The sequence below is a fragment of the Chenopodium quinoa genome, unplaced genomic scaffold (assembly GCF_001683475.1).
Source record: "Chenopodium quinoa cultivar QQ74 unplaced genomic scaffold, ASM168347v1, whole genome shotgun sequence".
Taxonomy (NCBI): Eukaryota; Viridiplantae; Streptophyta; class Magnoliopsida; order Caryophyllales; family Amaranthaceae; genus Chenopodium; species Chenopodium quinoa.
Window position 1 is genome coordinate 92,371 of NW_018742564.1, and position 67,819 is coordinate 160,189.

The 67,819-nt window shown below is 37.4% G+C and overlaps 6 protein-coding genes and 1 pseudogene across 6 annotated transcripts; 2 read left to right on the plus strand and 5 right to left on the minus strand.

The window, feature by feature from the left end:
• Positions 1–5,534: 5,534 nt before the first annotated feature.
• LOC110720611 (RING-H2 finger protein ATL13-like) lies at positions 5,535–7,418 on the plus strand. The gene has a single exon (XM_021899652.1). It carries the CDS (start codon positions 5,642–5,644, stop codon positions 7,136–7,138), a length of 1,497 nt encoding a protein of 498 aa, XP_021755344.1. The 5' UTR covers positions 5,535–5,641; the 3' UTR covers positions 7,139–7,418.
• Positions 7,419–11,363: 3,945 nt separating this feature from the next.
• LOC110720612 (EG45-like domain containing protein) lies at positions 11,364–12,441 on the minus strand. Its single transcript, XM_021899653.1, has 3 exons — positions 12,255–12,441; positions 11,676–11,952; positions 11,364–11,576 (listed from the first exon to the last, which is right to left on the minus strand). The coding sequence occupies exons 1-3, from the start codon at positions 12,358–12,360 to the stop codon at positions 11,570–11,572; spliced, it is 390 nt and encodes a 129-aa protein (XP_021755345.1). The 5' UTR covers positions 12,361–12,441; the 3' UTR covers positions 11,364–11,569.
• Positions 12,442–22,817: 10,376 nt separating this feature from the next.
• LOC110720613 (EG45-like domain containing protein) lies at positions 22,818–38,230 on the minus strand. Its single transcript, XM_021899654.1, has 3 exons — positions 38,036–38,230; positions 35,907–36,162; positions 22,818–23,014 (listed from the first exon to the last, which is right to left on the minus strand). The coding sequence occupies exons 1-3, from the start codon at positions 38,139–38,141 to the stop codon at positions 23,008–23,010; spliced, it is 369 nt and encodes a 122-aa protein (XP_021755346.1). The 5' UTR covers positions 38,142–38,230; the 3' UTR covers positions 22,818–23,007.
• Positions 38,231–43,945: 5,715 nt separating this feature from the next.
• On the minus strand, positions 43,946–44,498 carry LOC110720586 (annotated as a pseudogene).
• Positions 44,499–46,470: 1,972 nt separating this feature from the next.
• Positions 46,471–47,384, minus strand: LOC110720587 (putative EG45-like domain containing protein 1). The gene is made up of 2 exons (XM_021899628.1): positions 47,318–47,384; positions 46,471–46,748 (listed from the first exon to the last, which is right to left on the minus strand). Exons 1-2 carry the CDS (start codon positions 47,382–47,384, stop codon positions 46,471–46,473), a joined length of 345 nt encoding a protein of 114 aa, XP_021755320.1.
• Positions 47,385–48,899: 1,515 nt separating this feature from the next.
• Positions 48,900–50,259, minus strand: LOC110720589 (putative EG45-like domain containing protein 1). Its single transcript, XM_021899629.1, has 3 exons — positions 50,145–50,259; positions 49,026–49,302; positions 48,900–48,906 (listed from the first exon to the last, which is right to left on the minus strand). The coding sequence occupies exons 1-3, from the start codon at positions 50,257–50,259 to the stop codon at positions 48,900–48,902; spliced, it is 399 nt and encodes a 132-aa protein (XP_021755321.1).
• A 2,633-nt stretch (positions 50,260–52,892) lies between these two features.
• LOC110720590 (RING-H2 finger protein ATL56-like) lies at positions 52,893–54,313 on the plus strand. Its single transcript, XM_021899630.1, has 2 exons — positions 52,893–53,219; positions 54,176–54,313. Exons 1-2 carry the CDS (start codon positions 52,893–52,895, stop codon positions 54,311–54,313), a joined length of 465 nt encoding a protein of 154 aa, XP_021755322.1.
• Positions 54,314–67,819: the final 13,506 nt, after the last annotated feature.

A 67,819-nucleotide genomic window follows, 5' to 3' on the forward strand; every position in this document is an offset into this window, starting at 1 on the left:
CTCCAATCGTTCATATGCACTATTAGAACAGCTAAAATACTAAATTTCTTGGGTCAAACTCTTCCTTCATTCATATTAGGAAAAATAAATAAAATAAATAAATAAATAAATAAAGATATGAAAAGTTGAAAACGATAATATGACCCAAAAAACTAAGGGTTTGTTTGGTATTGCTGTGGTTTTCAGTTTTTTAGTTTTTTGTTTTTCATAATCATATGATATATCATATAATGAATCAAAAATTAGTCAAACTTATTAAAATCATGATATTTTTGAAAACTGACAACAAAATAGTGGAAACACCTTTTTCTTGTTTTCTGTTTTTGGTTATTTGTTTTATAAAAAAACAGAAAATAAAAAACTGAAAACAAAAAATGATGTCAAACAAGCCCTAAGCTAATTAAATTAAACTGAATGATAAAATTATGCGTATATTGGTAGGTCAAAGATTTCAATTGTCATGGTGTTTCTCCAAATGTATCTATCTAAAGTAAATTAGCTATCGTCTGGATCTTTTCAATAATATTTAGGCTTTTAGCTAGCTACCTTTAATTTTCGTATAAATTTCAGCTCTTTTTTTTTTCGAATTTCAATTAGTAATAAGTTTTGTAAAGCCCTTCAACATCTACAAAAAAAAATGTATTATGAGCTAATGGAGCTAATAACTAGGAAATATTAAGCATAAATCAAACATTTAAACATTGATAACATGCATTGTTCTGTCTTGCATGCATTTATTAACGATTAAAATTACAAAGTACATGATACACCCTCCGTTTCTTTAGTAATTCTTGTTTTAGCTTTGTGCGGTTTTCAAAATTTACCTTTAATTATTATTATCTTTAGTTATAATGTATATATTAACAAAATTTATACAAAATTAATATTACAACATATGCACTGAGATGAATTTAACAATATCTCACATGACTACTTATATATACTAATGAAGATTAGTTTAATCATGAAGTGTCAAATTAATTAGGAAAAACAAAAAGAGTGGAAGAGATTACATTTATATTAAAGTGTATACTACGTATGTATATTAAGTTAAATTAAATATATTGTTTACAACTATGTTGTGTAATTTTGTTACGTTAGGCATTCATAACTTGATATTGTATCAACTTCTGTAGTAGAGAAATGTATAAAATTTGGTACATACGAAGTATGTAACATAGTTGGATGATAAAAAAAAAGGGGTAGATCGAGGGTGAGGGCTCTTAGTAGTCTTTTTCCCATGCTATTTTTAAGGTTGGCGAAATTGATGGCATGCATTGATACCAAAACATGCGTCTAAATACTAGGGAGTTGGGATCTGCTAGTCCTTCGAATTGATCGGCAGAAAGTGAGGCAGAAGAAAGTCAAGTATTCAGTAAAATTAAATTACAAACTACTAGGATTAATATATTACACCACACGTACTGCAATATGCTCGTCCAAAAAATAGAAAAAATAGTACATAATTGCATAAATGCATAATGCTCATGCATTCTTAAAGTGCATTAGTGCCATTGACCCATTGTGCCAATACTCTAATAACAGTGGTACTCCGTAGTCCGTACTTGGTATATGACTAAGATTACTTACTACAAAGACACCCAAAAATTTAAAATAGGAAAATTAATACTACTTCCGTTTTTTTTTTTTTTTGACACGTTTTGACTTTAGCACTATTCACTCACTCCCCTTTGACCGTGTTTTGTGTTTTATACGTAATGAAAAATATAGCCATGCGGGATCTTGTTAGATTCGTCACGATATATATTTCCAAAATATCAACTTTTAATAATTTTTGTTTATCGATAATTAAAGATATTAATGGTTGAAGTTGTGCATTGACAAACGTGACTAAAGAAATATGTCAACTACAAAAGAAGCGGAGAAAGTATTGTTTTGTACATAATTACTAGTAAATACGTAATCCACGTTACATACATTTTTTTTAAACGGTATAATTGCTTCCTATATACTTACATTAGATATATCCTCCATATCATGAAATCAAAACTTTTCTATTACCTTTATCGATCCGCTTAGAAATAGTCACATTTACTAGATAGCTTCTATAATTAATAAGGTAACTAGCTAATTTAATTAAACTACTAAACTTCATAAGGCTTATGAATTATCGAGTACAACTTAAATCTTTGGCCCATTTGACTTGTAACATAATAATACCCTACTCTTTACATATTTACATGAAATTATGAGCAAGTAATGTTTTTTGTTTTTCTACCCAATCAAACAACCATAAAGATTGGTCTCGGCATAATAATTCATTAATCACGAGAGAAGTGAGTATTTGTTGTGGCATATTACGCGTCAAGTTATTGATGTGAGGAAGGAGGTGAAAATGGTTAAAGTTACTACAACAAGCTTTGAATTACAACTAGCATGGAGACTAGGCTACTCGAAGATTGTACTTGAATACGTCGTAGGTGTTCGATGTCTTAACTACCTTCAACCTACAAGTAGAATAGCAATAGCAATAGGCCAATAGCTCTTGTCTTTGATCTTTGAGAATTAACTACTCGTTAATTAAGGATTTGGTTTTATTTTCTATTGTTCATTTGCTTAATATAATCTAATGTCATAAAGAACCTACGACGGTATGGTAATCGTCTATGACTAGTGGATCCAAATACTCCCTTGACTTTCTAAACGCTTACCTCCGGTCTCAAGTATAAAACTTATTACAAGTCTTTTATATGTTTACATTATTATGAAACTACTATGTCGAGATTGGGTCAAAGAGGGCTTTTCGGACCGACAGACTCAGTTTTTGAACTGAAAATACATTTTTAATTAGAATTGCCCAATCCTTCACTTTTTTTTTGATTGACTATTAACATAGATAATATTGCTCCGAAGTGGTAACAAATTCTCATATATTGTAACAAGCTCTCAAGAAAAAAAAAATAAAAATAATAGTAGGTTATAAAGGGAGTGTTGTTTCATTATTTGACTTAAATCAAATCTAAACTACTAATTTGACGCATTAAGACAAAATTTAACAAAATCACATCTTGAGCTGGTGAAACTTGTGAAAACCTGCCTTAAAAGTTGTTAGTTAGGTTCAACATTAGGCAAATCGTTGACAAATTAGAAGACTTAATCAAAAACTTCATTATTCTCGAACCTTGAATCTATTTGGACGCAAATCATGAGATCATTGGAAAGGTATATAATAATGAATCCTCACTTTTCCAAAGGCTACAAAAGCCAATGTCCAAATGTGCCACTAAGGAGACATCAACAAGCACAGAACCTTCTTTTATGTAGGCCTTTCCCTTGGCTTACTACACTCATATCTAAGTCCACTACCATTTTTATGTGGTTTATGTGGAATTTGACCCCCATTTTGCTACTTGTACTTTGCCTAAAGTTAAAAGCTTTTTTCCTTTTCAATTTGGATAATGTTTACACATCTTTACTTGTCAAAAAATAGCTTAAGATATTAATTAAATTTGATACAAAGATTTGCGTTTGCTATTAGCCAAACATGGGAGATTTGCGATTATTACAAATAATCTTATTATTTGTACTTATTTTATGTACGGACTATAATGGTTTTATATTGATACTAATTTGCTTGATTTGATGGTGTTTTATTTATCCTTATGATTATTGAGAAAAAAAAAAAAAAAAAAAAAAAACATGCGAATTACTTATAACGTCTGTTTGGATGAAATGCTTTGTAAAAGACACTTTAGGTTAACGAATAATAAGACAAAAGAGCACAATGACCCCTGAACTCTTGCATTTATTAAGGCCCCAAGGTATGCTTCATGAATAGATTACAAATTTACAATAAATAAAAAAAAAACCTTATTAATTTATAATTAATCAACGGGTAATGCTATATATATAAGCATTTAATATATAATTTTTTTAGTATTAAGTTGAAAATTTATTGACAATTCACTAGAAAATCAGTGTAATAAATGTTTATTTATTGTCAATTCTTTTCACTTTTAGATTCTTATATAACCTTAAGGGTTGCATATATCTTTTTCCTTAATGAACACAATTTTCTTTATTTGGAAGGGTGAAGAGTAATTAATGTATTAGACGTTATACAAAGTACTCCGTATTTATTTTGTTTTTCTTTTATTTGATACTGATATTACAAGTTTACAATCCCATACTTTTTTGACACACAAAGATGAAAAGCGTTGACTTTCCATACATTCAATTGTCACCGTGCAAATGAAAAATCCATTTCCATCGGATTTGATACGAAATGCTAATAATACGAAAAGAGTGCGACAAATTAAAGTACACTAAAATATAAGCTGCCATAATTTAAAAAGTCGTCAAACACATCTCACCATTTCCGTAACGTTCATATCACCCTCACTTAAATCACTTCTTTTTGTCAAACTCTTTTAAAACTTAAAACTATTTTTTTTTTCCCGTAAATCTGATTTCAAAATAAATAATAAGGTTATGAAATTGGGTAAACTAAGCATATTCAGATTCTCAAAATATTTAGTTTGTTACTCATAACTCAGATTGAGTTTCATATAGCGTAATACTCTATATGTTTTTATTTTCTTTAATACTCGTAATTGCATCACTTTAATTTTTGCATTGTTCATACACCATTTTGACTATGTATTTCTTACATATAAATGTTATTTGATTAGGTCAACCACGATAAATATTTTATTATTATTTTTTTTATTATTTTACTAATGAATAAACTCCGTATATTGATGGTCAAAGCTGTGCTTTGCCATTATAATATGGATTTTGCTAAAAAGCACCCTAGGCGTTAGATAACTATATAATATACTCCGTAGTACTTAATTAAAATAGTATTAAGTTCGGAATGCATGACAAAATCACGCGTCAATTGATGTAATTAAAGTTAATTTTACTTTAATATTTCTACGTTTAATTCTCTAATCTAACGCCTTGAGGACGCTCATTAGATTTGCCTTATAATATATGTACTGATCAAAGTAATACACTTATTTAGACGAACCATAATATGTCATTTTATGGTAAAAAATAAAATGGAGTAAAAGTAAAAAGAAGAGTAAAATACAATATGAGTAATTATTTTATCTATTTTGTAAGTAATGATTTAATGAAGCATCGGATATGATGCCCAAATGTTGGCCACTCTTCAAGTCAACCTATCTCTCACATTTGGTGAAAAAAATACAAAAAAGTCATAATCTTTCCATTCTCTTCCCCCCAAAATACAATTTAAATGAATTAAATAAAAATTATAAACCTACCTTCCTTCCTCATTTAATTTCTCCCCTGTCTTTTCTTCTCATATTCAATTATTTATTACTCTCCATTTTTTTTTTCAAAATTAATCAGATCTTTTATTACGTAATTAATTACCCTTCTCTCTCTCCTCTCTTTTGGTAGATTCAATTTATTCCATTGCTTTCAATTTCAAATACTTACCCCTCTCTGTTTCTCATTTATTGCTTCATACCCACTTACATCACCATCTCTCTCCCCCCTTTGACTTGCAGATCCTTCATTTTCTCTCTCCTCCACAAAAAAAAAAAAATCCCCACATTTTCTTCATATTAATACTAGAGTTCTAAAAAAAATTCTGGGTCATTGTTAAATTTTTTATTTAATCCAAATTACTTAAAACTAACTAAAAGCGATGGAAAATCCTCCATTGCAACAGCCATTAAAGATGCTAGCTCCGCCACTGCCGCCCCCGCCACTACCACCCCACCAAAACATCCAACCACCAAACTTAAACTTGGACAGCAAAATCAGTCCAAGTATAATCCTAATCATAATAATCCTAGCAATAATATTTTTTGTATCTGGGTTATTACACCTTGTTGTTAGATTTCTATTAAGGCCAAATCAAAGAGACCCAGATGAATTTGCAGAAAGTGTGACAGCACTTCAAGGCCAATTACAACAACTATTCCATTTACATGATGCTGGGGTTGACCAATCTTACATTGATACACTCCCTGTTTTTCAGTACAAAGCAATTATCGGTTTAAAAGACCCTTTTGATTGTGCTGTTTGTTTGTGTGAGTTTGAGCCTGATGATAAGCTTCGTCTTTTGCCCAAATGTAGCCACGCTTTTCATGTCGATTGCATTGATACATGGCTTCTTTCTCACTCGACCTGCCCGCTCTGTCGGGCGAGCTTGTTGCAGGATTTCGGGGCGCCAACGACGAATTCCGCCCACGGGTTTTCGCTCTCGCCTGTCGTTTGTGTGCTTGAATCGGGGAGTAACACGGTGGAGAGCTCCAGGGAGCTGGAGAGGGAGGTTGTCGGGTCGGGGTTAAATCGGGATGAGTTCGGGTCGAGTCGGAGTGATTTAGTAAAATCGAATGAGAATGCAGATGATATTGCTGTGAAAAAAGATGATAAGATTGTTACGGTTAAGTTGGGGAAGTTTAGGAATGTGGAAGGAGGTGAAGGAAGTAGTGACAGTATTGTTACTAATAATAGTAATAATGATCAAAACTACAATAACAATAATAGTAGTGGGAGTAATAATTTGGGATCAAGGAGGTGTTATTCAATGGGATCATTTGCTTATGTTATGGATGAAACGACGTCGTTACAAGTACCAATACGAACACCGGCGAAGAAGGCAAGTAATAGTCGGAATAAGAGTAAGGGTGGTGGTGCTAAGGTTGCGTATAGAGGCGCAATGTCGGAGTATGGGTGCGATTCTAGGAGAGAGTTCAATGGGATTGAGGCATTCCGAACACTTGAGATTCATGGGAATAATAGTAACAATAATGTTGGGAGTAGTAGTAGTAGTAGTAGTATTAAGAAGGAAAGTTTTTCGTTTTCGAAGATTTGGTTAAGAGGTGGTGGAGAAAAGAATAAGAAATTAGGTAACATGAACGGGAATCATGGGAATCCGCGAAGTGGTAATTTGAACGTGAATGGGAATGGGAATGGGAATGAGATCGATCGATCCTCAAGGAGGACTACTTCGGAGTTTGAGATTGATGTGAGTGAATTAGGGATTGATGAAGAAACTCAAAGTTGTTATAGTGTTGATTCATTAGCAAATCCAAATACTACATCTTCATCTACAAGAAGAACATTGATGTGGCTTATGGGAAGACAAAACAAGATTGTTCATAATCATTCTTCCTCTTTCTCATCCAATATTTAGTGTAATCTGATTTTCACTTCTTGTTTTTCAAAGGTAAATTTCTATATGCTACATTTCTACTAGTGTTTTTTTTTTTTTTTTTTTTCAGATTTTGGACATGAAAAATAGGATGGTGATTTTCTTTTTTTAAAGAAAAAAAAAAAGAATTGGAATTGGCGTGATATACAAATTTTTGTGCATGTGATTGATAAACTAAACACCTTTTTTTTTTAGTGAGAAGGAATAGATTGGAATGTTCATTTTGCAGTATATATAAAGTTGATTATTTTTTTGGCTTCGAGATTCCTTTGCTTTCTCTATGCATATTTTCTTTGCCTTATTAATTAGTTGCACGCATTTGCATAATGTACAATTTTTTTTTGTATTGACAGTTTTAACCAAGCTTGTTTCTGATGATAAATACAGTACTTTAAGTATTGCCAAATGTCTAATCTTTAAAAATAATACTAGATTACTAGTAGAACTCTTGTAGCATTAGTTTGGCGCATCCAGGGTGGGGGTGGTACATGGAGGGTGTGGCCGTACCCTCAATTTTGGCCCTGTTCACTTCACCTTATTTTTGCTGAATTGAAATTATTTTTACTGATTCTCTATTATATTTCTTCTTTAAGGTTACTGATTTTTACTGAACTGAACTAATTTTTGCTGAACTGAAATTATTTTTTATTGAACTGAAATTATTTTTACTGAATATTATTTTTTTAAGGTGAAATAAATAGGGTCTTACTAAAAATAAGTTTTATACTCCGTATCTTGTTAAAAAATTCAAAATAATATATAAATAGTATATTTGTTGATTTATTTAAAATAGCCGTATGTTTTTATTACATCCTCATTTAAAAATCCATAATCTTCCATCGATCTGATGAAAGTACAAGTAGTAGATTAAGCAAAGACATCAACTATGTTAGTATAGTATCGTAGTAGTAATACCAACTACTATGTGATTTACCAACTATATTTGGCAATTACTACTACTCCACCCGAAGAAAATCCGTGTTATAGGACTTCTCCAATCAATATTCTAATCGTCCGCCTTAATCAAGAATTTGTGCATTTACAATGGTCAAATTGATTCAACAACGGGATTTTTCCATTAAAACAAGTGTTATTTATAGATGGCCTATCTCTGTTATTATTGATTCATTACTTCATCATCAAATAAATACACGAAGTGTTTCAAAATACATAAGAAAAATAATTGTAGTAGGAAATATTAAAAAACAAGTACATTGAATGATGAAAGGGAAATTTCTGCAATAAGTGTATGATTAAGTCAGTTTTGGAATTTATGTACTTTGGGCCAGTGGGCCCCATATTGCGTTGCCTATTTATAATTTTCAAACAAAAAAGAGATTAATGGATTTTGTAGTTTGTAACGGAAGCCCAACAGATAAGAGTTTGAGGTTCAAGTACTCTGTGTTGCCCAAAATGAAAAAGGGAAACAAATTAGAGATTTACCCTTTGAATGAAAAATTGAAAAGTGGGTGTAACATTTCACTTCCTTCCCTAAAGTGATCATTTATAACTTTCTACAATTTAAATCTTGAAAGATTATAATCATGCTCCAAGAGAGGTTGCCCCGTATGGCTGTATGTACTTATGAATAATGGTTTATCGATCATTTGAATAATTTGAACTAACTACATTTCTTTTTTTAAAAAAAAACCTTTAAATGATCGATAAACAATTAAACACCAAAAAAAAAAATCATATTTATTATTATAGCTTTATACTTGTCAAATGAGTTGATCTGATATGATCTAAGAAAATATTATATTTGGATAAGAATAATTTAGTTGAATATTAGTTACAAGTCCTAAATAATTAACAGGTTAAAATAAGACCTTGTCCAAATTTTAATTAATGGGTGCATTCAATTCAACCATACAATTGAATCAACTTTTAGACACGTGCACGTACAATAATCTGAACTCACTATTCAAACTCAATTCAAAGGTATTTGAAAAATATTTTGTGCTACTTATGAAGCTCACAATACATACATCCAACGACAACGTTGATTGGTATTGAAGGTAAGTTGATAAAAGATGTACTAGTAAGTTTGGTATTAGTCAAGATCAAAGATGAATAAATGAATGATTTAGCAAAGCTTAGAAGGCACAATCCATGGATCCAAAAGATAATTGACTATACGTTATAAATTAATGCGACATTAAATTATAATACTTGTATATCACTACTGTCCGTCTTACAGGCTGTTAAGAGCATTCAATATGCCCAACCAAATCCTTTCTTACTCCTTTCGTCCCCCGTCCCCTTCGTAATATTAATGGTATGATATTTATGTGTCACGTAACATCTGATATAAACTTTGTTTTATGAACTCTATTCTTCCATAACTATCGCCATAATTTTATGGAATTATGAACGGAAAATTAGCTATGTTGGTGACCAAGTGCTTTCTAGAGTATTATGGTTTTAAACTTTAAGTATCACGAGATAGTGTGGTGGATTGGTGGGTCATGGGTCGTGCATGAATATCATTTTCAAAATTTGATATGATTACAGTGTGTCGGTCTACATACTTGCTACGTGGTCTGGAATATGGGGCGGGCCAGGTAAGGGTTTCGTTTATTGAAGATTGGTACAAGCGAGGCACGATATACATTTTCCTTAATCTATTCTAGGCACAACCGGAGAAGTCTTAGTACATACTGTTACTAGGTATTTTGTGTACCATTAGAACCACACATAGTATGTACCATTGAATTTTCATTAATCTAGTAGTACAAAACTACAAATAGAGTTTTTTGAACATGGTAAACTTCAATGATACTAATATGGTATCCGATAGTGCCATTAAGCCTTCAATATTACTATATATGTTTTTAATGTTACACAAAATATACCGTTAAAATTTAAATTTCCTAGAAATGACCAAAATACCCCCATGTTGTATGATGCTCACACAACATGGGTATGTACCTAGAATCCCCTGGCACAACCAGCTAGAGCATAAGACCTGCTGGCCTTCCACGTGGGCTTGCTTGACTCATGCTCAAAGAAAGCAGTGGAATGGGCTGGTCCATACAGAACAACTGAATAGCCCAACATTAAAAAAAAAATAAAAAAATAAAAAAAAAGCAGGACTCCGTTATCTATTATTCTGGACCAGTTTGAGGGCCAATGATTTTAATTATGGGTACCAATTTTGTTTTTCTGAAAGATTATTGCTTTAGGATATCATAATTTGTTCCATTATTATCTTTAATGACCGAGGAAAATGAACCTAATAAGCTCACTCCAATCTTGTAAATCATTTATGATTAGAGTGGAAAATTTTTCATCTATCTATTTGACTATGTGACGAAACATATTCTTGTTGTTGATAGATACAGTGTTTTATGAATGTAGTTTAACCAAATTATAGGAAATGTTATATTATATAAACTCATATAGATATATAGGTTTTTTCCCGGATGATACGAAGTACTTCATAACAATTATCTTCGTTGATTAAAAGGTTGGCCTTGAAGGTGATACGAGATTAAATATGTCTGCATTATTATTTATTAGTCATTTTTTATCATTGCACACATCTTTTACAATGAGGTAACTTGGTAACAATTGTGCTTTTGCTTGGCCAAGACGCAGAGGAATGTTTGCAATGATTTCAGGCCCAATTCTATATTCATCATCTAGTCATTGTATGAGACTAATGTGTATATGGACCCAAAAGTCCAAAACTAGTTTTACGATATCGAATTAAAATTATCAACAACAAGAGGAATTTGACTAATTAGTAATTATTCTAAGGTTTGCACCCCAAAAAAAAAAAAAAAAAAAAAAAAAAAGTAATTATTCTAAGTTATAGCAAGTCAGTATCATCACGTAAATTTGCCGTAAAATGCTAGAAGTATTCTCTAATATTAGAACAAAAATCATTCTACGGAGTAATATATTAAAGGTGACATTGATTTCACGTTAAGTATTTCTCACATTATTTTTAAAATTAATACGGAGTAGTACTCTTTTCTTTCTGGATTAGTCACCTTACTTTTCTAATAATACAACCATTCAAATTTAATAGCTTAGTAACGAACATTTGTCTCACTTTGAAACCACTTTATTCAATGCTTTTATAAATTAAAATGTTAAAAACATAACATAATGGTTCATCTATAATCTTGATTGCAACATATATAATACTAGTTTTGCTCAATTGCTCCTGTCAAGTAAAATTTGTAGGGTTCGATGAAGATAATATATCAATCCAAAGTTTAAGCTTTTATTCATCGTAGTTGTAATAACAAATAGTACAAACAAACCAAGGATTTGGCATAGGAAGTATCTACATACTTCCAAGTATATAGTATTTTATTTGCTTAACACTTGTAATAGTACGAAGTATAACATAATTTGCCATCCTTCTTATTGGTAGTTCTTCGAGAATCAATTCCTTATAGTTTAGACCCTATAATCACAAGAAAATGGTTATTGATGAGTTTATATGAATTTCAATGATACAATAGTATTATTAGTACGTACACTACTAAAGTGGTTATTGACTTACGGGGTGTAGTCGATGTTAATTCTACCGGCATTAGGGTCAGCAATCACGGAAAAAGCTTCCATGGAGAGATCAAGGCCGTTTGCTGAGCAACCGGGGCAAAGGTCTACAACTTTGACGGTTACACTACCACCTCGGCAAGGTTGAGGTACGCCTTGGTTGGTTCCACTAGTACAAGTGACACGGTACATCCTACCACAAGCTGCCCTATTTTGGAAGATGTCCGCACTTGCAGCTGCTATCATCGTTCCTTGGTCTTCAAATCCATAACATGATGAAGCTACAAAACAAATTCATACATAAGAAGGAATTTTAATATATAAATATATACTAAAATAGTAATACTACCTCAATATTTCCCCCTAGAAAATTGTCTCAATAATACACAAGTAATGCTATGACAGGGTTTTACGTACACAATGTAGCAACTTCATAATTCTTACTATAACTCTACATAACACGTCTATTTATATATTTATATATTGGAATTAGTATGAGATCGAAAGAGGAAGTATATGATAGGATGTACGTGTACCGATTCATGTAATGAAACATGATGAATATGTATGTTAAGATACTTACGAACATATGTAGTGTAATATGTGGCAGTTCCGGGAATGGCAATTGCCACTGATGCAAAAGATGCAAAAATGGCTATGACGATCATGGAATGTACAAGAGAAGCCATCTTCAATCGAATGAAAATTACTTATCAACAATAAATTTTATAAGATGTATAATATGAAGCGTTCGTTGCATGAAAAATAGCAGCGACATACCATCTACTTATAGAGGTCTAGTAAAGACTAAAGAGATAACCGGTCTATGTACGCATCTTGATTTTTCATATTTGACTTGCTGTATAATTATGACTTAAGAACTTGGAAATAACTTCTTAAGATTTACACGCAATAATAGAAATTTCTATAATTTCAACCTAAAGAGTCACTATATATAACAACATATGGATCGGATTTGGTTTTCTTTAGATTATATTATATGGTTCAACACGATTATGACAATCAAATAATTAAGAATTAAAATCACGAGGGATTTTAAGTTGCTAAGTTTCGTTCATTGACCCAATGTGTCATTTTTCAAAAAATAACACCACAATATGATGATGTGTCATGTTATGATTGGTCATTTTTTGATTTATTTTTAAAATTCTAAATGTATTATACATGTATGTATAATTGTAAATACATGTATTATTTTAGAGGATACGTAATTATAGTTTTTTAAAATTTATTTTTATCTTTTTTAAATCATTTTCGAAAATTAAAATATAATTAAAATTTAGAAAATAAAAAATTCATCATTGTTCTTCATTCATGATCTTAATTAACCACCCTAAAAATCTTGTATAATCTATTCGGAATTCCGTCCATAGATCAGATTGATTGCATGGGTTTTCGAATCTGCTTCCATGATTCGTATACAAATTTCGTTTAGGGTTCGATTTGATAATATTGATTTATATAAAAATCAAGTTGTTTGATGGTATTAAGGATGAAAATAGCCTTAGGAGCATGTATTATACTATTATGATGATCTAAAACACAGATCTTTCAATTTTTTAACGGCTCAGTGGATAACGAGGGTGTGCTATGCGATTTAGAGTTCGAAATATTTTTTTTTCGCAAACTTGTTTGATCCATAATCGAGGTCCGCGATTATTGTAATATGTTTGTGGTTAAGTAATTACCTGTATTTAGTTAGGTCATTACCTAAAATTTTAGTTTTAATTTGTACACATTTTTTTTTATCAAAAAAATAAAAAAAATAAAAAAAATCAAATTTAAGCATAAGTTTAGGAACCATCTTTTTATATATATATTTGATAATGATAACTTTCTTAAATTACATGCCGTATACATCTATATCCATAATTTTAGGACCCATTTTTTTATTATCATTAAGGAACACGTTCTTTGCCATTTTTATATATATCATATATTTATATTTTTGTTTACATAATTATGCCTACACATATATATATGTACTAGGTATTTTTTGTACCATATATATACATATATAACAAAGTTATTTTTGTATACAAATCAAATAAACAGTTACAAATTCAATGAGGGCTTCAATTCAAAAAAAAAAAATCAAAAACTGCTTAAAAAATTTCAATTAAAATACCGTTTTAAATTTCAAATTTATAAAAGGGATTTCTTAGAAACAAAACGAAAATGAAAGGATTTGTTTTTAGAACAAATTTTAATGAGGGGGTTATTAAAAAAAAAAATCGAAAGCTGCATTAAAGTTTTCAATATAATTTCATGTAATACTATATACTTATGGTAAAGGTTATTACCTTGATATGTAAAACTAAATTATGATTTGTTGAATTCAAAATAATATTTTATTGTCTTTATAGCTAGTGAATTGAAGTTAATTTTACTTAAAAAAAATTTAGGTAATGGTACAAAATGATGAATTAACAATTAGTTGCAATTGGTGTGGCTCTACGGTTGTTTAACCGTAGGTTTTTACCATTAATGTTAAAGGTTAATACTTTGAAATATCAAAATACCTTATTTGTTAAAATATGTATCTATGAAACTAATTTCAATCATCATCAAATATGTATCTATGAAACTAATTTCAATCATCAAATATGTATCTATGAAACTTATTTCAATCATCATCATTAAAACTAATTTCAATCATCATCAAATATGTATCTATGAAACTTATTTCAATCATCATCATTAAAAAAAAAATGTCAAAAAAATATCAAACTAGTATGTAACTAAAAAAAAGTATGTTACATACAAATCTAATTCAAAACTTAGTTTGCCATTGGAGTTGGATTGGAGTAGGGCTAATGTTGATTAATATATGTGACCTATAATATTATTTATTGAACAAGTACGGGTGTCAGTGAACAGAGCCGATTATTTATTCAAGCTCGGTTGAAGCTTTGTTCATGTTCTCATATGAAATCTCGGATCGTGTATGGACTCGCCTAAGTTAAATGAACATGAACATAATACTCGGCTTAGTTCATATACACCTCTATGAATAGTACAAGCATTAAAGTTTAGTCATTACTCCCATCGTTTCATAACACTTGCAAAACTTTCCGTTTTTATCCGTTTAATAATATTTGCAATATTTCCTTATTTTGTAATGACCTACAATTACCTTCTATTTCTATTAACACCACTTACACTACTTTTTATTACTACATTCCTTTCACCTATTAACAATTAAATATATCTCTAGTAACCATACTTTATATCAAACAATCCTCCTTCTGGTCACAACCCTATAATTTTCCAAAAACTTTTAGCCAACCCCACTATTGCGATTAATATAAAACATATGGAGTATTTATTTTCTAACAATATATAAGTATATTATAGTAGAGTGTGAGAAAGTATATCATAATTTAATATTTTGTCACGTCCATAATATAATAAGGTTAATACCAGAGTATAAAAAACACTTATTTTCTATGTAATGACCAAACATAGTTTACGTTATCACCTAACCCACAAACAAGTTTGAGAAAACTTAATTACATTTATCAGAAACTGCAAAAAACACAATTTGTTTACGAATTTTTATCCCAATTTTAGTCCGGATTTGCGAATTCATCAACAACTAACATTGATTTTGGGAATAGGGGGCTAATCTATGACATGATTGATGAACATTGATGAAAAATATGAACAATGATGAACGATTGTTGAACAACCTTGAACGATTTTAATTTTGTGAATTTTAATTATAATTATAAATTCGAAAATTAATTAATATTACAAAAAATAGATTTTCATAATTTATATTATGTATTTCTAAAAAAATGTATGTATTAAAAAGAATACCAAATAAAATACAATTTTAATACATTATGGATATTAAAAGTAATTTAAAATAAAAATAAAAATAATAAATATAGGCTAATCAGATTTTACCACATCAACAAATTGTGGTGTCATTTTTAATGAATGACATTGTAGAATTTTCACAATTAAGAGCCATTAGTCCGATCCTTATTATTTTTTTTTTAGAGTAAATTAGGGATTTTACGCATGCAATTTCATAAAGGATTTTCTTCCATGGTGCTCCTAGAGGAACACAGTACAATACAGTTTACAAAACAATCTAATGAGCTACCTCATCTCTTCTTTTATTTTCTATTTGATCAATTGATTGCTTAATTAGTTCAATGAAATAATAGTTACATCAGATTATTATTCAGATTTAACAATTCTTAAGTCTTATTTATAAGGTTATGCATGATGATTACTCCCTTCGATCCATTCCCTAATATTTTCATTCTTTCTGAGGTTATGCATAAGCTTTTAATATTGTTACAGTGTTTATCAATACTAAACTAGCAAGCAATAATATTGAATGATGAAAAATTGATAATGATAGAGTATATAAATCGATCCTGGATTTCAATCATTAGTTTAAATTTTTTGGTTGAGATGGTCCTTTTAAGTGGAATATTAAACACAAGGTATGGGGAGGGATCATGCTGCATCCACACTTCAAGCCCAACAAGCTCTTATGTGAGGGGGCGTGATGGAGTATAGAAACATATTCTACGCCTCAACGAGCCAGTGTGACACAAAGGTCATGGGTTTGAATCTCATCCATCCCTCCTTTCAAAGTAGAATATTAAATGCTTGGTATGTTGGAGCCCATGATACATCCACACTTTAAGCTTAATGGGCTCTCATATGAGGGGGCGTGATAGAGTATATAAACTGATCTTGAATTTCAACCATTAAGTTAAACTTTTGGTTGAGATGATACTTTAATAGATAAAATAAATGACAAATATTAATACAAAATCTTTGTTAGGTACGAAATTGAGTTGAGATTCTACCTGGATATAGAGGTTTATTTACATTTGTACAATTGAGTTTGAGTCCTATGTAAATTTAGAGAGTTAAAGTATTATAATATGATTAGTTGAGTACTATTGTAATAAAATATTCTTTTTATTTGTTTCAAAAAAAAAAATTATCCTTTTTATATTTGTAAGTTGTTCTTGTTTAAATTATTAAATTTTATTTCTTAAAAAAAAAAAAAATATTTACTGCAAAATGAAATTTATTATTTTTGTGTAATTATGTCTTAATCACAGATTCTTATATGTGGTCCTTTGCCTAATAAATGATTAGTATTAATCTCTTTGCCTAATAAATGATTAGTATTAAAGTACAACAAAATTTCTTTGCCTAATAAATGATTAGTATTAATCTCTTTGGCTTGTATTATACGTACTAGTCATTTCATTGCGTCATCTATTGTCATTTATGTTATAACTACTTTTATGATAAATGACATCAGCGAGCAACGATGCGTGCAATAATTTTAAAACTTCACTATCAATTTGATTGACGATACAATAATATTTGACTAATTAACCTTATGAAAGTTGCAACAATAAATTTACCAAAAAAAGTATATGTTAAAATTTGAAATAAATCATGCTAACTAATCAGTAATCTATATATATAATCAAAAAAATAATTTGACATTTATAGATCAATCATTTCAAAAAAATGAATAAAATAGAAACGAAAACAATTAATAATTTATTTATTTATTTATTTATTTTAAATGTTAATTGTCAATTATGCTTCTTTTTTTTTTTTTTTTTTTTTTTTTTTTTTTTTTTTTTTTTTTACCGTTACGTGATTTTAAAATTATTTTCTAACTTATGATCTATACTGAAATTTCTTAGGTCCACAATTAAGTATAGTTGGCAATTCAACGTTGTCAGGTTTTTATGTTGTTGCCTTGTTAGTTGTTGGTTCTTGACACAATAGCCTAATCCCTTTGTAATGGGAGTTACAACAATAAACAAATGAGGTTACCTTGATTGATGGGTTATTCCAATGAAAAGAAATAAGGTTACTCAATCTTATACAAGTTGAGTTTCCTTTTTATATATAATGATTAAAACATAAGAAGGGTTTCTTAAATGAATAAATGGATTTTTTTTAAAAAAAAAAATTAATGTTATTTCTCATGAAATTGGATTAATCGGACAAAATAATATTACTTTTACGAGTAGACTTGTCAACGGGTCGAGTTCGGGTCAAACTTCATGTTGTTTGGGTCGTTTTGTTTAAGTGGTTTGGATTGTTACAAATTATGATAAATGGGTCAAATCGGTTTTATTTCGGGTCATTTAGATTGGGTCGGGTCTAGGTTCTCTCTCAGTAAATCGAGTTTGGAATCTGGTCTAGTTATGTCGGATTACCGGGTTGGGTCGGGTTACCGAGTAAATAAAGTTACTCATATGAATGAATGAATGAATAAATATCACTCTTATGAATAGATGTGCCACACTGGGTAGGCGCCCTAAGCACACAAGACTTGCTAGTGTTTGATACTATATATCCAAAAATTTAAGTAATATGTTCAAAAAGGATATATTAAGGCCCATAAACTTTATAGTCATTTTAACCCATTAACACATTAGTTTCGAGAAATAACCAATTAGGCATTTACCCATCTCTAACAAACGCCTGCAATATCGTTTTGAGGAGAGAAATTAGGGGTCGTTTGGTTCGCTGGAATGGAGAAAGGGAATGGGAATGATTCCCTTTGTTAGTGTTTGTTTTCACTTTTTTGTCATTCCCATTCCCCCATTTTATTTTTGGGTTTACCCAAAAATCTCCTAAACCCATTCCCTACCCCCTTTACCTTTTGCATTCCCGTTCCCCAACCACCACCATACCCTATCAACTGGATGCATCTCGCCGGAACTTGTTGCACCTCCCCGGAACTCACTTTACCTTGCCGGATGCTCGTCGACCTTCCCTAGACCCTCAGCGCCCTTTGCCACCACTCCTCCCACCCGTGGTTGTAGTCGGGCCAAGACCTCGAACAAAGAGCTTCCGCTGAATAACGTCGGAATCAACAAGTGTGCGCGCCGCAAAGGACATCAGGGTGGTGGACGGCGACATCTTGGAGGAGAGAGCAGAGTTGGTCGGCTATAAAAGGTTCGATGAGTTTGCGAGCGTCTTCGGGAGTTAGGGTTTGGGTTTGAAAAGGTGGTTGTAAAACTGGGGTTGCGTCGGAAACGAAGGAATTTCCATTCTTTACGTTTCTTTAAAGCTTCCATTGAAGAAGATGAAAGAAAAACCCTACATACAGGCGGAAGAGAGAAGAAATTGGGGGTTTAGGACGAGAAGGGTTCTGATGTGGATTGTTGTTCGACGGGCCTCACCAGGTCAAAGGAGGGACGGTCGGTTCCGTTGTGGTGTTAGTTGGGCGGTGCGGTGGCCGGAGAAGGTGGAAACTAATGAAAGGGTGCAATGGTTGTGCTGTGGTGGTTCTATGGTGGTTTCATTCCATTCTCCTCCCTTTTCACCAAACAACACCCTAAATTATAAGGGTTTCATTCCTTTCTCCTCCATTCCCTTTCTGCATTCCATTCCAATTCCCCTATGCGAAACAAACGGCCCCTTAGCTTATTTAAAATTAACAATATCGTTTACAGCTAATATTATAAATATACTCCGTAAAAGATACTCCCTTTTTGAACATACATATTAGCTGTAAACAATCAGTTAAGACCCCCTCCCTTTGAATACTTGATGAGCTTATTTCAATTTCTCTCTCTGAATCCGTTGGATTTTCAGATTTCTTCTCTCTATATTTTCATATTAATATCCACAAATTTTGATTCTCAATCAAATTTTACATCTATTTATTTTTTTTTCTTGAATTTTCAACTGATTTACTAATCCTAAATTCATACCCATTTTTTACTTTTAAATAAAATCCAATTCATCGTTAATATATGCGCTTGTTGTTGATTGCTTGAGAATAAATTAATAAATTCCTTCTTCTCCTTATTGATTTTTTGATCTTTTCGATCATGTTTGAACTTGTTATAAGCGAAACTGCAGAAAAGCGAAGAACAAGAACAATGTTACTGGGAATTAGACTGAGTCGCGGACTATTTCGCTCTCTTTAGAATATTCACGGTACTGAGGGCAGAAAATCGTTTTTAAACACCATTGATTGCATAACGGCAGATAAGCATGAATTTAGCCCAAAACGTTAGAAAAACGGGCAGAAAATCAATTTTTTCAAAACAGTCAAAAACTAATTAACACAAATAATGGGATTTAAAATGGTTAGCATAAATCAAGGCACTAATTATGTAATCAAGCCTTATTCTAAAAAGTTAATTTTGTTTTAATCATCTGAACCAACCCAGCCCAACCCAACCCGGCCCGACTCGGCTCGCGCGTGTGTTAGGTTGGTTCGGTAGGCATGTCCTCCCTCTCTACAATTTGTGGGTAGCCCTTGGGCCACACCCAAGTATACCACATACTTCAATATAAAGGGAGTAACACTCTCATTTCCCACCAATGTGGGACTTCGTGATTTTCACAAAATTCACACTTTTGTTCCAACAGAACTCGATTTCAGGATTTTCGACCTATTTTTTCAATAATTTCTTTGGAACACATGCGTTTTCTCCCTCAAAAATCCATCTATCTTCGCCACCACCGACAATCCAATCGCCACCTTATTCCGTGATGTGAATCGAGTAACCCTTTCTCACAACTTGCTTTATTTAGGTACTCTCTTGGTTTTACCTTACTCTTAAAATAGAGGTTTTACAAGTGAGTTTTAATAATATTTTTATTATTTTCTTTGTAGTAGTTATGGGGCCCTGAGCTTCCAAAGCTGTGTTAATTAGTTAGTGGACTATCTTGGTTCATTAATTAATTATTAGGACTTTTATCTAGTTTGCCTGCGGAGCAAGTAAGATAGATTTATTTTTCCTATATATACTAGTTGTATGTCAATTATTTTAATAGGATGTTTTATAATAAAAGTTGAGATTATTGAGATTTTGCTTGAAGAGAACTTTGTTAAGGTTCAAACTAGTTGTTAACTAGGGTTTTGGGATCATTGCTTCTAGGATCAAACTTAGAAGTCGTTGCCTTCTAAGACTATCCTTTCAAATTTCCACCATTAAAATCACCCAAATCCTTACATTAAATATAACCCGTAAAAAATACGCATAATTCCGCCGCATTTGCACCATCGTGTCATGCATCGATTTAATTTTCTTCTTATTTAAATGGTAAAATAATCAGAAATAACGCAATGTTGTTTTTAAATTTTTTATTCCAATTATTTTTTGTGCACTCTTTTTTTTTTTATCTCTATTTTAGATTTTAATCTTGTCAACAGGCAAATTTGTAATTTTCAGCAATGTTTTAAGGGCAAATATGTAATTTCAGTTACTATTAACCTAAAAAACCTAAATCCTAAACCCTAACCCCTAAACCCTAAAACCTAACTCCTAAACCCTAAACTCTAACCCTAAACCCTAACCCTAAACCCAAACCCTAACCCTAACCCTAACCCTAACCCTAACCCTAAACCCTAACTCCTAACCTAACCTAAACCCTAACCCTAAATCCTAAACCCTAACTCTTAACCTTAAAACCCTAACCCTAAACCCTAACACTAAGCCTTAGCCCTAAAACCAGGCCCGCTCCTAGCTTTTTGGTGGCCTATGGGCAGAATGATAAATTGGGCCTTAATAATCAAGTAAAAAAATGTACTATTACGTAAAATTAAATTCCAATATATTTACATATATAAATTTACATTTATATTTTTTGCTTTGAAATGACCGAAACTACACATCAAATGCTAATCTTTCATAAGGAAGAAAAAAAAATAAAAAAAAAAATAAATCAAATACCAAATTACAACAAGAAAAAAAAAACAATAGAACTTAAAAATAATAGAATAATACTTCGTATTGATTTATATTATACCCAAACAAAAATATTAATAATAAGGAGCTATAAATTACTATATACATGCATACATAAACTGAGAAAAACAGAAAAAAAGAAAAAAAAAATTAATGTTAACATTTTTGGATTCGGATATTTTAAGTCAAAATTGGCCTCCAACATTCCAATTTTTGATCATCGATATACCAATTACAAATTTTTAAATCAAAACAAAGAGTGATGATGAATCAGAAGCTTGAAAACAACTTCTTAGGATGTAGAAAAATGGAGGGAGGATTATTTATAGAATTATAAGTGAATACATACCGTAAACCAAATCCACAGTTTGAAGTATTAGGAGATTAATGAGGTTGGAAATTGCGAGAAATTAAAATTAATGGAAAGAAGATAACAATTAATTCCATTAAATCTGAATAAGAAGAAATCATAATGGATTTTTTATCTTAATTCTTGGAAGAGAAGTTGAATGACCAAAGCAAATATTAATTGAGGAAATAATTAAGAGAGAAGTTGAAGTGTTAACAATATTGGGCTTCCTCCCTTGGGCCCAGGGCGATAGCACCTTATGCCCTGGCCCTGCCTAAAACCTAAAACCTAACCCCTAATCCTAAACCCTAGCCTTAGCCCTAATGTGTATAGCTTGTTTTGACTTTCCCCTTGTAACATAAGCAGGTCTATGTGGTCACTTTGATTCATTTGAAAATATCAAGCTACCCTCAATTCTTACACACACACACACAAAAAAAAAAAAAAAAAAGTTAGATTTTGTGAAACTCTTATTATTGGAATGTAGTTGAAAAAGTATCACATCATATCTAAGAATTTTGAATTTTTATTTATTGTAATATTTTCAGAGTGTTACAATAAGTGAAGCAGTACATGAAAGTCAATCAAATTATACATAGGATTGTTGCTGCCATGCTCAATGTTCTAAATGAACGATTATTCTCTTATCTATACTATATATTAAAAGACATTCTTTTTAAAGGAACGATGCCACGTGGCACTTTTCAAAGTATGCATGTGTGCCATGTCACAATGCCACGTCACCATCCAAAGTATATGCACCACGTAAGCTAGCCACTTCATTTAACAAAATATAATATGCTTTGAACAATATTCGAACCCATAACCTCTGATACATATACGTAATACATTTACCCTCTCAACCAACTTATATTAATATTTCAAATTTCACATAATATTATATATTCCTTTCATTTATCAAGTAAATTAGAGGTAATATAATTCTTTTTTTTTTCTTCACAAGACTAGAATATAAATACATACGGAGTATGATGTAAAAAAAAAAAAAAAGTGACACCTAAGGCAACGTCCGAACCACTACACACACTAACTATACAAATAGTCGAACATAATTATTATTATTAAATTAAAAGTACACAAACTAGTAACTCGGAGCATCGCCCGAAATACACACTAATTATCACAATTATTACTCGTATTATTTTTATTTGCATAAATTTAAGAAAAAGTACATTTGGTGTCCCTCCGTTCGTACGGAGCGGTGAGATCAGATCTTTTAACTTCGTGCTTCAAGCCCTGCAAAAGACCAAGAAATCAATCTCTTAATTGTCTTAAACATTTAACAAGAGTAAAAACTAAAAAAAATATACTACGTAATCAATTTTTTTTTTTTTTAAATAAAGGAAATATTGGTTTTATTAATCCCAACTTTGACCGATTTTCTTAGAATAATCCGAACTTTTGATTATTTTGGAATAATCTCAACTTATATAGGTATCTTCTTATTATAATCCGAACTTTATTTTTATTATACATAATAGTCCCAAAAATGATCAACCAAGAATTATTTTAGAAAAATACCTATAAAAGTTGGGATTATTCCACAATAATCAAAAGTTGAGATTATTTAAAAAAAATCGATCAAACTTGGGATTATTAAAACCAATTTTTCAAAAAATAAGTTATACTTCCAATAATGTTCTTCAAACATGTATGTTTTCACTCATAAAAACTACTTTTGTACGGAGTAACTCCTACAACCAACTATCAATAACCAACCTTGGTACGGTTGTGAAAAAGAATGTGAGAAGGAAAAAAATTAAAATTATAAATTTGTCAGAATATACAATATAAAATGTATAGTTGGGTTTTTTTTTTTACTTTCCCTTTAAATAGTTTTATTTCTTTGATGACGAATTAAAACTTGCTCCTTTACTATATATATTTGTATTATAGAAATAGTTATGATTGTGTAAAAAAAAAAAAAAATAAATAAATAAATAAATATATTTACCTAATTATTAAGGGTATTAGAGATATAGAACAACTCTTATATATATCGCCTATATCCCATACACGGAGGACTTTTTACATGCCACTAATATTATTAATGTCACAAGTTTATATTCCTCGCCCTATTTTTAATTTAATTTGTGTTTGGGTCCAATTTAGTCCAATTGGGCCTGGTCACTGAATGATCCAATTAAAAGCCCAAGGTTAAGGTTCAACTCTCCAAATGTGCTAAAGTCAAAAATCAACATCCTCAAAGCCATGTCAAGGTCAGTCAACGGCCCAATCAGCTTGGCCCAGCCCAACTGACTTCCGGGCCCAATCCGCCTCCTTCATTAGCCAAGGTATAAAAGCCAACAATTTGGTCAATTCTTGGTAAGACAAAAAAGCCTCAAGCAACTAAACTCTTGCACAGCTTTCTCTCTCTAATATACTGACTTAAGCATCGGAGGGGCCTTCCTCGGCGTCCCCCCCGAGGCTAGTTTACGTGTATTTGTTGTGCAGGAAACCCTCGGCTCCTGCGTCGTTCGGACCGAGACCAAGTTCCCTCAAGATAAAAGGATCTTCCGAGATTCGATTGTTTTCATCCGAAACAATTTGGCGCCGTCTGTGGGGAACGCTACTAAATTTCGCGTCAGTCATCAAACACTCCGGCAGTCGCCATGACTAAGAGTGGAAAGAGTTCCAAGAAGGCTAAGAAGGGAGGAGGCCGGATTACGGTGAGGGAACGCCAGCCGGTTTATCCCTCCCCGGAGCAAGCCTCTTCCGAATCGGAGGCCCCCATTTCTCCGGAAAGGGAAGCCTCAAGAGGTCCTAGCCTCCAGGAGGAGAACACCTCGCACCACACTCGGCAGCCGGGGCCATCCCCGAGACCGAGTGGCTCAGGAGCGAGGAACTCCCCGCCGCGCCATAGCGTGCAATCCAGGTCACATCCGCGGGAGACTCCTCCCTCCGGACCCTCCACCGAGGAAGTGGCCAGAGCAGTGGCCATCTGCATGGAGTTCCTTAAAGCTCAAGGGGCTCCAATCCAGATGCCTGATGATCACCAGCCGAGAAACCTGAAAAGGAGGATCGGTCAGGATGATGGTGGACAAGTTCCACCACATAGAGAGCTCGGCCAGAGGTGGCGAGGGGACACCCGAAACTCCAGTAAGGAGAGGAGGAGGAACCCTCAACCCTCTGACCACTCTGAAGCTCAGAATTCCATGGGGCCCTCCAAGGACCCGGAATTCGCCCGCCAAAGCGTTCACGAACGCTTGGGTTCGAGGGAGGTGAGTGTGCATAGCCGCCTCACCTTCCCAGAGGATACCGGACCCCACCCAACCTTGTCTCAGCCGGGGACGAAAACCACTTCCACCTCTGAGAGAGGAGGGAGCGAGGTCCCTGAGGCCGGGTACAAGGGGAAGGCGGTCATGGTTCCATCGAACTCGCCCTTCCAGAAGTGGATTCTGGAAGAGCATGTGCCAACGGTCAAAATCCCGGCACATATTACTTACGATGGTACCTCAGATCCTAAGGATCACATTGCCTCTTACGAGGGGCACATGTATCTGAACCCGAGGTCTGAGGCTACCTGGTGTAAATACTTTCCTACGACCCTCAAAGGTGTTGCCCAATCCTGGATCACCAAAGGGCTCAAGGAAGGCTCCATAACCGGTTGGAACGACCTCTCCAACAAGTTCAAGAGCAAATTCTCTACGGCCAACCGCCGAGAGAAGACCACTGCAGAGCTAATGAGTCTGCAGCAGGCGGAGGACGAGAGCCTCCGCGACTATCTGACTCACTTCAGCAACGAGTCATCCGGAATCACAAGCCTGGATCAAGGCCTGGCCGTGTTCGCGCTACGGAACGGCCTCCAAGCTGGAAAGTTCCTGGACTTCATGGTCATGCATCCCCCGCAGACCCTGGAGGAAGCCTTGGAAGCATCGGACAGGTTCATCCGAGCCGAGGAGTGGAACAGATCCAGGTCTCAGTCTCGTCCGAGAATTGACAAGCCGAAAGGGCAGCAGCCCGAAGTCTCGGCGCAGAGGAAAGGGAAGGCTAAGGCCTCAGAACCGTCCTCTGCTGCCGAGCCGAAGAAGGAAAGACACTTTCCCTACACGGGAAGGTACGATTCATACGCTCCACTCTCCCTTCCCCGTGCTAAGATTTTCAGCACGACGAAGGACGAGGGGAGATTCAAAAAACCTCGTCCGTTGCCTCCCTGGCATCAGACGAGGGGAAAGGACCAGTGGTGCGAGTTCCATGACTCACCCGGACATCGCACCGAGGACTGCGTCCAGCTGAAGGACCAGATTGAGGATCTGGTCCGCAAGGGGTACCTGAGCCAATACCTCGCGGACAGGCGCGAGGAGAAAAAAGCTGAAAAAGATTCTCGGCAGGACCTCAACTTCGCTCGGAAGAAGGATAAGGGACCTCAGGGCAAGGAGTCCCTCGACATCCTAGTTATTTCCGGGGGAATCTCGCGAGGCACAGCCAAACGCCAACTGAGGGGTCTAACCCATCAGATTCATCAGGCTGAGCTTCGGCAGTCCCAGTCACCGGCGCCGAACATCCTGTTCACAGCCGAAGACTGTGAGGGGGTGGTATACCCCCACGATGACCCACTAGTAATCATTCTGGGCATCGCCAACCGCAACGTCTGGCGGACCCTCGTCGACGGCGGTAGCGGGGCGAACATCCTCTTCCGAGGAGCGTTCGACCAGCTGAGGATGGGAGCCGAGCACCTGGCCCCCGCACCCTACCCGGTGTCTGGATTCAACGGCTCTTCCTCGTATCCTGACGGGAAGATTACACTTCCTGTCACCATCGGCGAAGGCCGAGCAGCTAGGAATATCATGGCCGAATTTTTGGTCGTAGATGCTCCATCTGCATACAACGTGATCATGGGGAGACCCCTCATTCACGGCATTCAAGGAGTCGTCTCCACGTATCATCAAATCATGATATACGTTTCAGACGAGGGACGCTCCGAGAAAATAAAGGGCAGTCAAGAAGAAGCCCGCCGATGCAATCACCTCAAGCCATCCACGTCTCGCCGAGGCGACCGTGGCGATGGGGAGGAAAAGCACCGGGACCGAAACGCCAAAAAGCCGAGAGGCTCAGACGTTTCGGCTAATGAAGCCCCAGACAACGAGAAATCTGATGGGGGCCAAAAGGCTGACTCCGCCTCAGAGCCGAACGACTCTGATGGCCAGCCGCGGTCAGGAAAGTCTGCTAATATTGATAGCAGGCCGGAATTCGAGGAATCCAACTCTAAGAGCATGGAGACGGATGACCTGACCGAGTCAATAGAACTGACCGTAGGAGATCCGAACAGATGTGTTAGCATCGGGTCGTCACTGGAGCCAAACACCCGTGCGGCACTCGTCCAACTCCTACGGGCCAGTGGAGACGTGTTCGCCTTCTCAGCCGCAGAAATGCCCGGGATTGATCCGGACTTCGTCTCCCATAGGCTTAATGTCGACCCCTCCAGTCGACCCGTTAAGCAGAAAAAGCGGAACTACTCCGCCGAAAAGAACCAGAACATCGCAGCTGAGGTCGATAAGCTCCTAGATGCTGGGTTCATTGAACCCTGTCAGTATCCGGAGTGGCTGGCCAATGTTGTAATGGTTCAGAAGGCAAATGGTAACTGGAGGATGTGCGTTGACTTCACGGACCTGAATAGGGCATGTCCCAAGGACTCCTATCCGCTGCCGAGGATCGACCAACTGGTCGACTCGACAAGCGGGCATGCTCTGCTCAGTTTCATGGACGCATTCTCGGGATACCATCAGATCTTCATGCACCCCGAGGACCGAGCTAAAACAGCGTTCATAACAAGTTCCGGGTTGTACAATTACAAAATGATGCCCTTCGGATTGAAAAATGCGGGGGCAACATATCAGAGGTTGGTTGATCAGGTTTTCGCCGAGCAAAAAGGCCGAAACATGGAGGTTTATGTTGACGACTCAATCGTCAAAAGCATAAAAGAAAAAGATCATGTCACGGACCTAGCCGAAACCTTCGCCACCCTCAGAAAATACAAAATGAAGCTGAATCCGAAGAAATGTGTCTTCGGCGTGAAGTCAGGCAAGTTCCTCGGCTTCATGGTCAGCAAGAGGGGGATTGATGCAAACCCCGCCAAAGTACAAGCTGCTTTAGACCTCCCCGAGCCGAAGACAAAAAGGGATATTCAGCGTCTAGCCGGGAGAATGGCTGCCTTGTCCAGGTTCATCTCACGAGCCTCAGACAAAGGGCTCCCTTTCTTCAAGGCGCTGAAGCTCCAAAATTCAAAAGGCATTGAATGGGGAGACGAACAAAAGTCAGCCTTTCAGCAGCTCCGTGAACACCTGGCTCAACTCCCAACACTGGCAAGGCCAGTCGTAGGAGACATCCTATACTTATACGTGGCGGTCAGTCCAGCCACGGTAAGCGCGGTGCTGCTAAGGGAAGAAGAAAAAGTTCAACAGCCGATCTATTTCGTCAGCCACACCCTGACGGATGCCGAGACGCGCTACCCATTGTTAGAAAAAGTGGCTTATGCAGTGGTGGTGGCTGCTCGGAAGTTGCGACCCTATTTTGATTCTCATCAAATAGCGGTTCTAACTGATCAGCCGTTAGAGAAAGTCCTCGGCAAGGTTGAAAAATCCGGTAGACTAGCAAAGTGGGCTTTCGAGCTCACCGAGTTCAGTATCGGTTATCAGCCGAGAACAGCCATCAAGGCGCAAGCCTTGGCAGACTTCTTGGCCGAGTGCTCCTATCAGGAGACTCTGGATGCAAGGAGGAAAATCTGGACCGTCTTCACGGATGGGTCCTCCACCGTGAACGGTTCGGGGGCAGGGGTCGTCATCACCTCTCCCGAAGGCAAAACCTTCGAGTATGCACTAAAATTTTCATTCAAAGCCTCTAACAACGAGGCCGAATATGAAGCAGCCATTGCTGGCTTAGACCTGTGCATATCGTTGGAAGCCGAGCATGTCTACCTCAAGACAGATTCTCAGCTGGTCGCCAATCAGATCCGGGGGGAGTATGAGGCTAAAGAGCCTTCAATGGCAGCTTACCTCACAAGGATCAAATCGACAATTGCGAAGCTGAGATCTTTCGAAGTAGAGCTGATCCCAAGGGGTCAAAATGCTCAAGCGGACGCACTCTCCAAACTTGCAAGCTCAACTCTGACTGAGTTAAGCCGTTCTGTCTATGTGGAGGTGCGCCGAGAAAAGAGTGTAGCCGAAGCAATATCAATCTGCTGCGCTGCACTCGAGCCGAGCTGGATGGATGACATCCTGGCTTATAAACTCAGGGACGAGCTCCCCGAGGATAGGAATTCGGCCTCCAAGATAAAGCGGATCAGTTCACGATTCCTCGTCTTCGGCGGCCAACTCCTCAGAAAATCCTTCTCCGCTCCATTATTGAAATGCGTGGGTCCAACGGATGCCGATTATATTCTCCGAGAGATTCACCTCGGCATCTGCGGAAACCACATAGGAGGGAGAACCTTAGCCCACAAAGCTCTCAGGGCAGGGTATTTTTGGCCTACAATGATCTCGGATGCAAAGAACATGGTCAGTAAATGCGAGAAATGCCAAAAATTTGCACCGGTAATCCATCGGCCATGCCTAGATCTCCAGCCAATTCTTAATCCTCTTCCATTTGCACAATGGGGGTTGGATATTCTGGGACCCTTTCCCGAGGCCCCATACAAAAGAAAGTGGCTGATAGTCGGAATCGACTATTTCAGCAAATGGATTGAAGCGGAAGCTGCTTCAAGCATATCTGAGCAAACTGTCAGACAGTTCATCTGGCAGAACATAATAACTCGGTTCGGCATCCCAAAAGTTTTTGTGTTCGACCACGGCAGACAGTTTGACAACCTGCCCTTGCGCCGATACACTGATCAATTCGGGATAAAATTGGCTTACTCCGCGGTTTGCCACCCTCAGAGTAATGGCCAAGCCGAAGCCGCAAATAAACAGATCCTTAACGCTCTCAGAAAAAGAGTAGAGGATCAAAAGTCCAAGTGGGTAGAGGAACTTCCGGGAACCCTCTGGTCACTCCGGACAACCGAGAAGGAGGCAACGGGGCATTCACCTTTTCAGCTGGTGTATGGATCCGAAGCAGTGCTTCCAGTGGAAGTGGGCTCAGAAAGCCTACGAGTGAATCTCTTCTCAGCCGAGGAAAATGAGCAGCTCATGAAAGAGTCCCTCGACTTCCTTGACGAGATTAGAGATCTAGCCCGAGAAAGGATGGCTGCACACAAGCTCAGAATGAGCAAGTCCTACAACCGAAGAGTCTATCAACGACCTCTCAGAGTTGGGGATTTAGTTTTGAGGAATGCTGCAGCTGTTCAAAAAAGTCGCATTCATGGCAAACTCTCAGCATCTTGGGAGGGACCTTATGAAATTTATCAAGAGCTTCAGCCCGGTACCTTCAGACTCAAACAAATGGATGGCACCGAGCTGAAAAACCATTGGAATGCCGATGTGCTCAAAAAATACTATGTGTAAATCCTTCGGATAGTACAATCTATGTAAGTACACTGATTTTGTTTACAAAAAGGCCATCGAGCCAGTATTCATTCAGATTGCGTGTATTCTTTAAGTCTTTATGCTTTCTACGGTTTTTCAAAAATTCAAGGTTTCATTCGGCGCTGTCCGGGGTATTGCATAATGATGCCTTGTACCTCGGCAAGCTGTAAAACCTGCCAAAAAAGGATACAAGCCCGAAGTATTGCATAGTGATGCCTTGTACTTCGGAGAAGCTGTTCCTTTGGGCAAAAAGGCCATAGACTTATCCGAAACATAGCCTAAAAAATAGGAACTGATAAAGCCCCGAAGTATTGCATAGTGATGCCTTGTACTTCGGATGAATCAGTTCCGGGTGGTAGTTGCAACTCTGAAGTATTGCATGATGATGCCTCGTACTTCAGATAAACTGCTGCCCCGGCATGGTGTTTCGGATAGTTGTTCCCTTGGATGAATTGAAGAAAGTGTCACAAGAGTACCATCTCTAGAGTGAAAACTCTCAGGTGGGAAATCAGTACTTTAAAAACAGATGTAGAAAATAAAGCAAAGTGTTCAAAGATCCTCGGCTTAGCCGAGAAAAATTATCAGCCATTCCAGAATTCAGAAGACCTCATCTTCAGATTTCTGGGGGGCAGAGGGAAATAGAGAAATGGCACAACTGATCTAATACCCTTCAGCTCAGCCGAAGTTTGATACTTATGTCAGTTTTTTCACAAGTTGAAAACATCCGAGTACAAACGGCAAAAAGAAGTCTCAGCAGAAATGATTCTCGCTAGCCGAAGTTCTGCACTTAGCAAATATTTGAAAGATCATTCAAAGAAAGCAGTAAAGTGCGAAGACTGGTAAAGCGAAGAAAAAAAAATATACACAAGAAAGCTGAGAAAGTGAACTTCTTTGAAATAAAAATGTTGAATTACAAAAATAGTCGGCAGCCGCCCACAAGCGGAAAGTAACAGCTGCCGAAATACGTACAGGCAAAATAAAAATATAATAAGCTGTTGTACGATAAGGCAAGCTGAAGCAAAAAAAAACAAAAGGCAAAAATTCAGAAAGCGGCAAGTCTAAAGTTGAGCGCATGATGAACCGCAAGATTCTGAAGACGACTGCCCGAGTTCCTATGCTTCAGCCTGAGGATCAGACTGATCAGCTTCATTGGGCCCAATGGTGGTCTCAGCTCCAGCAGCAGAAGAAGCAGGCTTTGCACTCTGCCGAGCCTCCCTTTCCCTCTGCTCAGCCTCCAACTCCATCCTCTCAGCTTCTTCCTCGGCTTCCTCAGCCTTAAGGATTTCAGCTTCGATTGGAGTGGCATACTTCATGTGAGGGTCTTCGGGATCTTGGACCCATTCAGCACATTTGGACCAGTCCAGCTTCGGCTCAGCATGAAGGCAGACCCTTCGGCACACTCTGAACCCGTTTCTAAAACCCATTTCATACTCTTCTTGGGTATAGATACGGACTTTGAGTAGAGCCTCAGCATCGGCCAACTTCTTCTTCGTCTCCTCCAAGTCTTCCTCGGATCTCTTCAGCTCATCGACGAGCTTGGAGGAGGAGCCTTTCAGCTCGGTAAACTCTTGCTGAACCTGGGAAGCCTCGGCCTGAACTTGGACCATTTCTTCCTTCTTGGCAGTGAGCTGATCCTCAGCCTCTTGTAGCTTAGCTCTTTGAGCTTCAGCAGCAGCAGCAGCCCTTGAGAGTTGGACATCCCTAGCTTGGAGCATCTCTTCAGCAGCCATTCTGCTGGCTTCAAGAGATTCTAGCTGATGCTGCACCTCAGCCTGTGCAGCAGCTCCTTGGATTCGGCTCTCGATAGCAGCCTTGAACTTGGAGATGTCCACCCCCAGGTGCTCTTGGAGGAATTTTTCCCCTTCCATCAGTGGGGGAAAAACCTCCATCTCCATAGCATCACAGAAGGTTTTCAGAGCTTCGGCAGCTTTTTTACCGTACTCCTCAACCTCCTGCTGCTTCTCTTCAGCTGCTGCTTGCTTCAGCTTAGCAAGCTTAACTTCCTCTTCAGCCACCTTCCTTTCGTGCACAGCAGCGTCAACCCTATCTTGTAGGGTATCAATCAGCTCTACAGTGAGAGTCTGATTGTGCACGAACTGAAAACAGGGGCACAAGTTAAAAAAGTAAAAAATAATAGCTGAAAGGTTGAGTTCAGAAAGAAATCAAGGCAAGGAGAATTACCTGCATCATCAGCAGTTGGTTGGACCTGGCAGGGTCAGGAACTGATCTGCTGGATTCGCCCATCCCAGCAGTGGCCTTCAGCGACCAAATCCTTGCCCTATCTACTTCGGACAGGCCAGCAAAATCGCCGAAGTAGGCTGCAGCACCTTCTCGGTTCTGACCCCATATGAGGTCCCAGATGTGGTCTGGGACTGGAATTCGGGGGGCCGAGAAACCCATTTCTCCAGACTGCAGCGTCTGGAAGGAAGGGAAGGATGACGATGGAGCCTCTTTAGCTTTGGGTGGCTCAACGTCCTCCTCCTTCTCAGAAGAGTCAATTATTGTGACCTCTTCTTCTTCAGGTGTGAGGACGAAGGCCCCAACCTCTCTGGCAATGTCCGCCGTGAAACCCTCAGCACTGGGCATCACGGCGTCTCCATCCTTGTCCTCGGCGGCACTCTCTCGAGCTTCTTCCAGAACCTCTCCCTTAGGTTTGGGAGTTCTCTGATCCACCTCCATCTCGGGGGGTGGCGGAGAGGCCCTTGGGGGTGATTGAGGCGGTGGCCGGGGAACCCTCGGCGATCCATTGCCTTCCCCGGGTTCCCTTATTTCAACGCCGAGGGTCATCGGCCTCCGCTGAAAGTCATGCGGGCCGATGATGGCCATTCTTCGGCGCCTCTTCTGAAGCGGCTGCTCGTCCATACCCGAGTCTGAAGACTCTTCTTGTACTTGGTCTTCGGGACGAACAGGGGCTTTCCCTTCTCTGTGTCTGTTACTCTCTTCAGACTGTAACAGACAGGGGGGAAGAAGAGTGTGAGTAAAAAAAAAAAAAAAGAAAGAAGAAGAAAGACAAAGTTAAGTCTAAAGGCTCACCGAGGTCTTCAGCAAAGCCTCGTCTTCTTCAGCTGCCCTAGCCGCAGCTTCTTCAGCAACTCTGGAGGACCCTTCTCCACCTTCACAAGCTTCAATAACCCGTGCAACCTCTTCGGCTGTACGGGCAGCTTCAGCTTCTTCTTCCAGCAGCTGAAACAAGGGATCCCTCTTCTTCCACCAAGGCTTCTGCCTCTGATACAGAGCAACAGCCTCAATTTGGAAGTGGGAAGAGTCTAGGTGAACCTCTCGGCGCCTTGGTTCAGTGATAGGGGGAGCCCGATCAGTTACGACTCGTTCTCGGTTGACGCCAAGGCGAGCGTAATCAATGCCGACGTTGGTCTCGTCCCGTTCTGAAAAAGAAAAGGGGAGAAGTCAATTCAGTTAGTTCGGCACATCACAAGAAAGCAAAATGAAAGAAGAAAAGAGATAATTAAAAGGCCTCGGCCCCAGCCGAAGAAGATTACCATCCCTAAACTTTCGGCTGAGGCCGACAGCTGCCAGCATATTCTCTTGGAAAACATAGTGCGTATCGGGGAGCCAAGTCTCCGGGATATGCTGCATTCGGCCGCTGCCTCCCCGGTTCGGCAGCTTGCCGAAGATGTTCTGCTGATTAAGGTTCGGGTCTGGCCCGCTATCTTCGGGAGGACCTAAACTTCCCATATCAGGATCCGGCTCGGCAAGATACCGGGGAGCGCTGAAAACGTAAGGGTGGCTCGGCTCCGTGGGTGCCCTAACCCAAATCCATTGACCTCTCCAGTCCTTGTCTGAAGAGTCGTTCGGCCACATGGTTAGGAACGGGGGCCGAGACTCAATCCGATACCACCCAGAGCCATGGCATCCGTGCCCACTTTGAATGTTTGGCACTAGCCGATGGAGCCTTCTGAAGCAATGCAGGTTCGGCACGTACCTGAAGAATTTGCAGACCCATAAGTACGTCATTACCCTTCGGATGCTGGTGGGGGTCAGCTGGCACAGGGAAATGTTGTAATGGATCAGCAAGTCTCGGACGAAAACGTCCAAAGGGAACCTCAGCCCATACTGAAGCTGTCTCGTGTACACCCCCACATACCCCGGGGGTGGACGATGGATTCTATCGGATGCTGAGGGCATTCGGCACCAATATCCATCAGCTTCAAAAATGCCGTAGTGCAACTCAATTTGCTCGGCAAATCGATATTGATCGGCGTTCTCTACCCACCATGAGTAGGGGCGGTTCTTTATCATGGCCGAAGCGACTTCGGCATTCTCCCACTCTGAAAACCCAGGGAGGATATCCCAAAGGACAGCGGGAATTTCATCGTCCCGTCCAGAAGCACTCGGCTCATCCGTTCTCTGAGGAGGAGCCGAAGAAATGGGAGTCGCCCTAACCCCTTCAGCAGGGTCAGACTCTGTCCTTCGTCCATTCCAGGTCCCAATCCTGTCCCTGGGATCGGGGATTAGCCTTGCTCTTCTTGGAGCACGGGCTCCACCTCTAACTCCCCTCACCATTGACGAATTTCGAAGGAAAAAGTCGAAAAAGGGGAAAGAGTGCAAAGTCGAAGAAAGATGAAATAAAATCAAAGGAATTTACCTTGATCTGAAGCAAAAGCCGCCGATTTACGAATTGGTAGTGACAAGTCTCAGCTTCTAAGCTTAATGCTCGGGGAATTTGCGAAGTTTTGATGCGGGCTCTTGAGCGTTCTTGAGAATTCTGGGTTTGTGTTGATGAGTGAGTGGGGAGAGAAGACGCGCCTCTATTTATATCTCCAGAAATGGGAATTCAAGGAGTCTGCGTTTCAATTTCTCTCAAGCACCCCACTAAGTAACCGTTAAACACACGACCTTGCAGTTAAATCGCCCACTACCCATCCAACTTCCGCAATTATCCACATTAACTGTTGTTATCTCATTAATCATGGGTTAATTACGGTTTAAATTCACATTTTTGGATTAACAAATCATTCACTTCCCTCCTTTTCTGATTAAATCAAACCCGACCCGTCATCCTTCCAAATCGGGTCTGGGGGGCAAGTTGTTTGGGTCCAATTTAGTCCAATTGGGCCTGGTCACTGAATGATCCAATTAAAAGCCCAAGGTTAAGGTTCAACTCTCCAAATGTGCTAAAGTCAAAAATCAACATCCTCAAAGCCATGTCAAGGTCAGTCAACGGCCCAATCAGCTTGGCCCAGCCCAACTGACTTCCGGGCCCAATCCGCCTCCTTCATTAGCCAAGGTATAAAAGCCAACAATTTGGTCAATTCTTGGTAAGACAAAAAAGCCTCAAGCAACTAAACTCTTGCACAGCTTTCTCTCTCTAATATACTGACTTAAGCATCGGAGGGGCCTTCCTCGGCGTCCCCCCGAGGCTAGTTTACGTGTATTTGTTGTGCAGGAAACCCTCGGCTCCTGCGTCGTTCGGACCGAGACCAAGTTCCCTCAAGATAAAAGGATCTTCCGAGATTCGATTGTTTTCATCCGAAACAATTTGTATTTCCCTTTTATTTCATTCAATCAAAAAAAAAATATTAAGATTATTATAACGGACTCTTTAAAAAGAAATTTAGCACGGTCAGCTCTCAAAATTTCAATAAAACTAAAAACGTTGTTGTTGAGTACTCAATAAAAGCCACCTAGTTCGATATGATGAACGGAAGACTTACGGGGTGTAGTCGATGCTAATTCTACCAGCGTTAATGTCGGCGATGGCGGAGAAGGCTTCTTGAGAGAGGTCAAAGCCATTAGCTGAGCAACCAGGACAAAGATCCACAACTTTGACAGTAACACTACCACCACGACAATTTGCTCCGGTGCATGTAACACGGTACATATGACCGCAGGCTTGCTTATTTTGGAAAATGTCTGAACTTACGGCTGCTATCATTGTCCCTTGGTCTTCATTACCATAACATGATGATGCTGTTCAACAAAACATAACAATGAAAGGGAGATACTAGTATACTAGTCATACTACATAACATGTTAATGGAATAGAATTGGATTGAAGTACACTGACTGTTTAAACTTAATTGAACTTCCACTGAAAATTTTATAGCACATAGTCGTTTGAAATATGATTACCACAATGTTTTAATGATTATGCAGTTCATAATTGACTTATTTTTTTATCAAATAATAAAGCATGTTTCTTTATTTTTGGTATAAATAGTATGATTAAATTTTTTTTATTTATCCAATTTTTAGTCTCATTTATGTAATTTTTATTTTATAATTTCTCAAAAAAATAATTTTTTTTTATGTTGGATTAAAAATATCAAAAATTATATTTACATTGTAGATATTAAAAGACTAATTATTGTGTTCATATTATATATAAAAAATGAATCGATCATATTGTTTTATCATTAAAATACTATGGTAATCATTACGGAGTATTAAAATTTAAAAATTAAAATTAATATTTTAAAATTATGTATAGAATTAAAATTATATATAGAAACGAATCCATAAAGTTCCAATCAACTACGGTGACTATATATTTTTTTTTTTAACTATATACTTATGGGCCGTTTGGTTGGGGGTATTCAACAAAGGGAATGAGAATCAACGGGAATCATTCCCTTTGTTGTTGTTTGTTAGGCCACTTTTCCATTCCCCTTTACCCCCTTCATTCCCCAAATCCCTCTAAGTTCATTCCCCACCCCCTTTAGCCTTTTCCATTCCCTTTCCTTAGCCAGCATTACACCACCATGCCTACACCAGCCACCACCCTTCTACCCTACCCCCACCGCACAACCGCCACCCAGCCACCTCACCACTTTTCCCCCGGCCATCGCCGTCCCTTCTCTGCCACTCGCCGACCTCCGGTAAGCTCGCACCTCCTCACTGCCCTTGTTTGCACCTCCCTCACCCCTTGCTGGAGGTTGTCGCACCTCCTCCATCACCCAGCAACACCGGATCAAAACCTCATCATCATCATCATCTAAAATCAACTGAACACGATCACCCTAACCTAATGCAACATCAAAATCAAGCAAAAACAAGAAAAATCAAAATCAATCATTCCGAAAAGAACCCTAAAAAAACGAATTGAAATCAAATCAAAAGAGGAGAAGAGAGGAGAAACTGACCTTCGAAGGCGAAGGTAATTGATGACGAAAAGAGCCAGAGAAGAATCGCCATGGTTTACAAGCAAGGAGGATAAGAAGGATGAGGAGAAAAAGCATAATGAAGATGAAGATGACAATGGAGGTAAGATGAATTTAGGGGGAACGATATTTCAAGGACTAAGAAAATCGATTGAAGAGCGACATTCATCTGTGGTGGTGTTGATGGTGGTGCTGTGGCGGTGTTGGTGGTGGTGCTGTGGTGGGGTGATTCCCTTTATATTTTTAAAACAAACAACACACTACATGGAATGGATTTTCATTCCATTCTCTTTCATTCTCTTTGTTCATTCCATTCCGATTCCCCCGTGCGAACCAAACGGCCCCTTAGTGTAACTCATTACGGAGTATTAAAATACTATTTTTTTAACGAATCCATAAAATTAATGTTTATTAATGTAAAATATTTGAACATTATCAAAAGGCAATAGTTTACGGGAAAAAAAAAAGAAGGAAGAGGGCATATAGTATCACCCACTAGTAGGCTACTACTATGAAGAAAATGAAAAACACTTAGGAATTAAGAATTTAATTTTATTATAAACTAAGTTGATTATAAAAGAGACAAGAAATTAAATTAATTACGTGAACCAATGAGATCGAGGGTTTGTACAAGCTGTTGCATAAACTCAAGTGACGAAGGATATAATAAATAATAAACTCACGTTTATAGACAGTGTAATATGTAGCAGTTCCAGCAATACAATACGCAACGGAGGCAAATGATGCAAAAATTGCCATTAACATCATAGCACGCGTAAGAGAAGCCATTTTAAATTGTTTTATGGAAATAAACGTTTATTTTTTTTGGTAATAATCTTTCAGAAAATTTTCAAATGTTTTTGGAAGAAAAATTTAGATAAACGAAATTGTATATTTATAGTGAAATGGTAATAGAGTTAGGCAAGGTTAGTCTATGAAGGCCCCTCAAATTTTCTATCATTGGCTATATTCCGCAATGAAAATTCAAGTGATTATAGTTCTTAGCTTTGAAAATTAAATGTCATTTTTCTAGATTTATGCGTACCACACAATCTGCATAAATCAAAGAAAATTTTAAATTTAATTGAAGTCTTACTGATGCCAAACATTACCTAGTAATTTCAAGAGATTGAACTTTAACTTTTTTTCTTCCTAAATTTCCATAGCATCTTCTAGATGAAGGCCCCTCAAATTTTCTATCATTGACTATATTCCGCATTGAAAATTCAAGTGGTTATAATTCTTAACTTTGAAAATTAAATGTCATTTTTCTAGATTTATGCGTACCACACAATTTGCATAAACCAAAGAAAATTTTAAATTTAATTGAAGTCTTACTGATGCCAAACATTATCTAGTAATTTCAAGAGATTGAACTTTTAACTTTTTTTCTTCCTAAATTTCCATAGCATTTCTAGATTTATAACATGGGCACGTTACATTTACACTCATCTGAATAGGTCTCCTTCAAATGAGAAACTAGAAAGATAAATAAATAATAAAGTTCTGGTTATGTTGAATCTTGATGTACAATAACTACTGAACTACTGTCAAGTCAAGAATATGTCACCATTATTTACTACATAATGGTAAGAGTTAAAGCCATCCACATTTAAGTTGTCACATAAAAATTTGGATTATCAAGCAATCAAATGCTAACATATACTTTAAGTATCTCAAATCCGGCCTATTTATATGGTGAGGCTACAATGTGTCTAGTGACGAATTAAATGATAACAGGGCACTCGAAAATCCTAGTTTACTCCTAGCCCAAAGGATAAAATTTAGCTCATTTGGAGAGTCTAAGACAATGTATATGGCTAATTGAAAACCCGTTTGGTGTTATCCCAATCCCCAATTAATAAATCATTCAAGTTCCATAATTTACAAACATGACTCCCTAAGAAGGCTAGAGCAGTAGTCACATTCAATATACGTAGTATATCTCTATCTTTTTATATCCCTGAAAATGTTTATTTATAGTGTAATGTCAATTATATTCCTAAAAATGTTTGTTTACATATATACCTCTATTTATGCATGTGATTCACACGTGTGGCTTTATTTCCGTTTTTTTACCAATGTAGCATTTCTTTTTTGAATGGAATAGGGAGGGGTGATTTCATTAAATAATAATAGTCATTCTGCACTTACAATCATCCCTTAAGAGATCTAAATTCTCAATACCACTACTAGAAATAGGTCAATTTCCGATGGACTGCTTCCGACGGACGGAAAAATCCGTCGGAAAAATTAAACATTCCGACGGAATAAAAATCCATCGGAATTTTTAATTTTCCGACGGAACACTAAATTTTCGACGGAATTTAAATCCGTCGGAAATTTCCGACGGAATTTTCCGTCGAAATCTAATTTTAAAAAAATAAATAATAATAACAACAAACCCTAAGTCTAAACCAGCCAAAACCCTCCCCCTCCTTCTCATTTACGCCCCCTCTCATTTACACCCCCTTTCTTTCCCCTATCTCCTCTCCTCTCCTCTTTCTCCTTCCCCTTTCTCTTTTTCTCCCCTCTTCTCTTTCCCTTCTTTTTCTCCTCTTTCTGGATCTTTCTCCTCTTCTCTTTCTCACCTCAAGCAGCCATCTACCCACCACCAGCAACTCCCTTAACCCCAGCAACGACGCCCCCTCAACATACCACCAATAACACATCGTCAACGGCAAAGCTTCACCGGACGAGATCAAGAACCAAGCAACCGCAACAACCACCACCGACCGTCACCGGAGTTTTTTTTTTCTGATTTTGATTTTATATTTCAATATTTGTATTATTCGTTTTTTCGTTTTTTTTTTTCGGATTTTGATTTTTGTATTATTTAATTTGTGTATTAGATCTGTTTTTTTTATTTGTATATTCAATTTTTCTGTATTTTTATATTTGATTTGTTCAATTTTTCTCTCATCCGCTCATTTTTTTTATGAATTTTTTTCGTTTTAGATCTGTTGTTTTGTTTTGGTGATTTTCGGTATTTTTGGTTTGATTTTTATTTTTGGTGGTTGTTGAAGTGTGGTCGTGGTTGAATTGTGGGTGGTGATTTTTATGTAATGGGTGGTGGATAGAGTAGAATTGGCGATTTTGGTTGGTTTCGGTGTGGGTTGGGGTGGTTTCGGTTTGGTGTGGGTTGGGGTGGCTTCGGTTTGGTGTGGGGGGTTTGGGGTGGCTTTAGATGGTGGTAGGGGCAGTTTTGGGTGGCTGCCGTTGGGGTGGTGGTGGGTGGTGTGGGCTGGTGGTACGGGTTAGGGGGGCTGGTGGTGGAGGGTGGGGGCATTTTTTTTTATTGAATTTTTCGACGGAATTTCCGTCGGAATTTTCCGGCGGATTTGTATTTTGTCGGAAATTTCCGACGAATTTTCCGGTGGCCGGAACTCCTCTTCCGACGAAAAAAGTCCGTCGGAAAACATTGTTCCGACGGAAAAGGCCGTTTTTCCTACAAAAGTGTTTCCGACAATCGGTTCCGACGGATTTCAGGGTGTTTCCGACGGAATTTTTCCGTCGAAAATGGCCTGTTTTCTAGTAGTGTACAAGAATTATTAAACACCCCTAAACTAATGACATCGCTTCTAAACTGCCCTGGATAATTTTAGATGTCTTTGCATCGTTTTTGACAAAACTCCATTGATGTATAGTTGCAAAAGTGATAAAACTTGATTGGTCATCAAGATTTGCAAATTTGCAAGACGAATATTCTAAATCTGCACCCTTATACCAACAGACCCGCAATTCCACAAATGTGTGAGACAAATATTCCAAATTTGTATCCTTTCACACACTAAAAACAAACAAACAAACAATATTAAACCCTATATGGAGGGAATGACTATAATCACCATACTATTGGTGATCTTTATTGGCTAAAAACATTAAATTAAAGAACAATTTTTCTATGGTGGCTAGGTTAGAAGAGAGAGAACAGAGAGGACAAAAGAGAGAGATCAGAGAGGATTTTAGGTTTTTTTTTTCCTTGACCACTTGTAAGACCTTTTTACCAACATAACTTTTGGCTTTATTTTTTTTTTTTTTTTGGGCCTGCCTTTAAAAGTTTGAGATAATTCTTATAAATAGTGTTTGGACAATTATACTCGTTAAAATGCTATCTACTTATTTGTCCTCCTTTATGTTAGTTGACTCTTCCATTGAACTCTTAAAAATATAATGTGGACATTTATACCCCTAATAATTTTAATTTACATATTCTCCCTCATTAAAACAACTAAAATTGTGACATAAAACCAATCTGAAAGATATTCTCAGACAGGGCTAGCTATGGGCGCACATCGTGCGTGTTAGCCACCCTAATATATACCAAAGGTACAACTGTACAGGTGCTAATTACATAGGGTTAGTTAATATATACTACTTCATACTCTGTAAGTCCGTAATAGTAGAAGAATTTTTTTTTTTTTTTTTGACAAAAGCAAAAGGAACGAACAAAATTACGATAGGAAAGAAAAATTTGTACGATATTGTCTGGCAATATCGTTTGCTTTGGCACTTTTAGAATAGAGCATCTTTGGAAGCCCGCCCCTGCTTCCCTTATCTCCTTTAGAATCCAAGTTATCGAGACCTCCGTACTTGTCTTATTTTGAAGGTTGTTCACCAATGAGCTAGAATCAGAAAGGATAAGAATCCCATGTCCGCCCTTAGTTTGGGCCCACCTTATAGCTTTCAGGCAAGCCCATGCCTCGCATTGAATAGCTGACGCTGCTACTCCCTGTTCTCCTCCCTCCTCCAGCACATGGCCATGCGTATTAAGTTTAACCGCCCACCCTATCCCTACTCTCGTTGTTGTCTTATCCCAGGAGCCATCAACTTCCACAATAAAGTCATCAAAACCAACCTTCTCCTTCCCTAACTGGACATGATAAAAACCCGGTGGGATTGCTGGGTCCTCCCTACTCATATCCTCACCCCCACCAGCCGTGTTAGCTTGGTTTAAGAAAGTCTTGTGACTCTGCAAAGCAAAGTTAACGAACTCCCTTACTCGTCCTGAAGTCCCCGCCACACCATTGAAACATTTCTCGTTTCTAGTTTTCCATAGGCCCCAAAGTGTTGCTATGAATAAGACATAACGGGTGCCATGCTTTCCATCCTCACTATAAAATAGCAGGATAAAGTGTTGGATCCATTTTCGCAAAGATATAGGTCCAAGAGAGTCTGGGCAAATATTCAAGGAGCCAGTCTCCCAAGCTTCCTTTGCCTGAATACAAAACCTAAAAAGGTGTTGGAAATCCTCATCTCCAACTCCGCAATGATCACACACGGTATCAACAGGAACCCCCCTCCTTGCCAGGTTGGCTTTGACCGCTATACCATCATGGAAGACCCTCCACATAAAATATTTCCACTTTGGCTGGATCTCCATTTTCCATAGTATTTTGATAAAGTTTTGGTCCTTGGCCAAGAAACTCGTGCTTTCTAACCCCGAATCCTTTGATAAATAGTAGTAACCTGTTTAACTGTATACCTCCCTGACGGGTGGTATTTCCAATAGGGGAAGTCATCCTCACTTGTATAAGGAAGTTCCATCGATAGAATAGCCTTAGCCCAGTCCCACTCAAAACATTCTCTAACCTTTCCTACGTTCCAAGTATTTGACTCACTATCAATGAAATCACTTACTATCAATAGTAGAAGAAATTATAGCTTCCTAAAATAACAATACACAATATATATACTTGTATATACGAGTACAATATTATTATGTACTTTGTATATATGTACTGTAGTAAATTTGTCTGAAGCATGAAGCCTCAATAATACGTACATGTCCACGAAAAATTTAAATACTATGAATTTAAATTGAGGCTATCACGCACTTGCATTATTTGAAGCTAAGCTTTGCATACTTTTATTTCTCAACCTTATATTATATAAATACAAAGCACATGAAAATTAATCAAGCATAAAACGAGTTACGACGGCCGAACCTTATAATTAACTCACTCTTTTTTTTTTGGTTGAAATATAACAATTATTTTATTATATAAAGGTAGAAAATAGAAATGAGAAATTTGCCGTGTGTAGTCCATTACTTCACTTATTTATTATATATAAACACGCTTATTATATATGCTGTCGTATATTATTATGCAATAATCTCAATTAGGCCCTTTATTATACTGCTTGACGTTCTCCAAGCTTCAATACGTACGTGCCTCAATTCAAACCCTATCAAAGATATGATCAAAACAGCATTGTATTAGTAAAAATGTTCAAACACTATTTCATGCAAAAACTAAAAAAAAGATACTAATTATACTATTCAATCAAAATTGATTCTTTATTATTAATTAATTACTTTCAACCAACCAATTGAAGAATTTAAAATTTGATTTTCTTTTAATTATCCTGTGAAAAAAAAAAATGCCGAAATAGAAGTTTATATACTCACAACTAACATTGCATTGGTTAGATATAACATAAAAAAATAGTACTCCGATCCGTATGTGACATTTCGGAAACCTCTTTTATATTCTATGGATTGTGAGAGGAACGTAGTGCTATACTGCTGTGTGCGTGGTGCGAATACTATATATAAGAATTGTCTATATATATAGAGAGAGATGACTTAATTACCGGGTATAGTCAATGTTAATTACGCCAGCATCAGGATTAGCGATGACAGAGAAGGCTTCCCTAGATAGATCAAAGCGACGGGGTGGACAACCAGGGCAAAGGTCTACAACTCTTACAATAACGCTACCACCACGACAATTGGCACCGGTGCAAGTAACTCGATACCTAAGTCCCACAGGCAGCCCGGTTGTTAAAGAGACCTGGATTTACTGCGGCTATCATTGTCCCTTGTTCTTGGCACCCATAGCATGCCGATGCTGTTCACATAATAGAAGTACATGCGGCGTTACATATAATACAAATACAACTCTATATATGTGCATGGTACGGTATCATTATTATATATTCTCAATAAATTTGCACCATCTAATAAAAACTACTTGTAAAAAAAAAATTATTGCAAATTTATTTGATGAAGAAGATATGCTTACGTGTGTAAACTGTGTAATATGTGGCGGTTCCAGCAACACCAAATGCAACTGAAGCAAAACATGCAAGAATTGCCACAAAGAACATAGCGTGAGTAAGAGTAGCTATAGCCGTTTTTTTATTAGTTGATTATTCTAGGATTATAGAAAATGTGAAATGATAATCTTTTAACAAATTATGAACTTTATTTGAAGCTAAATTATTTGCATGAATTTTTTTTTAGCAAGGCAATGCCCTATTTATAGGCCTAGAGATAAAGAGGTTTTCTTTATATATCAACTAGCTTTTTTCATCAAACTTGGATGTACGTATGATTGTAGGATTGTTAGCTAGGAATGCAGCACTACATGACATCTACGAAGAAAAGTCTTAGCTTTTACATAAAATTAAACTAGATGTCTTTAATTAGTACAATGGTACGTGCCAACGTTCGATGATGATCTAGTTTAACTTATCAAGTTTAAGTGTTGCTTGCCAAGCAACCATAACTTTTAGTCTGCCTAAATTAAAACAAATTGCAAACAACCATTATTGGACAAGGCAATGCAAAATTTGTTTGTATGTATTATCCCACTGATCATATCATTCAAATAATTATTCATACTATATATACTCGATATAAGATAATTTATCCTAGCCTGTTGTGAATCGATTTAATTAGTCATTTCACAATTTATGTGATTCATATCACTGATTATTTTTACATTTTATATATTTTGATTATAATTAGAAATGTTAACCTCGGATAGAAAAGCTCTTAAACCAAACAAATTTGGAGAAAATGTTGCATTGACTATATATAACCTAAAATGAAGAAAAGCTCTAAAAAAAATTGAGTGCCTCTGGGCACATGGGGCCTATATATTTCACAAGCAAATAGGAGGCAATTTGAGGTTTTTATTATTTTTTTCTCTCTCTTAATGATACAGTGGTACATTTAATGTACTATTATGCATGTAGTGGTACTTTTTTCCATTAAATTTTCCACCACTCACGTTCCCATTATTTACAAAAATGTCATCCTATTTGTTTCATTGACACATAGGCCCTATGCGCCAATACTTCTCCAAAAAAATTAATGTCTATTTAATTTGTATAGAAGACTCTTGTTCAGTTATACCGCTCCACCGGAAATTCCATCTGATCCAGATAGGTGGGAAAGTTTGGTCCACTTACAAATTCAAAGGAGATTTTGTACTGACATAATGGCTTATAGTAATTCATTTTGATAGTTCATCATATTAAGCATGCGAGTGTGTATGCATTGAAAGGCAAATCCAGTATAATATACTAGCATAGGTTTTATTCTTTTCGTTCTTTATTAATATCCCTTTGGAACGAATGAAGTTCGTTGCTATTTTTTTTTCCTTTAATTTATGGTTAAGGGCGGTGGATGGAGAGAAAGAGTGGTGGGATCAGATGTAAGGGTTTTGAGAAAAAGGTTGTGATCCCGTATAACCATTTGTAGTATGGAGCAAGTTTAAAGGGACGAATTAAAAGAAAAGTGAATCAAATATATACATATTAAGAGACGTACAGAGGGAGTAGTTTGTACATGTATCAATCTAGGACGATATATTTCTTTTATTTGATTTTGTGGATGTAGTCATGTAGAGTAGATAATGATGTAAAAATTATTACCTTGTGTGTTTGAATCACTTAGGTAGGCCCTTTTTATAGAAGGGTATGTATGCCAATGTATATTTTTCAAAGAAAGATACTTACATCTTATTAAATTAAGTTAGGACTAAACGGTGCCTCAACCAATATATTTTCACTTATTAATATACTCCGTATTACTTTAAAACGATAACATCAATTACTTGAATTTTATTATTCATAAATCATAAAATGTCTCCTTGACAATTATGTATGTAAACGAAAATATGACAAATAACATTCCAAATAAATCATGCCATTGTGAGTTATTGGCACTGTATATCATCGTCACATAAACTTCAAATCCTGTAAAAATTAAATAATACTATTAGAGCAACGATACAAATAATAAAAATAATTTGCTCAATTTTCCAAAAGATTATTCAATTTATGAGTTAAGAGAGTAATGAAGAAATCAATTTAATTCATCAACTTACTGTTGATAATCAATTTTTATCACTCCAGCAACAGGATCAGCAATAGTTGAAAATGCTTCTTTAGAAAGATCAAGAGTGCCACCACAATTAGGGCATTGATCCACAATTTTAACACTAACACTCGTCCCATCCTTGCACGGATGTGGATATGGATTTGTTGGACCCGTGCAAGTAACCTGAAACGTTTTCCCGCAAATTTTACCACCATCCCACAATTCGTCACCGGCGGCAGCTATCATAGTCCCTTCCGGCGTACTTCCATAGCATGCAGATGCTACATATTGCGCAACATCGTATCCATACAAAAGAATTAGTTAATACGTACCAAGTACTAGCTTATTTATCACGCTTGATATACATAAGATACAAATTGGATACGTAGTAGATTATTTTATTATCTCTAGTGTATGTTTTGACTCTTATTCATTAATAGCGCGCATAAAGAAATCAATCACGAATTAAACCTTCCATGCATTACTACTCGAAATTTTATAAAGGAAATATAATACTTCCTCCGTTCCAATAATATTGCAATAAGGATGAAATTACGCATCTCAAAACATATTTTATATGTTAAGTAACTATAATTGTATTTGTATAAGAGTAAAAATTATAAAAAGTTGATATTTGAAAGTATTTTATGAGACGAATCTAATAAAATCACAAATGACTATATTTTACCTAACGTATAAATCATATTATGTGGTCAAACAAGAGTGATAAATAGTGCAAAACTCCAATTGTTGAAATAATATTAGAACGGAGGAATTAGATTTTTCCGGACATGTATTACAACTTATAGGGACAATTAAAACTAAAAATGATGAGGAGTATTATACTTACGAATATATGTTGTGTAAAAAGTGGCAGTTCCAAGAGTAGCAAAAGACATTGAAATTAGACTAGCCATTGTGGCGACAAACGCAATGATAAATGATAATTTAATTGACATTTTTCCTTAGGAAATTTACTTATGTGTTAGTACTATTTTTTGTGGATTGCAGAGAATACAGATATAACTTGTTTATATATACTCCACAGAAATATCTTAGCAAATAATACAATTACAAAAAGGAATGTGATTTCCAGAAACATTGAATTTCTAATAATTCAGCTTGTTCATTGACTCAAATAATTCAGTGTTTTTACATAGTACACTATAATTGGTAATTAGTCTTTCAATGGGATACTATTTACTCGTATTTATTATGTTCAATAAGTTAATATGTTTGAAATTATTGAATGTATAAATGGTATTTTGAAGATTGATACACTGAATACAGTACACCCGAATTGAGTAATTTGAAAAGAAAATAATTTGGACATTTTGTTGATTCGGTTGTAGACATTGTAGGCGTGAAAAAAAGTTCATGTGTTTAAACTATGCTCACATATACATCGGTCATTTTGTTCATCGCAGAGACTCGCGTTAACCCCTATACTATATTTCTTAATTAATTACTTTATATGTGAAGTGGTCACATCTTATGCTAGCAACATAGAAGAATTTGTGCACATACATATTATTCCGTAGATAATATCTACTTGTACCATAGATGTATAGTAGTGTTGAACCACTTGAACCCATAAACAAACCCATATATAATGTAGAGTCAAAGTGTTCTCTCTCGCTAAAACAAATGTAAAAGGGGGCCGGGTGTTGCGAATTGCAATTTGTACAGTGTACCCCCACATTAAAGAAAGTAGATTTTTGTGTTCGCTTCATAAGGCTAATTGAATAACAGATATGGTTTGGGTGGGGTGGTTCAGGTGGAATCTTGTTGGAGTTAGGCCCTATTTTTTTGAGCTGCTCTGTCCTCCTGCTTAAAAATAATAATTAATAATAATAATTAATTTTTAATAAAAATAATTATAATTATTATTAATATTTAATAATAATAACTAATATTTATAGATAATAATTAATATTTATAATAATAATAATTAATATATAATATTAATTGATAATAATAACTAATATTTAATGATAATAATTAATATTTTATATTATTTTACACATATTCTAATGTTATAGAAAGAGTAAAAAAATCAAATAATAATAATAATAATAATGATGTTGAAATCTGCTCTGCTCTACCCTGTTGAAATCTGCTCTGCTCTGCCCAGAAACTTACAAGAACAGGTCTTAAAGTGGATAACTTTAGATATTTATATTTAACAAAATAAAAAAAAATAAAAAATTATTGGAATGCACCTTTAACTAACCAAACCCTTAATTCTATATATATGTTGGCATAAACCAAAATTTTAATATTAAATCACTTGATTGTCTCCTTTGACATTGTACATGCATAACAAATAGCATTCCAAAACATCTAGCCATTGTCAAAGATACATATTTGTTTTTATTTATTTTTTTAACATCATTCACCAATCTTGGGCACTGTATCTCATGATGCAAACTTCAAATCCTGTAAAATTAAATCATTTAAATATAAACATATTAGTACAACACAATTAATTAACATGTATCAAAATAAATTGTGTCATTTTAGGACTTAAAGAGAGTAAATTAACGTTGTCAACTTACGGTTGATACTCAATGGTAATGACACCCTCAAAAACAGGATCGGCAATACTAGCAAATGCTTCTTTAGAAAGGTCAATAGTGCCAACACAATTAGGGAATCGGTCCACAATTATAACATAAACACTCTTCCCAATTTTGCATGGATGTGGAAATGGATACAATGAACCTGTGCACGCTACCTCAAGTATTTTCCTACAATTTTTACCACCATCCCACAATTCATCACCAGCTGCAGCTATAAATGTTCCTCCTGGAATACTTCCATTGCATGCCGATGCTACATATTATGCAACCCGCACAAAAGATATTAATTACTCCGTTGTTAATCAATAAAATTACTTATATTTTTACTCAAAAAAAAAAAAAAAAGTGCTTATATTTTTTTTTTCTGATTTAATCTGAATTGAACTTATTTTTTATGTTTGATAAGATCAGAGCATATCTTTTTATCATAAAGAAAAATAAAGCTAAGATCTGACTAGATCACACGGTCAAAGTGAAAATAGCCTAATAATACTCATCAAATCACTCTACAATTTTTATTTGATTCGATTTGATAGATCTAATTTTTTTTTTTATTTAAATGTGTATGTTTTGAATTATTTATTTTTTCTAATCCTATCAATCTAACTTGATTTGAACTTATTATTATTATTATTATTATTATTATTATTATTATTATTATTATTATTATTATTATTATTTAAGGTCTGTTCTAATCTTATTTAAAACAAGTAGTAATGTCAATAGCATACATAAACAAGTCAATCACAAAACATAACTTACAATTAAGGGCTTGTTTGGCATCGTTTTTTTTTTCAGTTTTGTAATTTTCTTAAAACAAAAGACCAAAAACAAGAAACAAGAAAAAGGTGTTTTCACTTTTTTTGTTGTCAATTTTCAAAATTTTCATGATTTTAATAAGTTTGATTATTTTTTTTATTTATTATATGACATGTATCACGTGATTATGAAAAACCAAAAAACTAAAAACCACAACGATGCCAAACGAACCCTAAGAAAACATGACAAAGTGTTTTCAAACGTATTTTTTGACTAATCGGGAGCATTAAATAAAAAATTAAAATTGATAAAATGCTAGGAGTATATTATCCTTACGTGTATACGATGAGTAATAAGTGGCTGTTCCGGGAATAGCAGATGACAATGAAATTAGACTAGTAGTGATGGAGATGAGTGCAATAACCAGTGATATCTTAATTGACATTGACATTTTTCCTTACTACTTCGGTTCAACTTGTTAGTAATTGAAACCAACAACGTATATGAGCTAGTATGTAATGTGAATTAGAAAAGGGTTATAGAAATAACTTGCTAAATAACATATACTCCACAGAAAAATCTTAGCAAATACATTTACACATGGAAATTAAAATGATTATAATATATCACAGCTTCTAATCTATATCTATATCTATATCTATATCTATACTTATATTATATAAAAACACAAACCACAAATCACTCATATGCCACATGTCACCACAAATCACTTATATGCCACATGTCACCTCTCTTAATCTTTCCTTTTTATATTTTCTTTTTAATATAAAAATTAAAATAAAAGAATATACAATGTAAGAAGTCTATGAAGTTAACTTTATTTTTTTTAGGTATGATGGGTATGTAATACTTTTATTTTTTTATGTAACATATTTTAATCATACTACTTTTTTTTTTTTTTTATCCTTCTATATTGGCATAATTATTTTAAAATAATAATAATAATAATAATAATTTTATCCTTCTATATTGGCATAATTATTTTAAAATAATAATAATTATAATAATAATAATAATTATTATTATTATTATTATTATTATTATTATTATTATTTCAAGGATTTCACTTTAAATTATTTCAATTTAGTTTAAATTAATTAGTATTCAAATTTTTCTTTTGTTTTGCAAGATCAATGTAATTATTACGTTCTTACACATACAACACAAGTAAGCAACACATTTCAAGAAAAATAACCTAAATAATCGAATGGACTAAAAGGCTAGTTTCTAATAATCCAGCTTCCTCACACACTATACATCCCTCAAATAATTTATACTTTTTTGAGTCCTATGTATGGTAATATGTTTTAGATGGGAAACCATATTTAATTTACTCTTCTTAATAATTCAATTTGTTTCAAATTATTGAATTAACAATAATTGATGATATCTTATCCTTCCCCTATTCTATTTTAATAACAACGCTTGAACTTCTTACATTGGTCAATGCATAATAACTTTAACCCTTTATATTTTTATTTGTATATAAATCTTTAAAATTTATACAAATAATATTTTGACGAAAATATCAAGATTTCATATAACTATATTTTACCCCAAATATAAATCAAGTAGGAAAGAATATATATAGTGTAAATTTTCACACGTTGCAGCTAAAAGAGGACCGAGAAAGTATAGTAATAAGAATAGCATTGTAATTGTAACCTTGTCGTTTGTATAATAGAGATCATATTAGTGTACGAATGTCCTTATCCTTGCCTTTTTACCCATAGATTTTTTGGTAGTGGCCTGCTTATATTTCCCATCTTCGACTCTCTCCTTCAAAAACCCCCACGTATATATGTAGCTCAATGGCGGCTTAAAATAATCGTACAACAGGATGGTCCAAATATGATATGCAATCAATCTATATCTAAGACCATCTTTATTGATGAAACTTAACTTTGAATATTGAAATATAAAATGAGTTGTTTTTTATCTTCATTAGTAATATCTAATTCACTTCTTAATTTAGCAACTCATGTGAAATCTAATTTTTCAATTGTAAAACTCTCTAAAGTATACTAATGTTACTTTCAATTTATGGCCCACCAAATCTATATTGTAAGTTTTTTTAAAAAATTAATTTAAAATTTAAATAAATTACAAATATATTATAATATTAATAAGGGGTTCACACTTCTTGTCAAATAAGACTCAAAGTTGGGTATCCAAACTTAGCAACTTTCTTTTGGAGTTGCTAAGTTTAGATACCAACTTACTATCCTTTGCAAAAAATACTCTCTCTCTCCTTAAAAAAAACTCCCTCAACTCTCATCATTAAAGATGATCTAATCATCTATATTTATATTTGCTACGTACTACGTACATGTTGATACTTCGTAATGTACATGTTAATACTCCGTATTACGAAGTATTTAATTGTATGGAGTTTATATCCTATAATACCACGTATCTCCGTTACGTTTTCCCCATCCTATAGTATTCATTCCATTATTCTTCTCCATTATGCTAAGGCTTCATTAATCGGAAAAACTTGTTTATAAAAAAATTTAGATTACATAGATTATTATAGTAAACCTTATCCCTGCCTTTCTGCCCATGGTTTTTTCAGTAGTATGCATAGTGGTTATGTTTCCAAATTCCTACCGTTTTTAAAGCCCCGCGTATCCAATGGGCTTTTATTACGGTCCAATCCAACATTTCCAAACCCAATTTGGCCCCACAATCCATCCCTCAAAAAGTTAAAGTTAAAAAAAAAAAAAAAAAACAAAAAAAACAAAAAAAAAAAAAAACCCCAATAAATAAGAGAATATCTCTTTTTCTATCCTCGAATATATTCCTCTCAAAATTCAACCCCATTGCTTCATCATTGGATCTCCTTACACAAAAAACAAAAGAAAAACAAAAGTAAAATAAAAATATCTATCACTCTTACCAAGAACAAAAAAATCAAGGTGAATGCCGAGGAACAATCACAACCGTCAAAATGCCATCATCGGCAACAATCCTAACCATCAATTTTCTGGCGACTTCCGACCACCGGAAAATCTCACAAAATCAAACCCAAAACTCCTCTCAATCCTTCTTCAAGCCCTAATTATGGCGTTCGTAATCTCTCTCTTCTTCATCTTTGTCGGTGTTGCCGCCATAATCTTTATTCATCTTTGCATCGCCGGCGGCGCTCTCCGGCACCGTCACCGCCGTAACGAACGACGACCCATTTCAGGAAACGGGGATTTATCATCTGGGTATTCATTAGAATTGCTTAAAACTCTTCCGAAATCGAGATTCAAAGGTTCTGAAGTTTGTGCGATTTGTTTGGATAATCTTTTGGAGGGTGAAATTTGCCGGGTTTTACCCGGTTGTAATCATGTTTTTCACTTGAATTGTGTTGATGAATGGATTTTGAAGTCGCCCGTTTGTCCTGTTTGTCGGAGCTCCATTAAAAAAATGGATCATGAAGATAAAGGAAGAGGCTCGATTGATTGGGAACACTTGTGGGCTGCTTGTGGGTAACGCAATTTAATCTTTTTTTTTTTTGAAGTATTTTGTTTCCCTGTTTTTGTTTTGGGGAAGTTTATACTTCTTGTTTAAGGTGGAATCAATGTAAATTAGGGTTTTTTTTATTTATTTTATGGAGGTTATATGAAATTAGTACTCTTCTATGAGTGTTTTAAGAGTTTTATATCACAAGTTTTGGTGATATTGAAACCATATGTGCGTAATATAAATGGGTTTAGTTCTAAATCATTTCTTCATGGAAAGTAGTTAATCTAGTTTTTTAAAGTTGATTGAGCTATATGATAAAGGGTGAATTTAACTATGCGCCGAGGTCTATGACACTCCTAAAGCTCGCATTTGTTCATTTGAGAGAGCTATAATTAAGTGAGGATGTATGTTGTCCACTGTGAACACCTCCATGTTAGAGTTAAATGTGTAGGAATGTGGAGTTTTAGTGAAATTTCATCTTGGTATATACTTCATATTTGTTTTTAGGATAAGGTTATTTACATGTTTTAAGATATATGGAGAAGTCCATATTGTAATGTTGAAAATGAGATGCATCTCTCATTGTTTGGTAAAGGTGACTTCTTATAATGATTGAGTAAGTACAATGTACTTTTATGAATCATAGTAGCATCTAACATGCGGGCGAAGTGCAGTGAATGACCAATTTTTCCATCTGTTTGTCTTCATCTTTGTGGAGGAATTACAGTCGATGTGTTTTCTGTTGGGAAGCAGCCCTTTCCGACAGTAAATGTATAGCTTTATCTTAGCTGATAAAACTTGCCTGTGATTACTGTGAAATGCACGATACAGAATTGGATGAGATGGATTCAAGAGGTGTTTGATGACTGAAAGTTGTAGTTGTTTGCTATTAGGATAAGCAATATGTGGCATCAAGTAAGCTTTATATGTCTGTTATAGCTATGTTACTGTTGAATGCTGAAAGAAGTCTCGTTCTGAGGCTGTCATGCTTTGACGAACAGAGCATGGCTTCACAGCGCATTGCATTTTGAACTTAATCTTGGAGTTATGAAGCTGTCAAGTGCTTTGTTGGGATGGGGTTGGAGTGTTGGAGAATATTGATCTTGGAATATATTTGTTTATTGGATAAGCTTGGAATGTATTCACATGTTTATGATAATCCATATTGCAATGCTGAAAATGTTATGCATCATTGCCCTGATTGCTTGGTAAAGGTTTGCTTATAAGCAACACGAGGGTGAAGCATAGTGAATGAACAATTTTTCCATTGGCTGTTTGTCTTCGTGGAGGAATTGTAGTTATTGTTGTATTTTCTAATGGGAAGCACTGAAGCAGCCAATTCGGACAATGATACTCCGTATTATAGCTTTATATTGTACAATTTAGCTGATTAATTGTGTGTATGTGTGAAATGCACTTTAGAATACTAGATGAGCAGGGTTCGAGAGATGTTTGAAAAACTTTTTGCTATGACGATAAGTAATGTGAGAGTATTTGAGTAAGCTTTATGTCTCTGTTATAGCTATGAATCTGTTTAATGCTGATTGAGGTCTCATTTTGAAGCTGTCATGCTTCGACAAACAGAGCATGGCTTCACAGTGAATTACAGAGTATGTAACAAAATCATCATTTAGGCAGTGTTTACCAATTTCCTTATGTTAAACAAGACCTACTACAGTAGGTTTATAGATTCATGACAACTGATCAAGTTTAGTGATTGTTGAAGCGGCTGCTGTGTGCCTGTGCTCGACTGCTGAAGCTAATTTATGGAAATTTGAAGAAGTGATAACTGGTGATGCCCAAGTATTGGTGTAGACGTGCAGTGGTGATTCTGGTGAATTTTGGAAATGTGTAGGATTGAATTATGGATACACGTACAATCTGCCTAGCAATGTAGAAACTATTTTTCTCTGCTCTTGCTGTGTGCTGAACTTTTTTGCTGGTTCTGCACTAGTGATTAGCTTGGTGATCTATGGCCCTTAGACTAAGGGCCTAAGAAGATACATCGACGGTTATTTTCCATGGAGTACTTGGCCAATGTTTGTCTTAGAAGCTAGATTGTGGTGGTTGTGCCGTAGTCTCTGGTGGTTTTCATCATGCCTTCTTAAGGGACCATCTGTTGTAGATTGAGATTGTCATTCATAGCTTCATGTGTTTCTTTCTCATTAAAGGTCAGCAAAGTTGCATGGCACTATATGATTAGTTTTCTGAATTTTATTCTCTATTATGAAGTTTGTTCTTTTTTTTTTTTTTTTTTTTTTTTTTTTTTCTCCTTCAAGCTTTTCTTCCGTGTACACAAACAGTTCCTAAGTCACACTTTGTACACCCCACTTCTATAGGGCCATAAATTAGGAACTGTTTGTAAAAGTGGTCGGATCTTTCTTTTCAATAGTACTAGGGTGGCTACCGCGCGCAATATGCGTGTCATAGCTAGTTATGTTTAGTGAAGTCTTTCAGGATAACATTAAGGAGGATATGTAAACAAATAATTTTAGGAGTATAAATGTTCGCACAAAGTTTTTAGGAGTTCTAAAAAAGAGCAACTAACATTTATGAGGGCAAATAAGTAAATAAATATTTTAGAGGGTATGCTCAAACACTAATCATAAAAATCTATGTCTATACTTATATATTAAAAAGCTTTCCTAATACAAGATATGTGTCACGTGGCTATCTTTTAATTTATGTTTCATATTCAATTATAATACACTAAGCACTTTGTACAAAGCATCAATTTGAGAGTATTTAGTTTCATTAGTTATTATTGTTCACTGTTTAAAAAAATAAATAAATAAATAAATAAAATAAAAAAATAAAAAGTTTATGATTTTATTGCTCAAATACTATTTATTGATATTCAAAATAAAACTCGTTGCATCGTTCAGGCCACATTGTAGTTAAATCATTAAATCACACAAGGAAAAACTTATATGCAATTAACATCAATTCAATAGGGGCATATAAGTAAACAAACATTTTTAGGATATAATTGTCTTCAGACTATCTATAAGTGTTTTCTCATACTTTTTAAAAAGGTAGGGATGACTTGTGACTTTCTCTCCCCTATTTGATCATCCTAATTCCTAAAATCACATTCAATCTGTTTTAAGAACTTGTTCGCTTCACTTAAAATATGGTGATATAGTCTGATTTTGATAAGGTTGATTACGGAGTATTTAATTTGATCAAATGTTAGCCGCATTTTAAAAGCTTGCTCAAGCTGATATTAGCGGTGATAATTCTTATCAAGTTTCACTCGAACATGTCAAAATTCTACTTGGCTCGGATTGTTTATAGTTTTAAATTCTCAAATTCACATTAAGTTTCCTTTCTTTACCAAATTTAAGGAAAGAGAATTACAAACGGAAACATAAAATAAGAGATAACAATTGAAGCAACAAGTAAAAAAATACTTATAGAGACACTTAAAATAAATCACAAATTAAAGTCAAAGTAACTTATGTGAATTGTGGAGAAAGTCAAATATTTTAACTGAAATAAAACGGAGGAAATACTTCTCTCTTATAATAATTCACTTTGACTGGTCGCTTTTTTATGGACACTATGCATGTGATCCTTTACAAGGAAATTACATCAATTGTTGACATAAATAACCAAAAACATGAATTTAAAAGATATTTTAGTTATTGCATGCCCACTAACTAACTAACTAAAGGCCTCGAAACAAATTGCATGTACAAAGTCAATTCAAACAATATGTTGACACAATGAACACATAAATAGAAAGAAGTCATACACATTACACAACAGATGTAGATTAGTTATTTATAGGCTTATTACATAAACGTTAATGCCCTCCACTAAGTACAAGTACAAGTACAAACCACTATCCATAAGAAAGTCAACGCTTCAAGTATTCCTCGTACGTACATATGTGTTTTCTATAAATAGTGAGACATATTGTTATACTTGGCATCCATCCAGCTTAGCTAACATTATCATTTCAAATTCTAACTTAGAAGCTCAAAAAATGGCTAACAAATATAATAGCCCTATTCTTTCCTCCTTCCTCCTCCTTTTGCTCGCTCTTACTTTAACCACTGTTATTGCTCAAGATGACCACGATCACGACCATGATCATGGCACAGTTCCTCCACCACCACCACCACCAGCAGCTCATGATGATCATGACCATGATCACGACCACGGCCCAACCCCTCCACCACCACCACCAGCTGCTCCCGTGACCATAGTGAACATCTTTGACACGGATGCTAAACCAGTGGTAAGTGGCCAAAAGTACTACATCCTCCCAGTCGTCCAACGCCGAGGTGGTGGCATAGGAACAAGACCTAAAAATGCCTACGAAGATTGCCCTCTAAATGTAGTCCAAGAGACAGACACAAAGGCTCTAGGCATTCCTACAACTTTCAAACCAATCAAGTCCGGCTCCACCAATATTACATTCTCCACAGACATGAACATAGCTTTTACATCCTCTAATGGATGCAACCAATCCCCTATATGGACATTGAAGCCCGGCAACCAACAAAACAAAACACAATACGTGATTCTTGGTGGTTCAACTGGCTTGCGTGGTCCTAACACCGTCAAGAGTTGGTTTAAGATCGAGAGGTTTTTCCCAAGATTTCATTTTGATTATAAGTTGGTGTATTGCCCTAGTGCTAATGATCTTCCCGGCTACAAAGAGGCCATTTGCGGAGACTTGGGTGTTTATGTTCAAGAAGATGGAACTTGGCTTTTGGGTGTTGGTGCTCCACCTCTTAGAGTTAAGTTCAAGAAAGCTTAAAATCACTACCTCTTCTAAGCCAAAATCTTCCTAACCCTAAATTTTTTTCATTGTTTGAGTGTGGCTTTTTTCCCCATTAATTTGGATATCATGCTTGATTTGATTTGTGTTCTTTTTCGTTCATCGAGAGTGTTTTGTATTTATTACAAGTGTATTGTATCGGATATATAAGCGATGCATGAATAACAAATTTTTCATTCTTTTTCAATTAATATGCATGTGCTCCCTAGCGTTATTATTATCATCAGCAACTTTTGTGTGCGGCTGGCCTGGCCATACCGTGTGGCCAGTTGACACACACTAAGTAACTCGTAATCGACGAGTAACCCCTGACCGAGTGACCCCTAACCGACTAACCCCTGACCGACTTAGTAACCCCTGACTGAGTGAGTAACCCTGACCTACTTAGTAAACTCTGACCGAGTGAGTAACCCCTGACCAACCGAGTAACCCTTGACCGACCAAGTAACCCCTGACCGACTTAGTAACCCAGACCGAGTGAGTAATCCGTACAACACTTCCTATAGAATCCCATTAAACCGCTTCCTATTTGAAGGTAATGGGAAGCGGTTTGGGCTCTGAACCACTCCCCATTATGCCTTAAAAAAATAAAAATTGCTTTTTTCGCAGAAATTAATACACAAAAACTAAACATATGTATAAAAATATATATTTCCATTGATAAATTGTTGTAATATTGCATTTTAATTAAAAAAAAATAAAATTAAAATTACTGAAGCCACCACCGCACTGCTATTTTGCCACCACCGCACTACTATTCTGCCACCACGGGATTTGAAGCCTCCACCGCAACTGACAAACATAAAAAAAAAATTAATAAATAAATAAATAAAATTAGATCAAAAAGTTTACTCATTATGCAAATAAATTGAAACAAATTCATTAACACATCAATAAATTTACAAACCTTAACCAAATTTCAACTCAAAAAATGCAAATAATCCATAAATTTAACCAATTAAAAGCAATCTAACATAACCTAACAGTTCATAAATGCATATAAAAGATGAAATTTGAAAAAAAAATAAAACTAGATCTAAATTCTTATCTAAATTAAAATTAGATCTGAAAAAGCTGGTGATGCTCGGTGGGTGTCGCCTCGTCGGTGTTGTTGTTGGTGCTGTGTTGTTGCTCGGTGGTGCTTGCTCGGTGATTCGGTGATGCTCGATGGTTTACTGTGGTGGGGGCTGCTCGGTGGGTTTGCTGTCGGTGTTGCTACTCGGTGGGGTCTGCTCGGTGAGAAGAAGGAGATGAGAATGGAGAGGAGGAGAGAGAAAGGAGATATGCGTGAGAAGAAGGAGATGAGAGGAGAGAGATGAGAACGTGAGAGTGAAGAGGAGGAGAGAGAAAGGAGGAGGCGTGAGTAGAGTGGAGGCCCGTATTAGTATTACTTTTAGGGGTTTTTATAGGAATGGGGAGCGGTTTAATGTTTAAACCGCTTCCAATTACAATATTTGGGAGCGGTTCAACCCAAAACCGCTCCCCATTTGTTTGTTTCAGTTTTGTTTTTTTTTGGTGGGTTTCTGTGGGTTTTTGGAAGCAGAATTCAATAACCGCTTTTCATTTGGGGCAGTCCAATTGCTTTTTTCTACTAGTGCTACTTAATTACCCCATAAGATTCACAATTCATTTTTTTTAAGGAAAAATTGCATTAAATAATACGACCTTTGCTCCTTCCGCTAAAAACAAGTCCACCTTTTGTTTATTTCAGAATAATACGACCTTTGGGGGGTGTCCGCTTTAAACAAGTTATTTTACCTACAACCTGAACAACCAGTTAACAATTTTATTTTATTTTTATAAATTCGTTTAACACTTTAATTATTGTTTCGGGGTTTTTTGAGATGTCCTACGGGAGAGTTACAGCACCGGGAATGTACGCCTGACGTCTGTACCTGCAAAACCACGAAACTCCGGTTGGGTGGAGTTCCGCCTCCGAAGGTTAAGTTAGTATGATTCTGGATGTGAATACGTGCGGAAAGTAAACTGGTTCTCTCGGATTCCGGGAGATTCCGTAATTAATATTGCTCGGGTTTTGTGTGTGTATTTATGAATGCCAATAGATGAGGTAGATTCCTCTATTTATAGCAGATGAGGATCTGCTCCCCCATTGGGGGTACAATGCCACGTGGCATCCATTGGTTGGATGCCCATGGTGCTATAGGGAGGTGACACGTGTCAGGCCCTTATTGGGCCACGTGTCTAAGGTAATTTTTACCCTAAACATTTTCCCCTCACAGGTGCTGACGTGGCTATGCCACGTGGCACCTGTGACACGTGCGAACTAGGCAGGAGGGCGACGGTTCGCCTCCTTCCCTCTTTTTTTCAAATTTTAAGCTAAGGGGGGAAGAGGAGGTGACGGTTCACCTTCTGAGATCTCCTATAAATAGGAATCTCTTTCCTTTCATTTCTCACTTTGCCATTTTTGAGAGAAATTTCTTGAGAGAAAAAGCGAGAGCTCCTGACCCCGCCTGCTTGCTCGTGCAAACAGTCTTTGACTTCCAAACGTCCGAATACCGCTTGAGTTACGTAGTCCGTCTCACTGAGGTATCCTTATGACTTAATCGGTATTTTTGGTTGGATGTTTGATTATGCTGCAACCGGCTTTTGCCATCTGGAGCTTTTTTAGGCAATTTTTATAAATTGCGTCTATTGAAAATCTCAAGCGGTGTAGACCGTCTGAGTTATCTTCAGGCACTCTTATTGAAGGGTTGCATTCAATAGACCCTCAGTCGGTTTACACCGTCTGGGGCATCAAACAAGCAATCTCATTGGTGAGTTGCATTCGGTAGGTCCTCAACCGGTGTAAACCGTCTGAGGTATCTTCAAGCAATCTCATTGGTGAGTTGCATTCAATAGACCCTCAGCCGGTGTAAACCGTCTGAGGTATCTTCCAGCAATCTCATTGGTGAGTTGCATTCAATAGACCCTCAGCCGGTGTAAATCGTATGAAGTATCTTCAAGCAATCTCATTGGTGAGTTGCATTCAATAGACCCTCAGCTGGTGTAAACCGTCTGGGGATCTTTGATCAAACTTTCTTTTGGTCTGCCTTGCTATTTTCTCAGCCGATCTCACACCGTCTGGGGGATGAGCAAGCAATTCCCTTCTAAACTGTTTTGCTGGAACACCCGACCGGTCCTCTACTGCCTGGGGTGCCGTCAAACAGCCTTTTCATCTTAACGGATACGCAGCCGGCCTTCAGGCCGCCTGTGTTGGTTTCGTTCAATTCTTTTTGAGTTGTCCTCTTGTGAGCCTCAACCAATTTATGCCGTCTGGGGGGTCTTTGGACAATCTAATAAAATTCTAGATTTGCTTCTGCAAATCTACCCCAACCGGCCTTTCCCGCCCGGGGTATCTTTGGGCAACATTAGTAATTAATTTTCCCTTCTTTTACCAATTTGCAGTTTGCTCAAAGTGATACCGTCTAGGGAATCTTTGGTCAACAACTGTCTCCAAACTTTTGTTCAATCTCAAGGTAACGTCTTGGTTCCTTGTCTTTTTGGAGTTTATTTTTGAATCTTTTGGCTGTATATACCTTAGAATAATGACCTCACCCATCACACACACGGCACACCACAATTTAGAGGTCAGTCGGTCTCCTGGTACGGCTGAGTCTAGGACTGGGGGTGCCGCCTCTGGGTACGGGGAGTCTCCTTGTTCATCTTCGAAACCGACCATCTCTGTCTCTGTGCAGGACGCAATGGCTCACACAAAAAAGACTGCCTTCGACCCAGAGTACAGAGATACAAACTCTGGCGAGCTGCCACCTGACCCTAATCAGGCAGAGGTGACAAGGGATTCACCGCATGGCACCCCAATCACTCCCAATGATGGGATATTAGGAATGGGTATAGGAGGCGGTGAAGATACCGCCTCGCCCTCTAGAGTCGAGCTGGAACACCAAGAAAGGGGTGCTAGTGACGACGAGGCCGCCTCCTTATCCGGTAGAGAGCAGAGTGGCAGTAGCAGCAGCCTCTTGACGCCGGATGCTAATAGTGAAGCGGAGGAGAGGCCTAATTGGAATAATAAGGGCGACCCCTTCCTCATCGTCGTTTCTGCCAAGGATAGGGCTAGCATGGCCAATAACTTGGAGGACTTCATAAAGATTCGTCCTCTTGGGAAGAAATGGAAAATAATCGTGCCGCCTCAGATGGGCACTATTGTTTGGGAAGGCGAGCAGCCTAATGCAAACAGGTATTTTGGCTGCTATGAAGCGGTGTTTCTGGCTGGCCTCCGCTTCCCCCCTTTATAACACAATAAAGGCCATCCTTCGAGGTTACGGCCTGGGCATCTGGCAATTAACCCCCAATTCTTGGGTTACATTTTGGGTTATATTGCCGCCTACGAGATGCAGGAAATCAACCCCGACTAGGAGGCCTTTGCTCATATGCATTACTTGACCAGAAGTCCAGGCGGTTGGAGGGCCTGGTACACATTGACCACCTATCCCCAGTACTTGATGACCTTAGACAAATCGTCTAAGTGGTCAGACTGGAAGAACAGGTTCTACTTGGTCTTCGCCTCTACTCAGGAGGAAAACCGGGAGTATAGGACATACAACCGGAAGCCAAACCTTCTGGGCCACAAGTGCAAGAAGCCTCGTATCCCGGATGAGGACTACGAGCGAATAATCGAGTCTAAGTTCTTTGAACAGACTACCACAACCCTCTCCAATGGGGAGTTAATAAGTGTACCCAGAAATTGGGTACCCAGGCACGAATTTCTTCGAGACGAGGCGTTTTTGTTCGTCTGTAAGCTTAGCACACAGTTTGATAAACGTAGGTCACATTAGAGATTGCCCCTATTTTATTTTGCAATAACTCGTTCTTTGTTTGGTCTGTTTTTCTGACCGGATAGGTTCTTTTGTGCAGTGCGTGGACTAGCTATGCTGCCTGCTGACAAGACGCCCGCCAAGTCAGCCGCTAAAATCCGCAAGGCTAATGCGGAGAAGAAGCTTGCTGCCCAGGCGGCGAAAAATAAGGTATCTTTCCTTTTCCTTTTCTTTTTACATCGATTTCCGTTTGACTTCTATGCCGCCTGATCTCTATGCTCGTTTCTTTTTAGGATGGGAGCAAGGTGCCCCATTCCATTTCCAAATTAATAAGGCCTCGGCCTGGAGAGGAGCCGCCTATCCACAACAAGGCGAGGAAGACTTCCTCCTCGACAATACCCAACCGTTTGACAGTTCGGGGTAAATCTGTTAAAAACCTCGGCCTGGGGTTTGATCTAACGGCGAGGCAACCGGATGTTCCTGAGAAGGAGACGACGCCGCCTAGGGCATCCGGCGCTTCTATACCGGCTGAGGGCAGTCGCGACCCTCTGCCTATATCCCAAGGTACTATTGACCCCTTCAACCCTTCTTTGCTTGGCAAGCCTATGCGGGTCAAGTCGCACTCCCAGCTCCAGCCAGAAGACTCTTCTGCCAGCCGGCAGTCGATAGGAGGGAAGTATGTTGCCTTCTTACCATCTTTTTCTGGTGCAGATCACTCCCCTCGCTGGCCGGACGTACAAAGGTACGCTCGGGCCATGCTGAAGGCCGCACCCAAAGAAGAGAAGGAGGCGATCCCAGGGATCCACACCTTCAATGACGACCAGGTTATGGCCGGACTGTCTGAGGTACATAATCTTCCAATTTGTTTAATTTATTATGCCGCCTGACCTCTTCTAACACCGCTTTGGCTTTTGCAGTCAATGCTACGCGTGTAGGGGCTCAAGAAAGCCTACGCTCGCAAGTGTGAGGAGGTAAGACAGGCTAAACGGGATGCGTCTGACTCCCATAACGTTGCCCAGTATTCCATGATTATGCATGAATTAAAAACTAAAAGCATAATCATGCAACAGGCGAACTCCATCAAAACCCTCAAAAAAATCTATCGATGAGGCCCACACCAAAATTTTCAACATTCAGGCGGCCAAAGAGAATGCCGAGGCGGAGCTGAAGAAGGTGACCGACTCTTCCAAACTTCTGGAGGTGGCCAGGAAGGAGAATACAAATCTTCTTGCTGACAACATCCGATTGAAAGAGGCGGCAGCCAAGGCCAACGACAATTTCAAGGCTACGCTGGAGGCTGAACAGAGTCGGCTCATTGAAGAGAATGAGCAAGACTGCGTCGCTCGAATTCAAAAGGCTTGGTCCCTGGTTCATCCGGACACGGAGTACACCGTCTGGGAACTTGCCTACAAATACGCAGATCTTGCCATTGATGCGCAGGAAACTAACCAGCCGGCTCCGGAGCCTTATGAGGAGTGGGTCCAAAAGCAGATTGAGGCCATGCAAGCGGAGATCGACTCAGAAGGGGGAGAGAATCAAGAAGAGATTGTCCCTCCTGCCCCAGGAGCCGCCTCGCAGGGCCAGGATCAGCCTCCGCCTCAGCCATAAGCTCTTAGTCTTCTAATTTTCCGGCCTGCGTGCCGTGTGCTTCTATTGTATCTTTTACCGGACATGGGTCCGGCTAACATTTGAACAAATTTTGATGTTAATATGATTTTATGCCGACTGAGTCGGTCATCTTTGCAACACTTGTTCTATTTTTTCCCTTGTTTGCTTTTCATTGTTTGCTAGCTCTCTCTCTGTTTTTTTTTTTTTTTTTTTTTTGAAAAATGACATTGCCGGATGTGTTGACTATGCCTGCCCTTGGGTGGGTGTTTGTTTAGTGCAAACACTAAGCAAATAGCCTCCCATACGTATCCAGATCAATACTTAACCGGTCTGGGTCAAGCGGGTTTAGGTTAGACGCATGTTAAGGCGCTGAGAATGAAATCGGGGTCTATGTGACCGTTTGCGCGAGAAGTCTAAGCCGGCCAGTGCCGGCTGACAATAGACTTCTCACCGGCTGGGTTACCTTGGGGTAACAGCCATATGGAATCTTCCCAACATTGATGGGAAATAACTTGATACAATTCTCGCCGCCTTAGTTGCCTTGGAGCCAAGAAGGCTGCGGCTTGACTTGTAATTTCACTGGTTGGGGTACCTTGGGGTAACAGTCGGTGAAGATCTGTTAAAAGTTGGTTAATGGGCGCATAAGCCGGCTGGATTGCTTTTTGGCAATATCCGACTGACCAACAAGATTTAATTTTGCCGTCTGTATTGCCTTGGGGTAATAACCGGCTCTATATTGTTTACAATAGGTCAATCGAACGGTCATGAGCTTAACCTAGACGGTTAAGACCGTCCGACGTTTTGACGCTTAGAACAATGTACCACCCGGAAGGGAGATGTTCTCTTCGACAAATTCACCCGGAAGGGCGTTGCCGGATGCTTGTTCGGGGGTGAAGCAGACGGTTTAAATATGTCGGTTCTGTGCCTTTTAATCGGCTAAGTTAGGTACTTAGCATTTCGCTTTTAGTTCGGGCAAACGGATGCCTGGTCGTGCATTGCACAGGTAGGTTTTTAGAAGATGCCCGTATGTGTTCGTTCACATTGGGACCTTGGTGTACAAAAAGAAGTTGAAATAAAGAATTTCTCTCATTCATTTACTCTATTTACAAAAAATGATCTCCCTAGAAGTAGTACATCTTTAAGTTATCTACATTCCAGGTTCTAGGTAGCTTTCTACCATCTGGGGTTTCCAGGCAATAGGTGCCGCCTCTGACTTCGTCGTATATCCGGTAGGGGCCTTCCCAATTGGGGGTCAGCTTCCCTTGCTCATTTGCCCTGCCAATGGTTTCCATTTTTCGTAGTACGAAGTCTCCAACTTTGAGAGGGCGCTTGCATACTCTGTTGTTGTAAGCCCTCGTCATTCTCAGACGGTATATTTAATGACGCAAGGGGGCATTGCCCCTGCGTTCTGGGAGTGAATCCAATTCTAGGCGCATGGCCTCCCAGTTAGCCTCCTCATCATAGAGCATGACTCGGAGTGTTGGCTCATAGAGTTCAATTGGAAAAACCGCTTCAGTGCCGTATGTCATTAGAAACGGGGTTTCACCGGTTGCCCCCTTTTCGGCTGTTCTGATGGCCCAAAGGACGTGAGGTAACTCATCCTCCCATAGACCACCGGCTCTTTTGATCTTCTTTTTTATGCCGTCTGAGATGAGTTTGTTGAAGGCTTCAACTTGACCGTTTGCTTGGGGCCGGCCAACAAATGCAAAACAATGCGAGATCCCCTGATCTCCCAACCAATCCTTGAGGGCAGGCGTTTCGAACTGAGGACCGTTGTCAAAAAACCATAGACATAGGTACCCCAAACCGGGTGATGATGTTTCTCCAAATAAAGGAGATGACGTCCTTTGTCTTAATGCCTTTGACCACCTCGGCCTCAACCCACTTAGTGAAGTAATCTACAGCCACCAGAATATATCTTCTGCCGCCTGAGGTAGGCGTATAAGGACCCAAGATGTCCATCCCCCATTTTGAAAAAGGAACCAGGCTGTAGATAGCCGTCAGATCGGTTGCCGGACGGTGTATGAGCCGGCCAAACTTCTGACACTTGTCACACTTTTTCACTAAGTCCATGGCATCTGCCTCAAGAGTCGGCCAAAAATAGCCTTGTCGTCTGCCTCTCTTTGCTAGAGTCTTACCGCCTATGTGTGAAGCACAAAAGCCCGCATGCAGATCCTCTAACACCTCTTTTCCCCTTTCTGGGGTAACACACTTCAGCAACGGCTTGAGGTAACCCTTTCTAAATAGTTCCCCTTTGAACATTTCAAAGCTTAGAGCTCGCTATTTAAGCGCTGCCGCTTCTGATCAGGCATCCAGCAGGGTGTCGTCTACCAAATAATCCCGGATGGGGTCCATCCAGGTGGAGCTTCGGTCTAAGATTCCAATGGGATCATGCTCAATGCTTCTTTTTTCCATGACTTCCCAAAAGACTAACCTACGCATATTGCAGGTGGCGAATGAGGCCAGCTTGGACAAAGCATCGGCCTGGTTGTTCTCGGACCGGGGCACCTGACACAAATGGAACTCATCAAATGCCCCCGCCTCCTCTTTGACCGCCTGCAGGTATTTGGTCATTGCCGGATGGGTGGCCTCGTAGTCACCATTGAATTGGCTGACAATCAATTGAGAGTCTGAGCAGGCGTCAACTTTTCTTGCCCCTGCCGCCTTACACATGCGCATAGCGGCTAGCAGGGCCTCATACTCAGCTTCATTGTTTGAAGCTTTGAATTTGAACCGTAGTGCATATTCGTATGTATCTCCTTCCGGAGATTTGCAAATTACGCCTACACCACAGTCGTTTACCGTAGAGCTTCCGTCTACAAATAACTTCCAAACCTGGCCGGCATCTTCCGGCTGAGCCAACCTAGTCATTTAGACAATGAAGTAAGCAAATGTCTGACCCTTCACTGCCTGCCTAGGCTCAAAAGTTATTTCCAGGCTTTGAATTTCAACAGCCCACTTGATCATTCGGCCGGATGACTCCATGGTAGTCATTGGACGTTTGAGTGGCTGATCAGTATAGACAATCACCGGATGGGCCAAGAAGTATGGCTTCAGCCGCTTGACTGCTTTGTAGAGAGCCAGCCCAAATTTTTCAATCATTGGGTACCGGAGCTCAGCGTTTCTGAGAATATGGCTCATGAAATACACCGGAAGCTGTTTGCCGTCTCTCTCGGCAAGGAGAACGGCACTGAGGGAGTGATCTGAGACGGCTAGGTACATGTAGAGAACCTCCTTGGAAAGGGGGCTCACTAGTCTGGGCGACGAGTCCAGGTGTTGTTTTAACCTTTGAAATGTCGCCTCAGCCTCTTCTCCCCATTCAAATCTGGACCTCTTCCTGATTGCCTGGAAGAAGTAAAGGCACT

Coding starts and splice junctions, on each gene's coding strand:
- LOC110720611 (XM_021899652.1), top strand. CDS start 5,642: ATGGAAAATCCTCCATTGCAACAGCCATTAAAGATGCTAGCTCCGCCA.
- LOC110720612 (XM_021899653.1), bottom strand. CDS start 12,360: ATGGCTTCTCTTGTACATTCCATGATCGTCATAGCCATTTTTGCATCT. Junction 11,953..12,254: donor ATATTACACTACATATGTTC/GTAAGTATCTTA, acceptor TTTGTTTTGTAG/CTTCATCATGTTATGGATTT.
- LOC110720613 (XM_021899654.1), bottom strand. CDS start 38,141: ATGGCTTCTCTTACGCGTGCTATGATGTTAATGGCAATTTTTGCATCA. Junction 36,163..38,035: donor ATATTACACTGTCTATAAAC/GTGAGTTTATTA, acceptor TTTGTTGAACAG/CATCATCATGTTATGGTAAT.
- LOC110720587 (XM_021899628.1), bottom strand. CDS start 47,384: ATGGCTAGTCTAATTTCAATGTCTTTTGCTACTCTTGGAACTGCCACT. Junction 46,749..47,317: donor TTTTTACACAACATATATTC/GTAAGTATAATA, acceptor CGCAATATGTAG/CATCTGCATGCTATGGAAGT.
- LOC110720589 (XM_021899629.1), bottom strand. CDS start 50,259: ATGTCAATGTCAATTAAGATATCACTGGTTATTGCACTCATCTCCATC. Junction 49,303..50,144: donor TTATTACTCATCGTATACAC/GTAAGGATAATA, acceptor CATAATATGTAG/CATCGGCATGCAATGGAAGT.
- LOC110720590 (XM_021899630.1), top strand. CDS start 52,893: ATGGCGTTCGTAATCTCTCTCTTCTTCATCTTTGTCGGTGTTGCCGCC. Junction 53,220..54,175: donor TGAAGTCGCCCGTTTGTCCT/GTTTGTCGGAGC, acceptor GTTTGCTATTAG/GATAAGCAATATGTGGCATC.